The sequence below is a fragment of the Hevea brasiliensis genome, chromosome 4 (assembly GCF_030052815.1).
Source record: "Hevea brasiliensis isolate MT/VB/25A 57/8 chromosome 4, ASM3005281v1, whole genome shotgun sequence".
Classification (NCBI taxonomy): Eukaryota; Viridiplantae; Streptophyta; class Magnoliopsida; order Malpighiales; family Euphorbiaceae; genus Hevea; species Hevea brasiliensis.
In genome coordinates this window covers 105,783,946-105,844,893 of record NC_079496.1, presented here as the reverse complement: position 1 = coordinate 105,844,893, position 60,948 = coordinate 105,783,946, and the positions used below count along the sequence as shown (strand labels likewise).

General features: G+C 32.8%; 2 protein-coding genes across 3 annotated transcripts; one reads left to right on the top strand and one right to left on the bottom strand.

Annotated features, from left to right (window-relative positions):
- The first annotated feature begins 1,696 nt into the window (after positions 1 to 1,696).
- Positions 1,697 to 13,164, top strand: LOC110671099 (protein NONRESPONDING TO OXYLIPINS 2, mitochondrial). 2 transcript variants are annotated; one of them, XM_021833476.2, is made up of 3 exons: positions 1,697 to 1,946; positions 2,144 to 2,324; positions 12,853 to 13,164. In XM_021833476.2, the coding sequence occupies exons 1-2, from the start codon at positions 1,816 to 1,818 to the stop codon at positions 2,292 to 2,294; spliced, it is 282 nt and encodes a 93-aa protein (XP_021689168.2). In that variant the 5' UTR covers positions 1,697 to 1,815; the 3' UTR covers positions 2,295 to 2,324; positions 12,853 to 13,164. The 2 variants fall into 2 exon arrangements, with proteins under 2 accessions (XP_021689168.2, XP_021689170.2); XM_021833478.2 differs by having other exon boundaries at positions 12,814 to 13,164.
- A 6,768-nt stretch (positions 13,165 to 19,932) lies between these two features.
- On the bottom strand, positions 19,933 to 21,668 carry LOC110671083 (GATA transcription factor 12). Its single transcript, XM_021833462.2, has 2 exons — positions 21,110 to 21,668; positions 19,933 to 20,851 (listed from the first exon to the last, which is right to left on the bottom strand). Exons 1-2 carry the CDS (start codon positions 21,461 to 21,463, stop codon positions 20,087 to 20,089), a joined length of 1,119 nt encoding a protein of 372 aa, XP_021689154.2. The 5' UTR covers positions 21,464 to 21,668; the 3' UTR covers positions 19,933 to 20,086.
- Positions 21,669 to 60,948: the final 39,280 nt, after the last annotated feature.

Below are 60,948 nucleotides of genomic sequence, written 5' to 3'. Positions count from 1 at the left end.
GGAGGGGATGGTGGAATTTGGATTCTGGAAGGATTTGCTAAGTCAAGACTCACTTCTTGAGGTGCTCAAGTATGCTACTTTAGAATGAAACTGGGACCAACAAGGGAGGGAGAGAGATAGAGAACTCCTCTCTTCCTCAATTTCAAGATGAAGAAATTAATAGAAGGTTTGCTCAGTTAATCATGGTCTCTCATCACGCGATCACATGATAGTTTTTCTTACTTTTTATTTTTAAATTTTGGGTTTATTTATGCATTTTGTTAAAACTCAAAAGTATAAGTGACACAAAAATTTGGATAATTTTTATAGCCTATTCTTGAATTTTTTTCTCGTGTTTCACTTTCCCTTAACTTCAATTTATTAATAAAAATTCTCTGAACTTTAATTTTATTTTACAAAAATCCTTCTAACCTATTATAGCAAATTTCTAGGTTAAAAAAAAAATTTATCTTTTTACCTTCTTCCTCTCACAATAAAAAAATTAGCCGTTTCAATCATTATCTGGATCTATCATAGTAATGCCATCATGACGATGAAAGAATAAAGATTTACCCTTCACTGGCGAAAAGTATTGAAATTGCTTTTGTATACATCATACTATAACTTAACAATATTTTTTAATATGTTATAACAGGTTAGAGAAATTTTTTGTAAAATAAAATTAAAATTTAGGTAGTTTTAGTAGCAAACTAAAGTTAGTGGACAAAAATGAAATATAAGGCAAAATTTAGGGATGGATTACAAAAATTAGCCAAAAAAAGTTTGATAAGGACTTAAGTAATTTTTGCAATAAAAAAGGGTAAAATGTTATTTAGTTCCTATATTTTAACAAAACTAACTACTTAATCCTGTATTTTGAAAAATGCACTATTTATTCTTGTATTTTATTTTCGTTAAATAATTTAGTCTCTCCATTAATTTTTTTATTAGTTAATACTAAACAAACTACTATTTAGTTCATCTATTTTAATGAAACTAATTAGTTATTCTTTATATTTGGGAAAAATACATTAGTTTATCCTTGTAATTTGACTCTTTAACTATTTAATCTCATAATTATTTTTCATATGTGAGCTATTCTAATCCTCTCCTTCTTATTTTTTTCTTATTTTCCCTTACTTTTCTCTTTTCATATTTTTTTTCCTCTATGTCGACACTGTTCTCTTTCTCTCTTTGTTTTTATTTATTAATAAAAATGGTACAAGTTATCTACATAAAAAAAAGTTAGCCAATTTCCTTAAATTTTTAGGTAATCAAAGAAATTATTTTTCACGAGAAAAAACACAAAAAATAATATCTAAAAATTTGAAAATTAAAAAATATATAAATTCAATTTTAGTCCCCACTTATTAAAATTTGTATTTTTATCTAATAATATATTTTTTAAAATATAAAAATTAACTAATTAATTTTATTAAAATAGATGGATTAAATATTAATATTTTTTAAAATATATGAATTAATTAATTAATTTATTTAAAATAGAGAGATAAATAGTAATTTAAATAATATGAATAATAAAAAAATTTAATGAATAAATTAAATAATTTAATAAAAATAAAATATAAAAATTAAGTAATATATTTTAAAAATGTAAAGTCAGGTAATTAATTTTATTAAAATATAAAAATTAAATAGAATTAAAAAAAAAACTCAAAATGGTACACTGCACAGTTTCGGGCAAGCGAAAATAAAATTAAAACCCCACATGAACCCCAAACCCATTGTTATACAATCGCAAACCCGAAATTCCCAATGATTTTGTCTCTCCGAAAACCGTAAATTTAACATTTGTCTGTTTTGCCATTTTGGAAAATGGCATCTCGCTGCAGATCTCTCTCAAGGTCGAGTCTTTCTCTGCTCAAATCCGCTGTGAACAAGCCCACCCTTAAACCCAACCCCATACCTTCTTCACGGCTTTCGTCTCGCTCTTCTACATTTTCAAGGCAAGCCTTTGCCAGCCCTTTCTAATGCTTGTTTCGGTTTCTTTTTTTCTTTTTCAATTTTTTTTTTAGAATTTATTTTGAATTATTTTTTTTAATCTTTAATGTTGCTTGGTGCAATTAAGGTCGTTTTCTCCAACGGGTTCTCTTCGAATGATTAAAAAAATCAGTTCTTTTGACTGTTGGGTGTCGAGTTTCAGGTCAATTCCTCAGTTGGGTTCTCTCCAATCTCTGCTTCCCCTGATCTCGACGGTCTCTTCAGCTCGATTAACCTCATGCCTCGGCATCGATTCTAGGAGTTCCCGGTCGTTGTCTTCGGGTATGCTCAGCAGTGCAAACCCAGGAGTTTGATAATCTCCAAATCTTTAAGTTTTAATATGTGTAAGCAACTTTTTTCTCTATAATTATTCTATGTTTATTGGTTTTAAATTATGAACGCCATGGTTTAGTTTGATTTATGCTTAGATTCTGACTGCATTGATACTACCTTTGGTATCCCAACTTGTTGCCAAGCTAAGTGGTCATTTGAAGCACATCCATCCTTTGCATTTTTTAGAATGTGTTTTGTCTTCGTTTTTGATGCTTTGCAATTTCTTGAAATAAGGCAAATCCGTAAATTTCCTTAAATGAAAATCATTTACTGTCATATCTCAAAATTTTAGGTTTACTATTGTATAAATTGTTTAGTATTACTTTTTCTTATCTCCTTATTGTTCTTTTCTTCTTTGTAAACAATACATCATATAATTCCTACAAAGGGATATGTTTGCTAGGATGAAATTTCCATTCTTAAACCTGGTATGTGGTAAGGTGTCTCTACAGTGGTGATATAAACAACTTCCGCAGGGTCTAGTCTTTCAGGTGCACTGAGCTGTTTTATATCCAAAACTTATGTCGGATAGAGCCTTTCCATCCTTTTTGTTGGCCAACTGATTACAATCCTGTTCCACATGATAAGCTTTTCCCCAGGATCAAATATTTCCCTCTGCAGTGCAGACTGAATGTGAAACCATAAATAGCCATTCCAGTTGTCTAGGGCAGAAATATATGAAATATTCTTCTTCTGTCAGCTCACTCTTTGTGTAGGCAATCCTATATTGGATTTACAACCGCATCTATAACTCTGTCTTTCATTTTAATGCTTGAAAACATATAATAAATTATATTAAGGTCTATTCTCTTGGCCTGTTGGAACTAACACTACAACACGATTTTGGTTTTATGGGGGGTTTAATTTAAGGGACTTCTTCTCTATATGCATGTAATGGTAGTCTACTAACTGTCATGTGGGGATTTTGAGGGAAATTGTTATGGCTATGACTTTCCTTGATATGTAATTGTTAAAGAAAATGCAGAGAAAGAAGGATGCAGCCTGTTATATACAAGAAGCATACCAGAGAAGCACCAAAAGACAAGAAACGGAAAGAAATGTGAAAGATAGTTTTAAACTTTAAAAGCATTTGAAAAACAGTTAAGATAACAATGAAAAAAGAAAGCTAATCTAAATGACAATGACCTCAAAGTCTTCAACGTCATAGCTTTGAGCTCAGAGTAGTTTTTTCATCGTGAATAAGCTATTATCCGTAGCACAAAGTGAATTGGTGGAGTATTCTAGTCTTGCTATTTTTGTTGACACCAAGACTCCGAAGAACGCTTGAATCTTGGTACATGCCTATTTCATTAAAGAAAAATTTTATGCATAGGGAAATATTTTATGGTTTTTCTTTGGACATGGTATTGAGCATTAGCCTGCCTATGGTTAATATTTTAATTTTGCTCTGCAAATATCAGGTTTTATTCTCTTCATGGTTTTCTATACATTTTAAGATCTTAATATCACATACAAAAGAAAATGGATAGATATTTTTGGATAAGATAATTGGATAAGTTAATGATTGTGAAGTAATCCTTTTTCCATGTAAGCATTAGCATTTAAATAAAGGCATAAGCAGCAGACCTTGACACCTTTGTAGACGTGAATGTCTAGAGGAATACAAACTAGCCTCTTAGTTTGGAGAAACAGTAGGAGTAGACACTTGATTTCTAGCTAAGAAACATCAAAGTAGCAGTTTAGATCTCTTTAAGCAGAAAACCTAACCACCAAAACCAATCAGAGATGGTCAAAAGTTGTGTAAGAACTAGGGAAGGTGTTAAGCACCCTAATTCCCCTTGCCATCATGCATAGTCAACTTTCACTTAGTTAATTTATTTTATTTGAACTTATTTAAATTGGTCCTTTTAATCTTGCCAACAATACACATAGTAGCACAACACCATATTAAACACATTCAAATCACATATTTTATCAATCACAATTTAAGATGATTAAGTAGAAATTGACAATACTTGATCAAAATAAAGAACAACCAAAAACATAGTAATCAAATAACACGACCGCGACTGCGATTTGAAATCATGGTGCAAACAACAAACTAAAATGATATTAAATTTTTTAAACCCCAACCAGCGGACGTCAAACCTTTTAGCGGAAAAAAAAGTCTCTATATTCCATGTGTACCATGTTTGTATGGTTGATTATATCTTCACAAGGTTGTATTATATATCCATATTTACATAATCACATTCTTCATGTTTTAATCGAACCGTGCTTAAATTATGCACTTTTCTTGGATTAGGCCATCTTACAACTTACCTTAGGCTTTCTTTATGATAGAAACAAACAATAATAACAAGAAAAAATACAAAAAAAAAAGGGGGAGAGAGCAAGAGAGAGAGAGAGAGAGAGAGAGAGAGAGAGAGAGATTGAGAGAGATTTGGGGTTCCTCATACTACTTACCTTGAGTTTGTAAGCTATACAACTCAACTCAACTAAACCTTTATCTCAAAAATTTGGGGTTGGTTATATGGATTCTCTTTGTCCACTCTAAACGATTTTGGGTTAAATCCTCGGGAATGTGTAATGCTTCTAGATCATGTTGTACTACTCTCCTCCAAGTCAGTTTAGGTCTACCATTTTTTTTCTTTCTATCATCTAACCTAATGTGCTCTACTTGTCTAACTGGAGCCTCCGTATTTTTACGCTTCATATGTCCAAACCACCTCAATCTCCCTTCTCTCAACTTATCCTTAATTGGCATCACTCCTACCTTTTCTCTAGTACTCTCATTACGGACTTTATCTAGTCTAGTATGGCCACTCATCTATCTTAATATTCTCATCTCCGCAACTCTTATCTTAGACACATACGACTCCTTCAGTGCTCAACACTCACTACCATATAACATGGCCGGTTGTATGGCTGTACGGTAAAATTTGTCTTTCAACTTATTGGGAATTTTGTGATCACATAAAACTCTTATGGCACGTCTCTCCTTTAACCATACGGCTTTAAACCTATCACTAACATCCTTCTCACATCTCTCATCTACTTGAAGGGCTGAGCCGAGATATTTAAAGTGATTACTTTGGGACAGTACCACTCCATCCAAACTAACTCCTTCCCTATCACCAGTTCGGCATTTACTGAACTTGCAATGCATGTATTCTATCTTCGTTCTACTTAACTTAAAGTCCTTTGACTCTAGAGTACTTCTCAAAAGTTTTAGCTTTCTATTGACTCCTTCTCGCGTCTTATCTATCAGAACTATATCATCCGCAAACATTATGTACCAAGGGATACTCTCTTGTATATGTTTCGTCAATTCATCTAAAACTAATGTAAAAAGGTAAGGGCTTACAGCTGAACCTTGGTGTAATCCAACTGAGATAGGAAAATCTCTTGTCCCCTTCCACTGTGCGCACAATAGTAGTTGCTCCTTCATACATATATTTCAACACTTGTATGTATCTAATAGATACCCCCTCTTGTTCTAACACTCTTCATAAGAGATCTCTTGGAACACTATCATAAGCCTTCTCCAAATCGATAAAAATCATGTGTAGATCTTTTTTCACATCTCTATGTTTCTCCATCAAGCTTCTAATGAGAAAGATCGCTTCCATAGTTGAACGATCGGGCATGAAGTCAAATTGATTGAGAGAAATAGAAGTATCATGACGTAGTTGATGTTCCACAACTCTCTCCCACAACTTCATAGTATGGCTCATGAGTTTAATTTCTCTATAGTTTGAGCAACTCTGTATGTCTCCCTTATTTTTAAAAATGGGTACTAAAATACTCCTCCTTCATTCATCCGACATTTTCTTTGAGTTTAGAATTTTATTAAGCAATTTAGTTAACCATGCCACTCCCATATCTCCAAAACACTTTCACACTTCAATTGGTATTTCATCGAGTCAACAGGCTTTACCTACTTTCATTTTTTTAAGTGCTTCCTTTACTTTTAAAGATCTAATTCTTCTAGTATAATTCACATTCTTTTCTATTGCTCTGTAGTCTATATTCACGCTATTACCATTTTGACTATTATTAAAGAGATCATCAAAATAATTTCTACATCTTTCTTTAATGTCCTCATCTTTTACTAACACTTTTCCTTCTTTATTCTTAATACACCTAACTTGATTGAGATCTTGACATTTCTTTTCTCTCATCCTTGCTAATCTATAAATATCTTTCTCCCATTCTTTAGTTCCAAGTTTCTCATATAACTTTTCAACGGCCTGCGCTTTTGCTTGATTAACTGCCTTTTTTGCCTCTTTCTTTGCTATCTTGTACTGTTCATATGCCTCATTATTATCACACTTAGGTAATTTCTTTTACCATTCCGTCTTTCTCTTCACTGCCTTTTGTACTTCCTCATTCCACCACCATCTCTCTTTTGAGGGTGGTCCATGTCCTCTAGACTCTCCAAGTACTTTTCTAGCTACTTCTCTAATCTTTAATGCCATCTGTATTCACATACCATTGGCTTCTATATCTAATTTCCATGCTTCGGACTCAAGAAGCTCATTTTTGAACTTTACTTGCTTTATTCCTTTGAACTCCCACCACTTTGTTCGAGCTACACTATTTCTTCTAACCTTACTTGAATTGTTCATAAACTTGACATCCAAGACTACTAACCGATGTTGATTTGTTAAAGCCTCTCCCGGAATGACCTTGCAATCCTTGCATAGAGCTCTATTTGTCTTCCTAGTTAAGAGGAAGTCAATTTGGCTTCTATGTTATCCACTTTTGAAAGTCACTAAATGTGACTTTCTTTTTATAAAGTAGGTATTTGCTAGTATTAGATCGTATGCCATAGCAAAATTCAGAATGTTTTTTCCCTCCTCATTTCGACTGCCAAAACCAAAATCTCCATGAACATTCTCATAACCTTGTCTATCACTTTCTATATGTCCATTCAAATCTCCACCGATGAAAATATTCTCTTCATTTTGTATGCTTTGCATTAGATCATCTATATTTTTTCAAAACCTTTGTTTACTCTCACTATTTAGTCCTATTTGTGGGGCATAAGCACTAACTATATTTATTGTTTCTCCTTCTAGTACTAGTTTCGATAGTATAATTCTATTTCCTATTCTTTTCACAGCTATTACATCATCTTTCAATGTTCTGTCTATGATTATGCTCACTTTGTTCTTGTTTCTTCCTTTTTTGGTAAACCACAGTTTGTACCCTGAATTATCCACTTCCTTGCTTTTCTCTCCTCCCCACTTAGTCTCCTGAATGAAAGCAGTATTCACCATTTTCCTTTCCAAGGTATCCACAAGCTCCATTAATTTTTCTGTAAGTGATCTAACATTCCAAGTACCAACCTTGATTCTCCTCTTATCCTGTTCCTTCCTAATTGATCTCTTTCTATGATATATTCTATTATTCTCTATACCTATCTTGTACTCTATTTCACTATCTGTTCTACTATCTGTCCTATGGACTAACTTCTTTACCCACACCTGTCTATGATGTAGGAACCCTTGCTCATTTAACACCACACTCGTGCGCCGACATGGCGCGTCTCTTTCGGTGAACGCCCTATATCCTTGCATATTTCTAACTACATCGGGACTCCGATACAACGCGTTGTAAGTAGAGGTCACCCCAACGTTTATATCATTTGAATCTATATCATAAGGTGTGAAGAAAATTTTTACGCTAGTTATCACTTATCGCAACCCTCCTCTTTTATCCGGGCTTGGGATCGGCTAAGCGCAAACTACTTAAGCGGAGTTGAGTTTGTAAGCTATAGATGATTATAATATTGATTTTGATCAGTAGAGATGTTGGAGGAGTTGTAATATAGTGGTGTGCAAAGAGGTCCAAAAGTCTAAGTTTAGGTTTGTGAGGGTTCAAGAGATATTATCTAAATATTGATCACTAAAAATAAAACTCACTTTCCTCTCTTTCTCTTACAACTAGGGTTTTCTTGTGTAGTTTTCAGCATCCTCTTGTTTGAAGAGTTTAATAAGTATTTACAGAGGTGTAGAAATGTCTTGGAATTTAGAAACCTTTCCCCAAGGCTAGGTTCTATTCCCTTTTTTGATTTGGCTTTCCATTCTTGTTGGAAGTATACCTCTGTACGGTGCTATTAGGTTTCCATACTGATGTTCCCTTCTCTTTCGATTTTCTCTCTTCAAAACAGTGCATCTTAGAAATAGGTCCAAATGAACCTATGTTAGGTAGTTTCAATCCTAAGGTTGTTTAAGCTCATTTCCAACTCTTCTAAAGATATATTGAGACCAGAATGAACCCATAATCATCTTAAGGAACTTTCATCAGTAATTATCATTGGACATACACATGCCACACATCAGGGCTCAAAATTAAGCGCATACAAAAAGAGAAACGATTGGGGAGGATCAGCGCCTGTAGTATTAAAGTATCAATCAGGATTTGGATGATTTTATTTTAGAGCTTGCAGGGACGGAGCCAGCGTAGGGCAATTTTAAAAAATTTCGGGTTATATATGTTTTTACAGATCTCTAAAAATCCTTTAGTGCAGCTGTAGTAGACCCAAGTTTCTCTCCACCAAAATTCCAGTTGATAGCCCAAGTTTCTCTCAAGAGATGGATTTAGCATAGGGTTAAGGGGGGCACTGGCCCCCCCTGAAACTTTAAATTTTTTAGTGGGTATAATAGTAATTTCGTTAAAAATTAATATTTTTACTGTTACTATTAAATTTTGATGGGCCACTGCATCCTCGTGTATTGTAAAAGCTTTTAGAGATCTATTAGTAAATTTATTAAAAAATTTCAAATTCTTTGCTATCCTATTAAAAGAATGATACCAACAACGAAATACAAACCCTCTTGCAAAAATTAAAAAATCCAAACCATTATTGCCTTATAGACTTTTACTCTCTATCAATTTTATTTTACCAATTTTCTCTTCTAACAAATCCACAATCACCAACTTCTATTCTTTGAAAAATTTAAATTATTGGACAAGATCATTGAAAAGAAGTTTAGTGCAATTCTCTCATCATTTTTTTTTATTCAATTTAAAGTTTTAGTGGTTTTTTTTTTCTTATAATTTCATTACTATTGTTTGAATCTCTCCTTACTGAAATGTTTGATTTCATATTCAGCTTAGATTTTTTATTTTATAATATTGGAAGTTAGAACCATGTCATTTATTTTATTTAATCTATAATTTTAATTGAATTTTCTGTTTATGATTGTTTTGGAAAAAATATATAAATATTTAAGATAATTTGGTCAAGTTTTTTAATTTTAGGTCATCAATATATTTTAAGTTCAGTAATTCATAATATTAAAAATTTATTATATTTTTAAATTAATATATAGCAATTCCATATAATTTTTATCAAGCTAATTTTATTCAGAAAAATTAAAGTACTTTTTTGTCACTATATTCATTAAATATTTTATTTTTATAGTTATGAAATGATTGCATCAATCAACTATTACAAAATTATCATCATCAATAAATCAAATTATTCAATAACACCTAAGCAAATGATTAACAAATCACATATTTTAATTGGAACCCCCTAAGTGAAATTTTTGCATCTGTCATTGAGAGCTCGTCTGTTTATTGGGAAAGACCTCTAAATATGAAGATGTTTCCAAAGTAGTCAAAACAAGTATTGAGCCTGGATTTAAATCAGTGTTATTAAGGCGAAAGGCGACACTAAGGCGATAGAGTACTCTATGGCCTTAGGCGAGAGGCGAGAGGCGAGGCGAGGGCCCTTTTGAAGTAAGGCGCCATAACCTTAATTGCTTAAATTATTTATATATATATATATATATATATTCATCTTGATAAGTAAAAAAGCATATTAAAAAGAAAAATAATTAACAATAATAAAAAGTAAAAAGTAAACTAATTAACAACAAATTATTAGTGTCCATATAAATTACACAATTACTTGCTAAGAACAAAAAGAAAATAATCAAATTAACAATAAATTAATAATACTCATATAAAATAAACAACTAATATCTAAATAATAAGAAAAAAGTAAAATTATCAAACTAAAACTAATTAATAAGAATAAGAAGTAAAAGGTAAACTAATTAATAACAAATTAACAATACCCATATAAATTAAATAATTAATTAACAATAATAAAAAGTAAAAAAATCAAATTAATAATAAATTAATAATACCTATATAAAATAAATAATTAATTAACAACTAATGTCTAATTAACAAGGCAAAAAGTAAAACTAATCAAATTAACAAGAATAACAAATAAAAATTAAACTAATTACCAATAAATCAACAATACCCATGTTAATTAATCAACCAATTAAACAAGAATACAAAGTAAAATAATTAATTTAGTAATACCCATAAAATTTAAATAACTAATTAGTAAGAATAAAAAATAAAATAAATAAATTAATAATAAATAAATAAATAATAATAACTAATTAATAATAAGGAGGGGAGAGGGAACGAAATAAAATAGAAAGGGACTGTTGAAAGAAGAAGGAGAGGAGAGGGAAAAAAAAACAAAAAACAAAAAAACAGGTGGTCTACGCAGCAGGGAAAGCAGAATAAGTGGAGAGGGAGAAAGCCAAGAAGAAAAAGACGTGCGAGAGAGAGATCGGAGAGAGGAAAGAAGAAGACGACGTGAGAGAGAGAGACTGGAGAGAGGAAAGAAGAAGAAGACGACGTGAGAGAGAGAGATCGGAGAGGAAAGAAGAAGAAGAAGAAGAAGATAAGAGAGAGAGAGAGAGAGAGGGCGTACCTGTTGGTCCTGTTTTGTCTTTGTCACGAGCGTGAGGTCGAGGAAGAGAGCGGGGCTGCTGTCTTCACGGTGCGGCTCTTTTGTGGTAGGTTTATTAGTTTTTTCATCCAAAAAAAAAAAAAAAACTTACCGTTGCTTTGATGAGGCGTCGCCTCTCGCCTCGCCGGCCTGAGGCGTCGCCTCTCCAAAGCCCAGCCAGGCGTTCCAGTCGAGGCGACAGAGGGGCGCCTCGCTCGCCTTTAATAACACTGATTTAAATACGTGAAGATTGATGATTTAGTGAGGTCAGCTTGGAGGATGATATGGAATTTAAAATTGGACCAATACATTGAAGAGTAATGTCTTTGTCAAAAAAAAAAAAAAAAAAAGAAAGTTGCATTCCTTTTTAACTTGTGTGAAAAAGTTAGGTAGCTCTTCATGTTTCAGCATGAGTTATCAACTCTCTATTTTGTGCCAAGGAATGCATTTGACAAGTTTACGACAAACAAGTTTATGTGAAGAGAGTAGGGTTATGCGCTTTCTTTCTGTGTTATTAGTTTCTTTTTTTTTTTTTTTCCCTGCTTAATTTCACTTATGTTTAAATATAAAAGACTCTTGCAACGCACAGCTGGAACTTCAGAAATAATCTAATCTCACATCTTTATGCCTTTGTGAATACACAACAATAGGTTTTATGGGTAGTAGTATCAGTGAACCTACGCAATAAAATTGTGGGATGGCAAGGATAAAATAGCTTATCAGTCAAATTACTAGATCACACGAAGCCTTCTTTAGATATAAGGTAAGATATCTTATGTGATTAGTGGGGAGACCCATGTGATTGCATCCTTTGGGTAGGGTATATTGCTTTGCCATTAGTACAGATAATTATTAATGCTGTTGTGCCCTTCCATGGATTTGACCATTTTTATTTCACATCTTACCAAATATGGGGTTGGTCATGCATGTAATTGTATAGGAGTTTAATTTTCAACATGGAAACTCTGGTATGGTGATCAATCTCTATATTTATTGGTCCAAAGAGCTGAATAATTTTATATTGGGGGCAAAATAGAAATGGGGAAAAAATCATGATTGGGGACTTTAGATGTTGTACCTAAATTATGACCCGTGAGCTTGTTAAAATTTGATCTACTTTGTGGCTCTGCTGCAATAATTCTGAAAACATGAAAAACTTGGCATTTTGTTTATTTTTGAGATTCCTGTATATTGCAATTGTGGCTGCTGTTTGTGTTTCTTCACTCTCTTCCATATGATGTTCATGTATTTAAAAGAAGTTTTCAAATGAAGTCTTGGTTTTCAAAATATCTAGGCTAAGATTGAGTCTTGAGGTGGATTTTGCACCTGCAACTTCAAAGCTTGTCCCCATGTGCAATCTATGGCTGAGGTGGATTAGTTCCATTATTCAATCCTTGCCTCTCTGGCAGTTAATATTAGTTAATCTTTTGGGCAATTGTTTATTATTTCTTTAATATTAAACAATGCTAAAATTTTCTTCTTTAATAATTCTCAAAGTCTCAGCCAATGAGATTTATTGTTATGGTACATGAGTGTCATTTAGAGTTGCTAAGAGTTTAGTCCTAACTGTGAGTAGTGACTGCTTGTCACTCTCATCACCCATGGATTATTATTTTGCTGTGCTGCTTTATTTCTGATCTCTATCAACTTGGACTCGCTGCAGACAATATTGTTTCTTTGTTGATTGTTTAGTGTCAAATAGCTCTCCTGAGGATTCATGTGACCAGTGGACCAATTCTTTAAGTTCAAATTTTTTGCTAGTGCAGGTTAATGCCAATAATGTAAAGTTTTTCCTTTTGATCCAGAACTGTCTGATTGTGCTGAGATAAGGGATCCAAGATGGAAGAAGATGGCTGACAGATCATCGTCCAAGTATTACCCATTCCATCAAGATTTTGAAAATTTTGTCTTCTTTCACATACCTTCTCATGGATTTTAAGCATCAATTTGATACATTGTTCTTATATTAAAATATGAAACTTGTCTCCATTTGGTACCCTCCTGTATTTGCTTTCATTTTTGTTGTTGTTGGGTACTTCTAGCTTTGACAGTTAAAATTGCAGTCAAATGCATGCATGCTTTTGTTTTCTTTCAATAAATTTGCTCTTGTTGTTGAATTCCAAGCAACTTTGGACTTCTTCCTACAATGAAGGAGATAGTAGGAACTCTATAAATCTGAGCAAAGGAAGTTCCAAGAATCTTTCATTTGGTAATAATGAATGTACTAGGCAACGTGAAAAGCACGTGAGAAAGTGGGAAGGTTGATTAGAGATTGTCCAAATGTTCCCCATTCCTCTGAATAGAAGCCATGGCAATCGCAGTTTTGTCTCCCTGTTAACGATACACTTGCATGTGGATCTCAGTCTCTTATGCTCCTCTCTTTCCCTTTCCAAGTCCTTTGTATCTCTATTTCCTTCCTCAGACCCACATGTATGTTTAAGCTTTCGGGTCACTTGTCTGCAAACTTTCATGCTTGCCATAGGTTAGACCTTTTTCTTTTCTTACCGAACCTTCTTTTGTGCTTCTGAAGGTTTACTCCCAAATTCATAGTAATATGGTAATTGGGACACAAATTACTTTTTTTTTTTAAGTTACTTTTTTTAGATTCATAATATAATAAAAAATTAAAACGCATGCAAGTTATATCCACGCGTTTATTATACTTTTATAAAGTTTAAGTGAAATATCAATAACAGGGAGAATATCGAATAACTCTTAAAATGAAGATAAAGAATCACAAAGATGCTAATAGATTTATAATTGATGGAATGGCAAAAGAGAGAGGTTTGACAATATAAGGATTTATGTAAAATCTTTTTATTGATCCCTTGTTAAAATGGGCAGTGAAAGGCAAGCAGGAGGAAGATTATGTTTTGTAGAAATAGTGTGATTGGTTGGCATTTTAGGGAAATGGATAATAGTGTGTTGTAAAATGGGATGCCAATTCATTGTCAGAAGTTGGTATGGCAAGGAGACACAATGCCTTTACATTCAACATGGCAATGTCCTCCCATCCCATCTATTCAAACCCTTATGTTAAGGACTCCCATTGTTCACTTCCATTATTTTATTTCACTCTCTTCTCATTTCCTAATGTAATTAGTTTGACACATCTTTAAGATATTTCACTTACTCTTTTAAACTTAATATCCGTTACTTTACTCTTGATATTAAAATGAAATTTTACTTAAAGCTCAATTTATTTTGTTGAAAATAACTTGTGTATAAAAAATATTTTATAAAAAATATTTTCTATTATTTGATTACAATGTTAATATATATTTTTGTTATATATGTATAAGGCTCACATTTTAATAAAATTATCAAAATCAAGAAAATAATTTCTCCTTCTAGAAAGAAGTCATTTTCCTCATAAATAACTTAATTTTCTCTTTGATAAGAAAAATATTTTTCATTAACATATTTTCTTAAATGTCTCAAATGCTAAAAAATGCAAAAATATTTTTTTAAAAAAAATTTTTCACGAAACAAATAGAGCCTTAAATAAGAGCATTTTTTTTACCCTTAACTTTGATTTTACAGTTGTATCTCATTTGACACCTAAACTTTATAACTTCATAAAATGTAATTATTTAACATCTTTAATTGGTGAATATGTGAATATGTGAATGTGAATTGCATTGCATGCACTTTAACTTTTCATCAAATTTTTATGAAAATCAAAGATTTAATAATTACATTTTTTGAAGTTTGGGGGTTGCATAGTTACATTTTTATAAAGTTGAAGTATCAAATGCAATGCAATTAAAAGCGGGTGTTAAGTGACTTTTTATGTAAAAGTCAAAGGTCAAATTGAGGCATTTGATCAAATTTAATTCATCATGAAGTCAATACATAAACTTGTGATTTTCACTTATTTTATATATGACTACCATACACATTATGTCTTGAATCTATGGTAATTTGAGTCTAAACAAAAATTTTCCTGAAATTAAAGAAATATATATATATATATATATTGGAATCGAACAAAAATGTTATAAATTACTAGAACTAAAATTAAGTACATCAATCAAAAATGAGAAAGGGATATCACCCCACTCATTAAAACCAAACTCAAAAACAGTCACCCTTGCAATAAAATGAGCAGACTGATTCGCTGATTTACAAACAAATTGAAAAAAAATACCCCTTTAAGCACATGAACAAGAGCTTTTATATCATTCACAACACGACTGAAAAAAAATATTGAAAGCGTCATAAGTGATAACCTTGTAGTTAGTTTCAAGAATAATTTTAATATTTTAATTATAATTTTTAATTAAGCACTACTTAAAAAAAAACTATTCTAAGCCCTAATAAGATTGTTAAACACTCTACCCCTTATAAAATAAGAATCCAACCTATTTAATTTTTGTTTATTTGAAGCAACTTATTGAAATAATTATTATATTTAAAATTAAAAAAAAAAGATTAAATAAAATAATCTTGGTTTGTACTTTTAAAATAAAGATTAAAGCCTGAAACCCCTGATAAATAATCATGCATTTGTCACCCATGAATAACTCTCTCACTCCTGCCATGATGCACGTGCTCTGTGCATGTGAACATTTCAAAAGAAACCCATGGAATAAATACCTGCAAATAATTACAAGTTTATAAAGCTGATCACCCTGCACAAATTAACTAATTAAATGTGCTATATTTCAGTAATTTTCGCTGTGAATTGTGGAGTAAATTATTTATATATATATTTCAGTTTTTATGCATGATATAATCTGCTCAAAACTTAGTTAAAGAATCAGCGGTTCAGTCAAAAAGTTAGTATAACGATCAAAGTGTTAAACGCTTGGTTAAGAAGTTAACACAGTAAAAAAGGTCAAAAAACTAGTTTGAGCATCACATGGTTCGAATTAGTCCGAATTGAGCATATCTTCAGATGAAGCAATCTGAGCAATAGTTGGATCGGATATTCGCTCAACAAGCTAGAGGAACCACCAAACGAGTATTGGCATAATGATTCAATAGAAGTGGCTGAGTTATAGGCGAGAATCTCGAGATAACAATTAAGTATTCCAAGATTTTCAGAACTAGCTTCAATGGCTCTCTAGTTTTAGTCTATAAGAATCAAAATAAAGCATAAATCAGATACGCTTATTCTGCTAAAATTACTATTAAACTCTATTTTCATTTTGTCAAATACTCTTTCAGTCAAATACTAATTTGAGTGTCAGAATGGCTGATCAATAAACCACTGACCTCACTTATTTTCATTGTGTTACAAGTCTAACAAAGCAACCAAATTGGTTAAAGGAGACTTACGGGAGCATCAATGCATAAAAATAAAATATAGATTATCACTAATAATAATTAAGTTGTTGTCTCATGTATGAATTAGTGAAGGCATCATAAGCTGCTACTGCATATGAGGGAAGGAAGAGAGGCACGCATCAGCATGTGAACACCACAAACTTTGCTTCAAATGATAAATAATTGAAATAAAATGTTAAAAAAAATTAAATTATTGTATTAAAAAAGTTATGCATGAGCAATAATATTTAATTTATTTTGTTATAATATATTTTTAAAATAAATAGAATAATTATAAAAATGATAAGCATAAAAATACTACACCAACAAATAAAGTAATTAGATATTATAGATCCTATTTAGTTTAACTGGTAGATATAGTTATAATTGATAGTCGATTGCTGTTGTTATTTGGTAATTGATGGTAACTGATATATGTAATGTGTTTAGAAAAATTAAATTTAGTTGTTATTATTTATATATAAAATGATTAATAATGATATGAAAGATATATTTCATGTAATTTATTTTATTATAAAAATAAATATATAGTTATTAGTATATTATATTTTAATAATTATTTTATTATTAAAATAAATATTTAATTATTAATTGATTATTTTATATCATTTTTTATTATTAAATATATAAATAAAAGTTAAATAATTTATGGAAAAAAGGATCAAATAAGTTCTTGTTCTTTCAGTCAAGAGTCAAATGAGTCTAAAATTAAGTTTTAAGCCAAATAAGCATTTGTACTTTCTAATTAAGGACAAATAAATTCATACTTAACAAAAAATTATTTTTTTAATAATTAATTATTTTTTTTCTATTTTTTAAATAAATAACATATCAAAAACTAATAATTTTAATATTAAACAATTTTTGTTTACCATGTTTTTTATTTCTTTTTTAAAAAATTTATTTTAATTAAAACTAATAAATAATTTCTAATATTTAAAATTAGGAAATAACTTACTAATGCATGAATTATAACTTCAAAACATGCCATAAATTCTACTTGCATAATGGATAAATAATGACAGAGTATTTGGCACTTTTTTATGATATTGCTCCTTCAATTAATAGGAATAAGTAACCAAAATAGACTTTTTATTGTCAATATATTCAATCAAATGTGAATCTGATTAGCCAACCACTTTCAAATAATTAGACCTCATATACATGAGCATGTTTATTGTGATAATTTTGCAACAATATTTTCTCCATAAACAATAAATATTCTAAAGGTACCAAACATATAGAATTAAAGTATACTGTCATTAAGGAGGAAGTTCATAAACAAATAGTGTCTGTTCAACATATAAGTACTCACTCATGATAGCAAATCCGATAATTAAATATTCACAACCTAAAACATTTAAAGAACATTTTCTTATAATGGGTCTTGGTTGTATTATCGAATAATGTATTGAATTTGACATTCTGAACTCATTGATTTGTTTATGATATATATTAAAATATTTCTTATTTCCTATGATTGTGTACACATAATATTCTAAATGAATGATAATAGAAAAAGTCTTTTAAGACATTATGGTGGACTATGATATGTTATGCATATATCTATTGTAAACCTACTATACTAAGTTGCTAATATTGCGGTATATAGAAGAAAGTACGTGATTAAATAATGTACAACCTTCATAACCCATACCTAGTCATTTATTATAGAAAGGTAATTATGAAGTACAGTATGGAAATGGTTTGTTTATTTCATGCACATCTAATGTTTATACTATTAAAGTTTATATCACTTGATTATCATGCCAAGTGGGTGAATGTAAGATTTTTAATCGCTAATTAATGTTAATTACTATATGCCAAAATCAATTCCTTTAATGTAGCCCAATATTATTGATGTTTATTTTAATTAAAATAATTCCTAATTGTAGAAGAATTACTTGATCAACGTAACAGATTAAGTCATATATATATATATATATATATGTATGTAGAGAGAGAGAGAGAGAGAGAGAGAGAGAGAGAGGACCAGCTTATATATCTCTATCTATAAAGTTATACATATTTTCTTTCATAAAGTCAAAGATATTAGGGACATCTCAAAAAAGTCTTCCATATCTAAAATTTGTGTGTGAATAAAAAATGGTTAAGAGAAAGAAATCAGTTTATAGAATCAAATGGTCTCTCTCAATTATTAATATGGCTTAATCAAACTCTGTATCAGATATACTTTCTAGATCTGTGAGAATTTATTTGTTCAAAATTTATTATTAGGGTGATAGTTGAATATTATATTTATGATTTATTGTGATCTATTAAGAATTATTTTGTAGATTTTTTTTTCAATTGAGGCCAAATAATTATTTTTACTAAGAAAAGAGAATATGCAAATGAACTTGCTGATTTGTTGCATGGAGCAAGGGCTTTACATGGGGAGATACAACAATATCAATTTGAGGTATTATTTATGTTTGATGTTTTTTAGATATCATTTAGATGAGCGTCCTTGCCAAATATAGCTAATTTTGGAGTATGTATCTTCATCATTTTGGAATGCTTTGAGTACAAAATATTTATTTATTTATTTTTAATATTGGAATGACCTTAAATATAATTTCTAGAAGTGAGTATTTTATACTTCTCTCCCATTCCCCATCGATAATGAATGTGTTAGTTGCCTAGTTGTACCAAGGTAGTATAATAGACTGCTGGTTGGTGATATGATTGAAATTTCAGCTTGAGTATCATTTGTTTCCCAAGTTCAAAGAAGTAAGAAGAGGAAGAAGAATTTGTTGGCCCATAGTTATAATAAAAATAATTTTTAATTAAATATTTAATGCCACATTAACAAATATTAACAAAGAAAAATGAAATGTCATGATTTATTAACGGAGTGAAACCTTAGAATACCAATTTATTACAAAATGAATTACAAATTCTGAAATAAAAAATGAATGAAATCACATGATACTTTTTATAATTTCTCATTATTTATTTATTTATCACATTTAAAAATAAATGAAAAATGTGAAGTTTTTATAGATTTAATAAGCATTTTTAAGTGGTAAAATTTTTTTTCAAGGATATATAGCTAGGTAGGTTGGAGAGCTATCACTTAAGATGTCAACAAATGAAAATGTCAAATTATGACTTAATTAGTTATCACATGCTTAAAACAAAGCTAATTATAAGAGTGGTCACTTATACTACTTAGAGATGTGGTGCCACTTGCTTCTCTATTCCTTCTATTGACACTCAATTTTCTTTAGATTTTCTTTCATTTAGCCTCACTTTGTTTTACGAAAAACCTTTTTTTTATATATATTTTATACATTTTTTATTGTTTATGACACTTTAGAAATAAGTCAATAAAAATATTTTTTAAATTAAAAAAATAAATTATTTTTTAAATAAAATGATTTAATTTTTTTAAAAGAGAAAATTATTTCTTAAATTTTAATAATTTTATTAAAATGTAATATATATATATTAAAAAAAATTCACTTTATCTAAAAAGAAAAAAAAAAAAGAAAAAACCTGAATTACACGAAAGACTCAGTTTCCACTTTCCACGGAGCTTGCCAACTTTGGCAAACCAAAGGAAACTCGAGAGAAAAAGATATAATAAAAACAATAATAATGATAATAATAATGAGAAAGAGTTTAAGAAAATCCACGGAAGTTAGGCAAAATTAGAAGAATTAACGAAATTCACTAACGAATTTCGCTGCTAAATCATCAGTAGATCCCACATGAACCTGAATCGGCCCTTTCTCTACGTTACTAGATCAGCTGCCTGAAATCGGGCCCCATGTGTTGATGAATCAAGTAATCATCCCCACTGGATACATCAAAAACCATGTTCTGATGGTGATGGAGAAATTGCTGCTGTTGTTGCTGCTGGGCCCTTAGCAACTCCTTCTTACGCCGAAGCTCCAGCACCTTCCGGTGTGAGTTTGAGTGTTTAGTCAGCACAAACGTTGGGCTCGCCGCTGGCCGATATTCAGGCACCAACCTGCCCGATTTATACCTCACTCCGCAAGCGTTGCACAGCGTCTTTGGACCCATTGGTCCGGTCCGCCACTGCGGTGTCTTGTCGGTGGCGCAATGCAGGCATTTACGCCCATCGCCATTCCCAGCTCCCCCATCTTCACCTTCTCTTCGCTTTGGTGCCGGAATTTTTACTGTCTTTTTCCCGGAATTAGGATGGTGGGTTGGGGAAACGACGATTTCAGAGTCCGATGATGAGGTGGTAGGAGAGAGGACGAGGAGGCGAGAGGCCCAATTGCATGGGGCAGCTCGAGAGCGCTTGCTACGAGCTTTAGCTGGGACGGACATTTCAGGGCGGAAAATTGGGCTGTTGTTATTTGTGGCTGCAGCGTTGTTGCTCTCGTCACCATTGCAGTTGGGATGGAAATTTCGGGTCTCTGATGATTCTCGGGGTGGAGCTTTCATGCCTGATATCAGCTGGAGCTTTTGCAAGTCCTCGCTGGAGAAGGATTCCTCCACGAAATTGGACAGCCATTCAAGCTCAGCTAAATCATCATACTATTTCAAAAAAAAAAAAAAAAAAAGAAGAAAGAAATCTTTAGTGATTTGATTTCTGCCCTTTGAATTGCTTAAATTAAGCGTCAGTTTTTCTCTCATAAAGGAAAAATTTTTTTACTAATCTGCATAAAACTTTTTCTCTCCAATTCTACGTTTTCTTGGCAACCAACCATAATTCAATATTAAAAAAAAAAAAGATTATATTAATTATAACAGAAATACAAGACTTTCTCTATGGTGCATGGAGAATGGAATTACCGGGACACTAAGGTCGCTGGAGAATTGAACGTCAGCAAAATTGCGGGACCCAATATCTCCATTAAAGCAAGGCTCACATCCCGAGAAAGACGAGGAATTGCAGCTATCAATCGCAGTAACGGTGGAAGAGTCCGCGGAGTTTCCAGCAAGGGTATCGAAAGCGTCACCGTCGGTGATAACGGCATCCTCATTGGAGAAGTCCAAAAGGTCCTCGACGATGAAATGGTCACCACCACCACCACCACCACCACCACCTCCTCCTCCACAACTGGGCTTAGAATCCAAAGAATGATGCTTTTCATTTGCAAATTGCGAGCAAAACCCAGACTGGTTGTAGAATTCTGGTGCTTCCATGGTTTAAAATTTGCCTTCTTATTTATTTATTTTTGTTTTCTGTTAAGGCAAAAATGAGGTGAAGAAATTAAAGTAAGAGAGTATAGTGAGGGAAATGTGTGTGTAAAGAGAGAAGAGTGAGAGAAGAAGTTGTGGTTTTGATATGAGAGAGAGAAAAATAGAGGGGTTTAATTCGCGGTTGAAGGGGACAAGCGAACACCTAAAATGGAGGATTTTGACGAGAAAAAAATTAAGAGTTTTGAAGAGAGCTACTAGAAATGTTTTTCTTTGTTTTTTAATTAAAATAAATGAAAATTAATGGAATAAAAGACAAAAAAATAATAAAAAAATAAAGATGCTTAAATTGGGATAAAGGAAAGTGGTGTGCGAATTTCCTTTGGTGTCCTTTACTGGAATTGTCCTCCGTATATAGGCTTGTGTGAAAATTTGGATGATCTTGGTGGATCAAATAATTTGTGTGCAATAGCAACTGTAAGTTCATGAACCAAAAAGTTATAAGTAAAAAATGTGGTTCACTTCTCATTTGCCGCCCAATCAAAGAATCTATTTGCCACTGAGCGTGATAGTCTAGCAGTTAACCTGATGAGATTATCTTGTCTCACACCGATTCGACTCCATTACTAACTAAATATTATCTCTACTTAGGAGTACAATGAGAAGCGACAATGGATCGTCCAATAGATCACCTCATTGGGTGTCACCTCGAATTTGGTGATAAGTTATTTCTTAAAAGATTGGATTAAATCGAGAACGTTAACTGGTGACTCCGGGTCTCAGGCTTAAGGGAACTATTACCGTCATACCTAGAGAGCTATCATTTTTTATAAAAAAAAAAATTAAAGAATCTATTCAATATAATTGTTATATGTACAATAAATATATTCTGATAGTTAATTATAATTATAATGAAATTTATCATAATTAATAATTAATAATAAAATAACTATTGTATATATAACAATTCGTTGTCTTTAAAATTCAATTCAATCGATTTTACCATTTAAATTAATTTTGATTCAAAATAATATTGATTTATAAATATAACAATTTTTTATTTAAAATGTTTGGATATTATTATAGTTTGATTTCGGTTTGAAAATTTTAAAAACTACAATATTAATATTTCATACATTGTAAATTATAAGTTTTATAAGATATTTATTTAATTTTTAATGTAAAAAAATTAAAGGGAATTAATATGATTAAAAAATTTTGTATAGGGCCAATTTTTGTTTAGGTTTGAGAAGGGAGGCCGGAATCGATCTCACTAACCTCAATTCTGAGCTGGTTCATGAACTAGAATTATTGATTTAATTCGATTTTGAGTTTGATCTAGAATAATCTTAATCTGATTCGCAGTTCAAACCAACTCGTGAGTGGGTCCAACTCATTATGTTATTCCCAATTTCGTCCATGCCAAATTACCAATACCATACACCATGTCCTTGGCCCCTGGACAACTTCCTAAAGTGGGGAAGGTGATTACTGGGTAAAAAAGTAATTAACAAATTAAATAATTTACAATTAATTGTAATTTAGTGTTCAAATTCAACTCCTTTGGAACCGATCTAGCAGGATTGTCGCTTATGCTTGTGCATTAACGTCCAAGTTTACAGCCCGACTCCTCTGCTTTAGCTTTTTTATTTTCCTTTAAAAATATTTTCTTCTGAGATTCAGCTTTTTTTTTTTTAAAATATATATATTATTTGTTTATAATATAATTTGTGCCCTGCTAATTCGTTATTTTATATTCAAACCCACTTGTAAGCACGACAGTTACAGCTCAATGGTGAGAAGTGAGAAGATCGACGACCATGATCCCTCCCAACGTGCATCCCTCGTCAGATAAGCAAATTCGGTTCTTCTCTTTCCACTTTACGTTGCCACGTAAGATGATATGAGCGAGTCTACTGTTGAAGGACTTGGTCCGCGTTTCTCCTTCACTTTTTAACGCATTTTCTTGTCATGTCTAATTCCAAGGAAAATATTTAGTGTATAAATTTATGGAAAATGTAGTATTTAGTGTTTGAATTTTAATGATGTTCTAATTTAATTTTAAATATGTTGAAAATTAAATAATTTAATTTTTTATTTATATTTTTAATTTTTTTTATCAGAAATTTTTTTATCTAATATTATCATTAATTTAAATAAAAAGATAAATACATTATCTATTCAATTAAGAAAATTTTGCTATTTAATTTTTGAGATTTGACTGATATTATGATTTAATTCTTATATTTTAAAAATTAAACGATTTAATTACTCACTTATATTCTCCTTTAATCAAAATTGGTTATCAAATAAATTAATTTGATAAAAATAAAGATAATAAAAAATAAAAAAATTCTAATAATTACAACAATTATCAAATATAAAAATTAAATCATTCAATTTTCAAAATAGAAGAGCCAAGTTGTAATGTCGATTGAAATTTAATGATTAAATAGTAATTTTTTCTTAATTAAATAAATAATTTATTAATATTAGATAGAATGACTTTTAATTTTGATGAAAGCATAATCCAATAAAAATAATAAAATATAAATAAAAATGAAAATAAAGTAATTATGAAAAATAATTGAAAAATAAAAATTTATTAATAATTATTAAAATTATAAAGACGTTTAATTTGATTTATTAGAGTAGCTAATAACTATTCATCCTCTAATGGTTAGATTTCATTTATTTGGATAATAAATAGTTGTTAACCCCAAAATCTATATTATAAAGTTTTTTTTTTCTTGTTAGTTATTTTTTTAAAAAATAATTAGACAATTATTATATATTTTTTTTCATTTATAGTTAGATGTTCTTTGGGCTAACCTTACACGCATCTCGACTAATCTGCATTCTCAAACAAATCTAGTGAAATATTTTCAATATTTGGTTTGTAAATTTAATAATATTAGTTTTTTTATCTAATCGTGCGTTGCATGTTATTTAAACTCATTATATATATATATATATATATATATATATATATATATATATATATATATATATATATATATATATATATATATATATATATATATATAAAATTAACATTATAAAATAATGTAACATCACATTGAATTTTATAGCATTTTTTAGTTTCTTTTATAATATTGTTATTGTAAATCAATTGACTTTAAAATACAAGTTTTCTGTAGTGTTCAAATATTATTTTAATATAAATATTGAATATTTTAAATATATTTGAATATAAATTTTGTTCTTCTATTATCTTGATAAGAGTAAGACCTCTTTATAGATGTCACGATCCAACCTATGGGCCGGATCGGCACTTTAAAACCCTTGATGTTCGTAGTAAGCCTAAATATTTCTCAACCCAATTATAAGGTCCATTTGGACCCAATTTCAAGAATTCAACCGGACAGAGTCCAACTATAAAATAGACCATTCAACGGGAAGTTTTTGACTCGCCCGACTTGTAAACACAATATATAATAAATTAGGGAGTTCAACTCACCCTCCACATAATCAAAATGTCATAACTCAAATAGGAGCTCAGCTCCTTTATTCAATCTCATCATGCATACAGTTAACAATTTTACAGGTCCAACATAACTTTTATAATACAGGCCCAAAATAAAAATAAGTGCTTTTAACACATGCGGAGTCTAAAATTTAACTCAATTGTACAAAATTTATTAAATACTATTAATGGACCTGTGAAGAAGAAAATCAGGTTAGCCATAACAAATAATCCTCCTGTAGCCTGAAAAAATAGATGAATATGAGTGAGCGTTCAACTCAGAGAGTAAAATACCAATTTTAATCATAATCTCTATAACTATCTAAAGCTAATACACCATGTGTAGTGAAATGCAACATCGCCATAATTTTCATATCATAACAGCAAAAAGGCAATTTGGAGCACTTATACACCTAACACTGTCAAGCAATACATATATGGGAGTTGATCCCTATACTCTCTTAATCCAACCTCTGCTAGTGAGTGACTCTCAAGCCAGACTTTCGCTTAATAAACCAAATGCAGGGTCCCAGCGAGTGTCTCTCAAGCTGTGTCTAGCCCAAAGGACTGGGTCCCAGCGAGTGTCTCTCAAGCTGTGTCTACCTGTCCTGTCCATATCCAATACCATACCACACGCGCGCTCCAAATTACCACAAACAACATCCATGACACTTCAACTATTATGAATGCAATATAAAACGTGCATAGTGTTTAACTACATAGATACATATTTATAAGTGATGCATAGGCATGCTTGAACATATAATAATATCGAAATTATAATTAAAATTAATATTTTACTCACAAACTTGAACCGAGGTCACTGCGGCGGCTGGGTGGAGGAGGAAGGTTGTCCCGGTTCACCTGACAATTTCATTGCAATTATTTAATATATTTGACTCAATACAAGTTTAGAAAAGACCAAAGACACCCTAAGTTGTGCTGAAAACCTAGAACCTACCCAACCTGCAAAATAGTTCAAATAATACTTCTAAACTCAACCCATATCTCATCATCATTATATGGTCCCTCCTGGGCCCTCCAAACCAAGCAATAATTACAATATTAGACAACTCAATTATAAAATTTCAAAACTAATATTTTTCAAAAACTATCCAAACTAACTTTAAAAATTTTATAAACCTGCCCTGCGGTCCTTAACAATATTATAAGGCTATTGCAATAGGAATCGTAATTTTCTTATCATTCACGAATATTTTATAAATTTTATTCTAACCCAGTACAAGGTAAAAATTGAGTAATATAGAGTTCGAGTTTACCTATGCCAAATCTGACAACTGGAATGCGTCCAGAACGTCTGAAAATGGTGGAGTAGCCTATAATCTTGACCCGATTCTGAAATGGTTCCAGCAGCTTATTTGCTCGGCTCGAAATTGCAGATCCGGACGACGATCAAATTTCCACGAAATGAAAGTACATACGCGAAGTCCACAATACCAGGGTTAGAATAAAAAATATATATATATTATTTGAAATTAGGGATGTTACAATAGATAATAATCTTTATATATGTTCCTTTCTTTTCTTTTTTCATTTCATTTTGACTTGAATAAGAATGTTCATAGTTAATATCGATACTCCTCTTGATAGTACTACTATTACATACATATTGTCAATGGGAGAAAACATCTTTTGACAAATATATACTAACATTTGATATTGTTTGCCCTTATGTATCATTCATTGTCATTGTAAAGTATAAACGAATTGGAAATTGCTTCCTTTTGAAATGGAATGTATATCATTCATTTTCTATGGGCAATAGCGATATCCTGAATAAAAATACTTTCTTCTTAATATATTGTCTTACCGTTATTTTCGCATATATTACATTCCTCCCAAATTTTCTTTAAATGTTGAGCATTGGACACCTTTATTTTTAGTAGGTCATCAAATGATTTTGAACCTTTTATGTGGCTTAATTGAAATATAAATAGTACTTCTCACCCTCTATTGGATTCACTGCTTTTACACAACGTGTTACTTGCCTTACTTTTTGTTAGGACCATAATCAACTATACTTGTTTAATTCATAATGTTTTATGAATTCACTGTACAATAGTCATCTTGTATCTTTGTAGATCAAGCATGTTCTGAAAAACTTTATTAGTATTATTCTTTATGCATGATCTCATTACACAACATGAAGATCATGATAGGCATATGAATTATTTGACTAATTTTATTTTTATGGATTTCATATTTCAATGTCGAAAGAGCTTATTCTTGACTTTTATGACTTATTATTTCACAACAATAACAAATATTTCTTAAATTAATTTGTTGGAACAACGTATTACTTGATAAAAATTAATGTTAAGAGTTTATATGATATTTTTTTAAGTATAATTGGCTTCGATTAGGACTCAAACTTAAGACTTTATAACTTTAAAAATAACTCTAATATCACTGAAGTAAAACTTACTGATTTTTTTAACATTGTTATTTAAATTTTTATTAAAAAAATTACCTTAAATATATTAACTAAATGTCATTAAATGTACATATATATTTTAATAATAAATTTAATTGGTAATAATAAGTATCTAATATATTTTTTATTGATGTCTTTATTTTTTATTTTTACAAAATTAATGTCTTTACATTAAATTGTTGCACTTAACATTTTAACTCCTATATTGGATATATAAGGTGAGTTTGCTAACCTGGGTGCAGTATGAAGTTTTTTTTTTTTTTTTAAGTTTTTCTAATTATTCAAAACTAATAAAATATATAATTTAGCAAACATTATTCAGGTATTTATCATTATTATCACTATAATTTCACTTTTGCCTTTGTCTCTTGCAATTCAATTTATCTCGAGATTTGATGATTTGGGTTTTGTTTCCGATACCTTGCTAATGTGTTATGATTTCCCTCTACGCTTCATATTAAATACTTGTGTTTGTTGTAATTTGGTTTCATCTTGCTTGATCTGGGTTGCATGTACAATGTTTATGTGTTGCTTGATTCTTTCTGTACAAACATCGCAAGCCACATAATAGCTATTGTGTTTCTTTTAATAAAATGAGTTCAAACAATTATTTATTATGGGAAGGATTTTTCATATACAGGTCTTTCTATTGAGTCATTTACTTAGAATTATTTTCCTTACCATATAATCATTCTACTATAATTATGACCTTATTCAAATTGGATATCGGATTTCTTCTCATTTTCCAACTCTAATGAAGTTAGTCATAAACCTTTGGGGTTCTAACCTGTGATACAAAGGCGGGTAAATGTCATTATACATTTGTTTTTTCATTGATAATAAAAAAATATATAATATGTGTATTTTGTTAGGTATGCATTGAAAAAAAAAAATCAATTAGGATCCAATAACATACACGTCTTTTAATATTTCACATATTCTTAGTCTAATAAAAAAATTACTATTTCTATTCTAATCCTAACAAAGTACTACATTAACGTATATCTTTTTTTTTTTATATATATATATATTTTTATATTTAATTTTATAATTATAAATGAATATTTTGAATTATAAAAAAATTTAATTAAGTAGAATTTAAATACAAATAGAATTAAGAATTTTTAATTTATATAAATTTTAAAATTAATTAAATAATTAAAAATAATATAATGGCAAATAATAAAATTAATGAAGGCTATTTTGAGAAATCTCAATATTTCCCCTCTTCCCACATTTATATAGTAATAGATATTCTCTCTTGAATATTCACGATGAGAATCGAATTCAAAATAATAAAATGAGATCTTTTTTATTATAAATTTATTTTTAATAAAACAAAAATGATTTTCTTAATAATTATTATTCAAAAAATTTTAATTTAATAGTAAAAAGAATAAAATATAAATAAATTAATCAACACATATAAAATTAATATATGTTCTAATTAGAAACAATTTACCAATAAATTTAAAATGGCAAAAATTCTGTAAATTTCGTACCAAAAATTTTTTATTGCAAAATTGTTTGCTAGAAAAAAAAGCATAAACATTTGCAATCGATTAGCTACGAATTTCACAATGAAAATTTGTAATCGCAAAAGCTGTTATTGTTAATTTAACAACGAACTTTTATTTTATTGTTAAAGTCCTAAAAATGATAATTATTTTACATTTTATTTATAGAAACATTAGCAATGGAAAGTCAATCCGTTTGCTCAATAGACATGTATCTGATGCTAAATTTCTCAACATAATAATTATATTTATTTTTATTTATTTTAACTTTAGAAATAAAACTCACATTCTGTAATAACGGGTGCTGTTTGGAATTAAATTTAAAAGATTTAAATTATTTTTCTGAATAAAAGTATCATTTTATATATTATTAAAAAAATAGCTTGAAAAATGTTATTTTATTTTTTTAGTATTCTTATGAATAAAATTTATTAAATTTAATTTTAAATTATTTTTTAATATTCTTTAACTAATATATTTAAAATAATAATTTTCCTAACAGCACACCAATGCCAAATAAGTCCAAAGAAATTATCCTTTGCTAAATTTCTTAACATAATAATTATTATTTTTATTTTATATATTCTAAATTTAGCAAATCGAGCTCAAATCTATGGCTAAGTTAGCGGAAAGCAAACTGCATGTTTCCAAAATCCTCAACATCAAAATCACATTTATTTTTATTTATTTTAAATTTAGCAATAATTTCAAAATCAATTTCTCAAAATAATAATAATAATAATAATAATAATAATAATAATAATTATTATTATTATTATTATTTTAAATTTAGGAACCACGTTCAAATTCGTTACTAATTTAAGTACTCCATATAACAGTCACATTTATTTTTATTTATTCTACATTTAGCGACTGACATCAAAATCCATTGCTAATGTATTGGTTCTTTGCTAAATCAATAATGAATTTAATTTTTTTAATATTTGTTATTAATAATATTTTTGGTTCACATTATTTTGAATATATCTCTGTTGTTAATTTTCTTTTTTATTTTATTGATTAATATTTTTTTGTTGATGTTGTTTATTGATCGTGGTTTATTAATTTTTTTATGCTGTTTATTAATATTTTTTTTATTGTTTTCTACTGATTAAAATATTTTCAATATTGATCGTTTTTTAAATGAAAATAAAAAGACATTGACTCTATTTATTTTGTGAAAAATATTTTTTACAATTTTTAGTGTTTGGGTATTTAAAAAATAGGTCAACAAAAAATATTTTTCTAATTAAAGAAAAAATTAAGTAATTTTTAAGAAAAATAATTTCATCTTTTTAGAAGGTAGAAGTCATTTTCTAAATTTTGATAATTTTAGTAAGATATGAATGTAATACCCCAATTTTTGAAGAAATATTAAATATGGTTATTATTTGAATGGAAATAAAATTTATAAAGTTTTGGGGAGAAAATTTTAATTTGAACTTGGACTTGAAGGAAAAGTTATAGAAGTTTTAGGGTGGAAAATAGGATTTATGGAAAGTTGAAGGACCAAAATGAAATTTGGTTAAAACAAAAAAATTGGGACAACAGGTTGCAACCCAGGTGACTCTCCAGCAAGCTCTATGAAAAAAAAAAAGAAAAAGAAATGGGAAGAATAATCGGGAAAGAGGAAAGGAGGAAAGAGAAAGGAAAAGAAAGAAAGAAAGAAAGGAAGGAAGAAGGAGAAGAAGAGAAGGGAAGAGAGAGTTGGTGCTGGATTTTTTTTTCTGAGTTTCTCTAGCAAGAAAGAACTCTAACAAGGGGTAAAGAAGGATTTTGGTTCGGGGTATAAGGAATTTGAGAGAGAGAAATGGAGAAGAAGGTGAATAGTAGCAAAAACAGGGTTTCAGCAGGGGCAGCATGTTTCTCTTTCGTCTAGGTGAGTTTGACTCATCTTTGACCACTGATTTTGGATATGTTTGAGTTTTGTATGTGTAGAAGTTATAGTTAAATTTTGGTGATTTTTCAACAGTTGGATTTGAAGAAATATATTGTTGAACACAGGCTGTCTGTAAGTTGAATTCTGAATTTTGGCTACTGAAATTTGAGAAAAATAAATGGTTAAGATGCTTAGAAAATTATGAAATTTGGAACAAATGATATTTGGGATGTTGAGGCTATTGTGTTAAAGTTTGGTAAATTTTAGACTTGTGATTTATGAGATATAAATTATTTTATATAAGTTATCTGATTAAGAATTACGTATGAAAAATTCAGAATTTGAAGGGTTGGATAAAAATGTTGATATCTCATGATGTAGTAATAATTTTACGCTAAAAATTTTACTGATGTTGTATAAGGATGTCTTGAATATATGGTTAAAATTTGGGATTTATTTGACTTTTGAATCATTATATATAAATTTGAATGTATAAGCTGCCAGATTGGATATTAATGGTTGGATTAAATTGAATAAGTGATTTTAATAGAACTAATATTATTTTGAGATAGAATATGGTGTTTGTTGAATTTTTGAGTGATTGTGGAATATTTTTGAGAAATATATATGTAGATTTTAGTTGAATTTTGGTGTATGAGTATATTTTAATAATTAAGGAAATTATGGAATGGAGTATTATTTTTGATATTATAATTTTTATGGAGCTATAAGTTGGATAATTGAAAATATTGATATGATTAATGGCTTGTGGATTTAAGAAATTTGGGAAAGTGAAGTTATGATTGATTATGATTATTGTGGTTTTAGGAGGAGCTTTTGATTATGGTTTTAAGTGGATGGAAGGTGATATTTGCTAGTTCGTATCATGAGATCAGGTGAGTGGTATTTACAATATATGGCATAAATTTGCTTTTCAATTGATTCTTGATCCTTTGAAAATTGAAAATGGTGATTTGCTTCTGATATTATTGTTTATTATTTAATTCATTTTTATTGTTTAATCTAATTCCATTCTATTGTTGCTCATTTCCATTCCAATATTTCATGCATACTAGCAAGTCTAGAAAGAGAGTTGGAGGTTATGAAATTGAGATAAACGGTAAATGATGATGAGACTAATAGATTGTATAGAGAGATAGATGATAGTAGCAAAGTTTAGCAGATGTGATTTAATATTTTAGAATTATAAGAAAAATTATGAGATTGTGGGCATTTATGATGGAATTGCTCGGCTACCTTGGTTAGCAATGATTTGTTTAGTAGAAGTTGGTTATTGGAGTTTATAAATTTGATGGTCTATGGTATTAAAAATCATGATATGACCTTGTATCACTATGAGATATAAAATTACATTTAACATATTTGATCCCATTAGAGGGGTGCCAGCAGTTCAGTTTAGTACAGTAAGAAAGGGCTACCTATAGAGAGGGTGGAGCTGCCACTACAAGATTTGATACAGCATTGCAATAATTTTTTTATATCTATTATGATACTGCGTGTGATACCCCTTACCCGTCTACAGTGTAGCCGAGTAAAGTGTGTCACTTTCAGTGCCAGAGCACCTTATCTTATTTTGTCTTGTCCATTGTTAAATTTAAATTTCATAGAAAATATGTGGTAAATTTTTTTTTTATCACAAGTTATTTCTGTGGAAACTCAAGCAGAGCCTCCTCTGTTTTATTAGCATCTGGCAGGTTCCATTACTCACCTATTAAAAACAATTTCATATTTATCTCATATTTACATATACATCATGTCATATCATATCATTTCTAATCATACAATTTCAAGAAAATATATTTTCATTCATTCATTCATATAGAAGTTTATATACAATAATTTACAATTTATTTACAATAGCAAAATTGACTAACATATCTCAAAAAGATTTACATCATTTACTTATAAACAATAAATAAAATGCAAAACTAAATATACATGGGCCCTACCAGAACTACTCTGCTGAGGTGACTAACAAACACTATCAGATCTGATCAAATCTCTGTCAGGGCACTATTGCTGCAGCTGTTGTTGTGGCTGTGCCTGGTCTCCAGTACCTACGCGATGGAAAACCAACGCGCTAAGCGAATTGCTTAGTGGTGTATAACTTTAAAGTAAAGTAATTAAATAAGTAAAATAATAATTCTAGGCAAATTTCATAAATTCTAAGTCTTTACAAATTTATTTGACTTTGAGATCAATTTATTTATCAGGATCTTATCTGTGCACCTATTTCATTTTTAGTCTCTTTAAAATTATATCAGTGCCCAAGTAACCTATAACAGACTATAAAGGTTAGATACACGAGAGTATACTAGTTAGACAATCATATGTCTACCCTGTATACAACTATCATGTCAGGCACAAGGCCAGCGGGTAGGCTTTCAAACCCAGAAATGAAATTAGGCTCAATGGCCAACGGGCAGGCATATAGCCTGTAGAACAATCATATCAGACATATTTTGTCAGTCAATGATTATTCATGTAGGCAGTACTTCTGATCTGTATCTCTTGAGCATCAACACATGGAACATATTGTGAATCTTGTCCAGCTCAGGTGGTAAAGCTAGTCTGCAGGCTACTGGACCCACACGTTCAATGACATAGTATGGACCAATAAACCTAGGACCTAATTTACCCTTCTTGTTGAATCTTAATACTTTCTTCCAAGGTGATATCTTGAGAAACACCTTATCACCAACCTCATACTCTATATTTTTTCTCTTCAGGTCAGCATAAGACTTCTGCCTGTCTGAGAAGACTTTCAAGTTGTCTCTAATTAGCTTCACTTTTTCCTTTGTATGTCTCACCAGGTCTGGGCCTACTACTGTCTCTTCACCCATCTCTGTCCAGCACAAGGGAATCCTGCATCCCCTCCCATACAATGCTTCATATGGAGCCATTTTTATGCTGGCTTGGTAGCTATTGTTGTAAGTAAACTCTACCAAAGGAAGATACTTCTCCCAATTTCCTTCAAAGTTAATAATGTAGCTCCGAAGCATATCTTCCAACACCTATCATGTAATTCATATCATGTCATTATTATCCATCTTTTAACATTTATACAATTTATTAAGTTATAAGGGTTACCTGAATCACCCTTTCAGACTGTCCATCCGTCTAAGGATGATAAGCCATATTGAAGTGTAGTTGAGTGCCTAACGACTCCTGTAACTTCTTCCAAAATCTTGAAGTAAACCTCGGGTCTTAGTTAGATATGATCAATGTTGGCACTCCATGTAACCGTACTATCTCAACTACGTAGATTTCTGCTAATCTCTCCAGTGAGTAGTCGGTTCTGATAGATAGAAAGTGTGCTGCCTTTGTTGATCTGTCTACAATCACCCAGATGGTATCATGCTTCTTCTGTGTTAATGGTAGCCCAATGACAAAATCCATGGTGATGCTGTCCCATTTCCACTCTAGTATAGATATGGGTTGCAACAACCTTGATGGAACCTGATGCTCAGCCTTAACCTGCTGACATATCAGACATCTGATCACAAAATCACCAATCTCCTTCTTCATCCCAAGCCACCAATACTGTGCCTTCAGGTCATGATACATCTTGGTACTTCCAGGGTGCATAGCATGGAAGCTACTATGTGCCTCTTTCAGGATATTCTTTTCAATTCCTCATCTCCTGGTACACAGATTCTGCCTTTATAATACAGGCACCCATCTCCTTTCAGCTCATAATCAGTCTCCTTCCCCTCTTTAACTATACTCATAGTTGTCATCAACTTTTCATCCCTTATCTGTGCTTCCTGTATTTGCTGTAGCAAGCTTGGCTTTACACGCAACTTAGCCAAAATAGTCCCATTTGGAACTAAGGACAAGTGAACATTCAGGGCTCTCAAAGCCATCATGGATTTCCTGCTCAGTGCGTCAGCCACTACATTTGCTTTTCTAGGGTGATAGTCTATCACATAGTCACAATCCTTAAGGAATTCAATTCATCTCCTTTATTTCAGATCAAGTTTCTTCTGGGTTGGCAATTACTTTAGATTGTTGTGATCAGTGTAGATGTAACACTTCTCACCATATAGGTAATGCTCCATATCTTCAATGCAAATATTATTGCCGCTAATTCCAAATCATATATTGGGTAGTTCTTTTCATGTGACCTTAGTTGTCTGAAAGCATAGGCAACTATTTTACCTTCCTGCATCAGAACACACCCAAGTCCATTATGAGAGGCATCACTGTAGATCACATAGTCCTTCCCTGACTCTAGCTGTATCAACACTGGAGCTTCTGTGAGCATAGCCTTTAGGTTTTTAAAGCAAGCTTGGCATTTGTTATTCCAGTTAAACTTAATATTTCTATGTAGCAGTTTAGTCAGTGGGGTTGCTATAAGGGAGAATCCCTTCACAAATCTCCTGTAGTATCTTACTAACCCCAAAAAGCTTCTGACCTCTGTTACATTTCTAGGAGGCTTCCATTCAACTACTGCTTCAATCTTCTTTAGATCTATCCTAATCCCATCTGCTAGTACAATGTGTCCAAGGAAAGATATCTCATCTAACCAGAAGTCACACTTGGATAACTTGGCATACAACTGCTTTTCCCGCAGTGTCTGTAGTACTACTCTCAGGTGTTCATCATGCTCCTCCTAGTTCTTAGAATACACTAGAATATCATCTATAAAGACCACTATAAATTGATCCAAGTAGAGATGGAAGATACGGTTCATGAGGTCCATGAAAGCTGCTGGTGCATTTGTCAGCCCAAATGGCATCACTAGGAACTCATAGTGTCCATACCAGGTCCTGAAAGTAGTTTTTGGAACATCTGTCTCCTTTACCCTTAATTGATGGTAGCTTGATCTGAGATCTATTTTGGAAAATACACCGGCTCCCTTCAGTTGATTAAACAAGTCATCTATCCGTGATAAAGGATATTTGTTTTTTACAGTCACCTTATTTTGTTACCGGTAGTCTATACAAAGCCGTAGTGTACTGTCCCTCTTCTTCATAAATAACATCGGTGCTCCCCAGGTGACACACTTGGGCGTATGAAACCCTTATCTAGTAGCTCCTGTAATTGAACTTTCAAGTCTCTCAGTTCAGTAGGTGCCATCTTATATGGAGCGATAGAAATTGGTGTAGTACCCGGCATAACCTCTATAGCAAACTCCACTTCTCTATCTGGTGGCAAATCTAGCAACTCTTCTGGAAATATATCCGAAAAATCACACACAATGGGAATGTCCTGTAAACTCAGGCTAGTCTTACTAGTGTTAACCATATGTACTAAGAAAGCCTCATAGCCTTTCCTCATCAATCTTCTGGCTGTTGTGGCTGATATAATGGTAGAAAGATAACCCGTTCCTTCACCCACAACTGTAATCTCATCCCCATCTTTTGTCTGTAATGAAATCCTCTTCAACCGACAATCTACCATCACCTGATGACGTGATAACCAATCTATTCCCAGTATCACATCAAACTCATGGAATGATAGTTCAATCAAGTCGGCTGGAAACTCATAACCCTGTATTCTCAGAGGACAACCCTTATAGACCTTCTTCACCATGACATTATAGCCTAAAGGGTTAGTAACTTATATGTCCTCCTCTAACTCCTCTATCTGTACCCCTCTATCAACTAGCGGTGTAATACACACATATGAATGTGTGGAGTCAGGATCAATTAGTGCACATACTAACATATCATAAAGAGAAAATGTACCCCTAATGATATCTGCTGGATCTGGCTCCTCCCGAGCTCTTATAACATAAGCAAAGGTGCTACCCCTGACCTCCTGCCTCTGAACTATCTTTGCAGTAGGCCTCTATGATGGACCAGCTGTATCAGGCCTTGCAGGTCTTCTACCCCTCTATGCTACCAGGGTAGATCTCTCTGTCTGGGGTAGAGTAGTGGGAACACTAGCACTCCTCTATGGACAATCCTTCAAGAAGTGATTCGTAGACCCACATCTGAAACATCCCTTGTCAATAATCTGCACTCTCCTCGGTGGTTCCTCCCACAGCGTGTACAGGCTGGTATTGGGGCTGATCCCTGTGTAGCTATACTTGGAGAACTACCCACTGATATACCAAACTATCCTCCTCTCCTTGGAGCAAACCAAGATCTCTGCCTCTTACCTCGACCCTGAGTCTGACCTTGAGACTCCTTGGGCTTCTTACTACTAGTGGCTGCTGAACTAGACTGAGCAGATCCAGAACCCCTCTTACGTTGCCTGTCCCTCCTAGATTGCTCCTCATTTCTGACTCTTTTCACATCCAGAGTTGATGCTACTAACAGAGAGAAGTCTGTGAAGTGGTGAGATATGACTATCAGTCTGATGTTATCATTTAATCTGTCCTTAAATCTCCTGCATCTATCAACCTCTGTAGGCATTATCTCCAATGAATATCCACTAAGTCTCATGAATTCCCACTTATATTCAGAGACTGTAAGCTGCCTCTGTCTCAGTGCCAGGAATTCTCTCCTTCTGGCCTCTAAATACACATGGCTGACATATTTCTTCTTGAATTCTGCCAAGAAGAAATCCCAGGTGATCTGTGAAGGCTGTACTACCCTCGATACTGTCACCCACCACCGATATGCATCCTCCTGAAGTAATGACAGAGCACACTCCAATTGCTGCTCTGGGGTGCAGTGGAGTTACTGCAAAATGCTTTCTGTCCTCTCCAGCCAATACTGTACTGCAGCTGGATCATCCTCCTTCTTACCCTTGAAGTCAATTGTCCCATATTTTCGTAGTCTTTCCAATGGGGACCTATGTGCAGGTTGGGGCTATAAGGGTGTTGGTGGCTGTACAGGTGGCGGTGGCTGTAGCTAAGGCTGTGGAGGTGGAGGTGGCTGTGGCTGAGGTATGGCTCTGGTGACCTAACGGAGCAGCTGTGTCATCTGTTCCAAGAAGGCCTACTGTGCTCTACTGGCAGCACCCAAAGATGACTCGGCTCTAATACTTAGCTCCCTACTAGGAGCAGGTGTGGGTGCGTGACTCTCTACCTCCTCCTCAATCCGTCTAGGAGACCCGTGTTCTGAAGGATCAGATGCCATCGATCCTATAAAATAAACAAAGAACGGATCTGCATTAGTATCACCTCTACTCTATTTAAAGGCCCATGCATGTGATGCAATCTATTTTTTTTCTTTCTCTCTATCTAGGCCTAGGACTGCCTAAACCTTTGCTCTGACACCACTAAATGTGATACCTCTTACCCGTTTATAGTGTAGCTGAGTAAAGCGTGCCACATTCGGTGCCGGAGCGCCCTATCTTATCTTATCTTGTCCATTATTAAATTTAAATTTCATAGGAAATATGTGGTAATTTTTTTTTTATCACAAGTTATTTCTGTGGAAACCTGGGCAGAGCCTCCCTTGTTTTATTAGCATTTGGCGGATTTTACTATTCACCTATTAAAAATAATTTCATATCTATCTCATATTTACATATACATCATGTCATATCATATCATTTCTACTTATACAATTTCAAAAAAATATATTTTACAATTTATTTACAATAGCAAAATTGAATTACATATCTCAAAGAGATTTACATCATTTACTTATATACGATAAATAAAATGCAAAACTAAATATGCATGGGCCCTACCAGAACTACTCTACTGAGGTGACTAATAGACACTGTCAGATCTGATCAAATCTCTGTCAGGGTACTACTGCTGCGGTTGCTGCTATGGCTGTGCTTAGTCTCCAGTACCTATGCGATGGAAAACCAACATGCTAAGCGAATTGATTAGTGGTGAATAACTTTAAAGTAAAGTAATTAAATAAGTAAAATAATAATTCTAGGCAAATTTCATAAATTTTAAGTCTTTACAAATTTATTTGACTTTGAGATCAATTTATTTATCAGGATCTTATCTGTGCATCTATTTCATTTTCAGTCTCTTTAAAATTATATCAGTGCCCAAGTAACCTATAATAGATTATAAAGGCTAGATACACGGGAGTATACTGGTTAGACAACCATATGTCTACCCTGTACATAACTGTCATGTTAGGCACAAGGCCAGCGGGCAGGCTTTCAAAACCAGAAATGAAATTAGGCTCAATGGCTAACGGGCAGGCATATAGCCTCTAGAACAATTATATTAGAAATATTTTATCAGTCAATGATTATTCGTATAGGTAGTACTGCTATCTGTAGTCCCTAATTGGTATACCAATCGATCCAAACCATATACATAAGCCTAGGTTTACTTTGGGCAATTAAGCATTATCAATTACTTATTAGAAATTTCATATCACTTTGTAGTGGAAAAGTGGGTTCCACATGCCTATTTCATGTAATTTAGTATTTAGTAACATATTAGGGTTAAAACCCTACCATAAAATATTTTATCTTGTGAACCTTTCTTTAGGTTCAGTTTTAATGTTTTAACTTACCTATCAATTTGATCACTTTATGGCCATTGTTTGGCCATACTTCCTTCATGAAAGTTGTTCCTCTATGTCTTGTCTTGTTTTCTCTTTCTGAATCATGTCATTTGGATTTGTGGAACTCAAGTTATGGTTAAATAACTATAACTGGTTCATTTCCTAATTCTGGATCCTTAGATAGGCAGATTTTGGAGTTATACTTTACCAATTTAATTGGACATGTTGTAGTCACTTTGAGGCTTTGTATTCTTCATAGAGTTTGTTGCCCTATGTCTTATGGTCACTAAAAATTTTGGATTGCAATTTTTCAAGTTTTTTAGAATTACTTATAGCCAAAAACTGTGGGGCAAGGGGCGTGAGGCGAAATATCATCCATTAGAATTATATAAAATGCACCAGGTAATGCCCAGGAAAGATGGTGGAGTCACAATGGTCTCACTTAAGTACCACTTCCTTAGACAACATTTCCTAAACATGCACTTCATACAATCCTAATAGAAACAAACCACTGGTAAGTACCGTCTTCCCATAACACTACCACGGTACTAAGGATTTATGCCACGAAGGCATAGATAGACAGGAGTCGCCACCCGGGTAATAACCGGGACATATTCAGTGTTTCTTCCGAGGGTTATGGATGGCAAATTACTCCTTGCAGAGTTTCCACAACCATCATTACCATAGCCCAATGTCTAGGTTCGGGATAGTGGGTACGTAAGGGGAAGGCGTTAGGCACCCCTTACGCCTGGTCTAACCTCGTTAATCCGAGTGCCAGTCCTCTACTAATGTTTCTAGAAGTCTTGTTTATTATTCCTTTATTAAACTTTATCCTAAAAAATGCAATTCTAATCCTACACACGCAAGTAATTCACAAAAGGGTTGTTGTTTACACACAATTTTCATGCACAAGTAATTCCTATCTATGGGGTTGCTAATTATTTAAATGATATTTACCAGATGACTAAAATTAATTTATTATTGGAAATTTAATTTACAAACAAATTCAATTTCAAATAACCCTACGATTCTATTTAACCTAATTAATTAATTTTCACCAAGTTACCCTAAGGATAATTGAACTAAGTTAATTATGTACATGTGTAATTTATTCTAATATCATAAAAGGCCCAAACAATCACAACCTAATAAAGATTTCTAACATGAAAATTTATTTTACAATTACCAAATATTAAATTAAATTTATTTACATGCCAATGTTAGTTTAATTTACAAACAAGATTAATTTTAATTTACAAAGTATTTATTTAAATTACTTACATGCAAAAGTCAGTTAAATTAAAAACAAAGTTAATTTTAACTTACCAAATAAAAGTTCTATTATTACTACAATTTCATGCAAATGGTTATTCGATAAGTTTAGAGTTACTTACCTGTTGGTAAATGCAGTTGTCATTGGGGCAAGCTACCCTTAAAAAAGGGTCTTCTCTTCTAGTATGGCAATGATATCCCTGGCTTACTCCCGTTTAGCTCCATATAAGCTCCGCGCAAATACCCTCTTTGGTACTTACCTTAGGGCTACTTACCAATTTTGTTTGTAATAAAAAATAAAGAAAATAAAGAAAAATAATAAAAGTACGAGAGATAGAAACTAAACATGTGCAGAGTTGTGTATCCCCTCAAATTAAACATGATTACATGATCTATATGAACATATAAAATAAATTGAAGACAAAGAACATAGAATTAAACTATTGTGTAGCATAGATCTTGAAAAGAAAACAATAAAAACTGACCTTCCAGAAATCTTGTATGAAAATCGTCTTGAAGAAAAGAAAAAAATAGGTAAGAACTCAAAGAGTCTTAAATATCTCTAAATTTCTTATAGCTTTGAATTTTCTATTCCTCTTTCCTCCCATCCTCCCTTCTTCCCTTCTCTAGTGGGGTATTTATAGGGTTTTGGGAGAGAGGTGTGATAGGGTTTGGAGTCTTAGGATGATAAAGTTTAGATGATTTAAACAACTACGATTGCAGAATTCGAATAACATTGGGATATGGGTGAGGTGTTTCAACCAATAGGAAGACAGGAAAAAATGGAAGGCACCAATGGTGAGTGAGGAAGAGGTGTGATAGGGTTTGGAGTCCTAGTATGATAAAGTTCAGATAACTTAAATGACTAGGATTGATGAATTTGGATGAGACTTGAATATGGGTGAGGTGTTCCAACCAATAGAAAGAGAGGAAAAGGGGGTGACACCAATAGGGAGTGAGGAAGAGAGTGGGGCCAAGGAGGAGAGAGATATTTTATTATTTTAATTTTCAGAAAATAATTAAATGGGTCCCATTTAAAATTCCTAACTAGGCTTTCTTAGGCCCATGGAGCCCAATTAAACTTAATTAGATCCATTTAAGAACTACCCATATTAAATTTAAATAAAATAAAATTTTATTTAAATTTAATTAAATTAATTTCCCCAAAACTTTATTATTATTATTATTATTATTTCAAGATCATGACACGGAATTAATAATTCAGCTCCATGCCTCAAATTACATCTTACAGTCATATAATTTTTCATCATCGGGTTTCCCACGGCCTCAATGCACATACTTATCACAAAATAAGGGTCTACAGCTTGCCCCCCAGTTCACTAAAAATTTTGGATTGAAATTTTCAAGTTTTTTACAATTACTTATAGCCAAATCATTGGCCTGGACTCAAGTACCCTATGCTAACAGGATTCCAGTTCAGGTCAATGACTTTGACTCAACTTTTAGGATTCTTACATTCATAATTTGAGGAAAGTATTAAAACAAGGTTGGATTCCTATTTCTTAGGTTTCCAGAACAATATGGTTCATCCCAATTAGAGTTTCCTAGTGGGAGATATGACTAAAAGACCATTCTGGGGTCAAGCGATCACTTAGGCAATTTTCAGAATTTGCATACTAACTTGACATAGCCAATTGACCTAGTTCCCTTGCTTTCTGGGTCTTGGTCAAAAAACCAATATTGTAGATTAATGTCTTCTGGACATTTTGCCACTAATTTTATTGCATTTGGATTTTTGTAGGCCAAGTTATGGCCTCTTTGCTAAAACTGGTCAAGTAAGCCTATATCTATCAATTTTCTAGGCAATATGGTTTTGGGGAGTTTTGCGACTTAACTTGGGCCAATAATTTGAATTGGTTTAAGGCATTTCTGGGCTTGTGGTCTTCATGAAAGTTGTAGTCCTATATCTAAGCTTTCCAATGGTATAAAATTCAGGTCATTTGGACCTATCTAGTGGGAGTTATGGCCAAATGAATGTGTACTGTTCATTTGGTCAATTTTCTAGGTTCATCATTTGGTCATCCGGATTGGGACAACAATTTGGTAAAGTTCTGGATAGAATTTGGGCATGGTTTCTTCATGAAAAATGGAGCATTTTAGGTCTAGTTTCATCTCCAATTAGCCTCATACCAATTGGAGTAACACAAATTTAGTTATGGTTAAAAATGTTTGCTAGATTTTTCAAGTCCCAACCTACATGGAAAAGTACACTTCCAAATTTCATTTCCTCTGTTAGTAGTATGCCCTAGAGCATATCATTTAGTATGTATCTTGCATATGTTTTTATTAATAAAAGGCATTTCCACTTTTCCATTTACATAAGATATTTACTTGTAATAGAAAAGGTCCATTGATATTTTGTTAGAAATTCTATTCTTAAGTTGTTAAGAATATAAGTGACAGTATTTCTAGTACAAAGTAACATAAATAAGTTCACAATCGATGATACTTCATAATAAGAACATGACTTATCCAGAAAGATTATATTCATGTTTGTTCCTAAGTTATTTATATGAGATATAAATAAGATGGAATGGTGAGTCTCATGCCATATGACAAATATGATAGGCACTTATAAATGATAAGTAGGCCGAACCAGTGACACTTATGACAAGCTAATGGAGTTTACTCTTGTCAATGCATTGCCATAAATCATATCAGTGCACATAATCTTTAGACCTAAGATAGCACAGTTATCTTGTATATAGGTGGTTTGAGTTTGATACTGCTTTCATACTTACACTGTGTATGGGTATATGGGCATGTGTTGGCTCCTACTAGTTATATATGGAGGTAGGTGTTGATCAAAATGGAATCTGTTCCTCTAAGTAAATAGAGATAAAATCCTATGTTCATTTAATTATTCCTGATGTTTCATGTTCTTGGCCAGGACAGATAGATTTAATCAGAAAAGAGTTTCTGATGAGAAAAATCTTTTTAATCAATAATTGGAATTAAAAGAGAACATAATATTCATAGCAAATGGAGTTTGACATAAACCATGACTCCAGCTTGAGTTGGGATTTTGTAACAGAGAGATTCTAGTGCATGGTAACATATGATTATAGGTTCATTTAAGATAAACCTTATTACTAATTGGGTGGCCATGGCATGCTATGCTAGGTGTTAAGCATGGTCTATGAGGTGCATAAAATAATTTAGAGAAATCATTTATGGTAAGAAAGAGTTCTGATGATATTAAGAGTTGATATCATATCTCATTGCCAATTAGTAATGAGCCTAGTAAGTCACACACATACACAAGTTATCACCTAATTAAATATGATTTAATTAATTAATTAAAGAGTTTAAATGATTAATTAAATAGGTTTGGTTTGCAATTAGATTGCAAAGTCCCTAGCATGACTTGAAACCAAATCTAGATTATTGGATGCATAGTATAAGTTAAATTTATATTTAAAGTGTTTAAATATGCATTTAATTAATAAGAAATTAATTAATAGAGATTAATTAATTAATTTATATTTGATATAAATTGATTAGAAGAAGAGAAATAATTATTTTGGGTTGAGAACTCAAAATTAAGACACAAGGGCATTTTGGTCATTTCTCATGGTAACATGTGGTACCATGAGATGGTGACACATGGCATTACACATAAGCTTGCCAAATGTCTTTTAATCATTTAAGATGATTAAAATTAAGATTAAATATAGGTTTGACACTTGGCACAATGTGATTGGGTCAATTAAACCTAGAACCAATCAGAGGGTGACATGTGGCAAGGGTTTAATGTGTTGACCTAGCTATGTAAGTGTTGTTATGAAGAGAAAAAACACAACCAGCAGCTCCTCATCCTTGGTGCCGACACCCAAGAGTCCCCCTTCTCTTTCTCTTCATCTCTCATCTATTCCAAGAGATTAACAAACAATCTCTTGAATTAAAAATACTAAAAATTATTTCTAGTGTCCTGTTTACATCTTTAATCTCTTAAAAAGCAGAACTTGATTTTCTAAATAATAGAAAAAGCTTTAGAAGCTGTTCAAGGGCTGCCATAGGTGTTCTTGGTGTGGACAAGCTAGAAGGACAACATCTGGTGTCCTAAAGATGTATCTCAAAGGCACAAATACACCGCAGTGCATCAAGAGGTTAGTGTGTTTGTTCTTGATTTAATCTAGGGTTCTAAAATTAATCTAATTAATTTAAAAATCTTAAATGGCAAATACAGATCCAAAAACATATTAAAAGAGTTTTAATATGTTGTTTATCATTGAAATTAAATAGATAAAAATAAATCTTGCATGATGCATGTGACCTTATGTGAAAATTTTTGAATTCAATGGTATAAACTTGTGTTTTTCACGCTTCTGCTCCTTCAATTAGTATCAGAGCCACTATATTTGCCATTTAGATTGTTGATTATATGATTTAATTGTGTATTTTGATCATGAGATGATTTATCCATTGCTGGTTACAATGGATGTGTGGCGGCATGCAAGAGAACACCTTCATGGTGAGCAAAGGTTTGTGGCTTCATGGGTGGCTCAAGGTTTAGCTTTTTAATTTGTAATTGCTGTATGATCTAAAAGCTCATCCTATGTCTAATTAAATTGTTTAATTAGAATTTCAATCACACAATTAAATTTTGATTCAAATCAGAATTTTAAAAATTGTTTGAATGTGATTCAAATCTGAATTTTAAAAGTTATTTGAATGTGATTCAAATCTGAATTTTTAAAGTTGTTTGAATCATGTTTAAATCTAATTTTTTAAAGTTGTTTGAATAATATTCAGATCTGAATTTTTAAAAATTGTTTGAATGTGATTCAAATATGAATTTTTAAGGTTGTTTGAATGTGATTTAAATCTGAATTTTTAAATTTGTTTGAATGATATTCAAATCTGAATTTTTAAATTTATTTAAATCATATTCAAATCTGGATTTTTAAGTTGAATATGAGATATTCAATTTAATTGAAGTATGTATGTTTTATTTAATTGTTAAATAGTGATATGCATGATGGATGATCATGGACTATAAAAGACCAATGTGATTAGATTTATTTCTTTTATGTTTCTTTGGGATTGTAAATTAATTAATTAATTTTAATTTATTTTGGGCATGTATTATTAAGGTTGTAATAATTTTTGGGTTGTAATTTCATTTATTTAGTTCTTGTAAATTCACCTTGTTATGCCAAGGATTACTATGTAATTGAATTGCAAGAAGTTCAAGGAGGTCAAGAGCATTAGTTGGACCAGTGGGAGGAATTCAAGATCAAGTGTTGATTATGTACTCCTTTAGCAACTCTTGTAAAATGAATGAATGAAATGCACCTAGGAACGCCCTGATTCAATTCTTAGTGGCTCAAAATTGAATCCCTTAGAAAGTCCATGATCATACCATATTTACTGCTTATCCATGAATGCATGAGATGTATGGGAATGTATGCAATTATATGATATATGCATGCTAAATAGATAATGTGCAAAGTGAGACCTTAATAGTAATTAGGATGACCATAAAATCTTCCAAACAAATGATTAAGTTGGAAATGCTATAATTAAAGTAATTATAACATGGGCCCTCCATTGGGGCAATTATTTTAAGAAATTTTAAATAGTTGTATAAGATGCAATTAATTTAAGAGATTTTCTTAAGAATAATTGTTAAGCATGAGATGTTGTAAATATGTAAATGGTTTGGTGGCCAATATTGGATGTACCTAAGGACATTAAAATTATTTGCATAATTATTGACTCAATAGGATCAACTTAACTAATGCAAGATAAGTCAATAATGGATATATCTGAGATTTTGAGCATTAAGGGCTAGATAAGGGATTGAACCTCACATGAGATGTGATGGGCAAGGAGTTGCTCACTTATAGTTTATTGTAATTCCAATAATGGATGTACTTAAAGATGATCAATAGAATTATAAGAATTCAATCACCCACTAGAAATCCATCCAACTAGGATTTCCGTTTTCTACTTTGGAAGTGTAGGATTCGCTAAGTTAGTGGGAGGACCAATTTGATTAAAAGACCATAATCATTTTGGTTAATTACTTGATATATTTACTAATTAATCTGGTTATTTTCTATAGTTAATTTTTTGATAATAATGAGCACAGAATAACCACCACCATCCAATATCCTTGCAAGCATACTTGATCGCAATAGGTTGATAGGACCTAATCTCTCTGATTGGCTAAGAAATTTGAAACTTGTCCTGAACCTTGAACATATAGGATATGTTCTCGACTCAAATGTTCCTAGTCCCTTACCTCTAGAGGCCACTCCAGAGGAACATGAAACTTTGGACAAGTGGAAGGAGCATGATGTGAGAGCTAAGTGTTACATGCTTGCTTACATGAGTAATGAGTTACAGAAGCAACATGAGAACATGCAGAGTGCGAGTGAGATCCTCCTTCACCTACAAGAGTTATATGGTGAGCACAGTAGGAATGCTAGGTATGAGATATGTAGGCAGCTGTTTCGCATGAGGATGTCTAAGGGACAGAAAGTTGGGGATCATGTCCACAAAATGATTCGGCTGATTGAGCAGTTGGAACATCTTGATTTCAATATGGATTTCCAACTACAGACGGATTTGATCCTTTAGTCCCTTCCTGAGTCTTTTGGGAATTTTGTGACAAATTTCCATATGACTAAACAGGAATGCACCTAAGCTGGTTTACTCAACATGCTGGTTATTGCCCAAAAGAATATGCCGGGCAATAAAAGAAAAGAGGTAGCTTTGATTGTATCTTCTTCTATTGGAAAGTCCAACAAGAAGAAGGGTAATAAGAAAAAGAAATCTCAGATTCCTGGTCCTTTTAAGAAAATAGCTAAACAGAAAGGGAAGACTAAAGCTGATGGAGGCAAAGGAAAGTGTTTCCACTGCCAGAAGGATGGGCACTGGAAAAGGAACTGCCCAGAGTATCTTGCTTCTTTGAAGGATACACCTTCGGAAGGTATATCCATATCTTGTTATTTAGATTCTGATGATACTCATAGTTCATCTACAACTTGGGTTTTAGATACTGGTGCCAGTTCTCACATTTCTAATGATATGCAGGAACTAGCAAATAGTAGCAGTTTGCATTCTCAAGATGTTAGAGTCTGGATTGGCAATGGCTCAACTGTTGAAGCTTTAGCCATAGGATCTAAATCTTTTTACATGTTTGGACATGTTTTGTGATTGAATAATATTTTATATGTACCTGATGCTTTTAAGAATATCATTTCTATATCTAGTTTGACTAAAAATGGCTATGAATTTCAGTTCACAAATGATGTTTGCAATATTTATTTTGGAAATAAATATGTTGGTTCGGGTTATATGAATGATGGTCTTTATTATTTGGATAATAATGACAAACGCAAAATGAATGCAAGTGATCTAAATGAATGCAATGCCATGGTGAAAACCAGCTCAAGTTCAAAATATATTTGGCACTTAAGGTTATGTCATATTGCAGAAGATAGGATTGCAAAATTGGAGAAAATGGAGATTTTATCCTCATTGGGCTCTGAGCCTACTCCAACTTGTGAATCTTGCCTTCAGGGCAAAATGACTAGATCACCCTTTGTTGGACAAGGACTAAGGGTTGAAAATATTTTGGAGCTAATACATAGTGATGTATGTGGTCCATTTAAGGAAATGCCTAGAGGCGATTTTCATTACTTTATTACCTTTACTGATGATAAATCAAGGTTTGGGTATTTGTATTTGATGAAATACAAACATGAATCCATTGAAAAGTTCAAAGAATTTAAATCTAAAGTAGAAAATCAAACAGGAAAGAGTATTAACGCTCTTCGAGCAAATCGTGGAGGTGAATATTTGAGTACTGAATTTGATGAATACTTAAGAGAGCACGGAATTGTTTCCCAGCTAACTCCTCCAGGAATGCCACAGCTGAATGGTGTATCTGAAAAGAGAAATCGTACCCTATTGGATATGGTACGTAGTATGATGAGCTATACTGATATGCCAATCTCCTTTTGGGGATTTGCATTAGAATCAGCTTTGTATATTCTGAATAGGATTCCATCAAAATCAGTTTCTTCCACTCCTTATAAGATATGGCATGGAAGAAAACCAAGTCTTAAGCATGTTAAGATTTGGGGTTGTCCAGCTTATATCAAAAAGCTGAACACTGATAAATTGGAAACCAAATCAGAAATGGGTCGATTTGTTGGATATCTAAAAGATAGTTTTGGATATTATTTTTATTTGCCTACATCACAAAAAGTTGTGGTGATTAGAGATGCCACATTTCTTGAACAATAGTTTATTCAAGAAGGAGGCAAAGGAAGGCAAATAGAGTTGAAATTGAAAAATTCTAATCAACCAACAAATCAGATGGATATAGATCCATCTAGTCAACCTACACCTGTTGATGAAACATCTACAGCTATTCCTCGTAGAACAACCAGGGTATCTCACCCACCAGTGAGATATGGTTTCCTTTATGAAGAAAAACAAGAGTTGTCTACTCATGAAGAAGTAGATCATGGAGATGATCCACTTACCTATGAAGAAGCTATATCAGATATAGACTTTTCAAAATGGATTGATGCTATGAAATCCGAGATTGATTCCATGTATAAGAATCAAGTTTGGGATCTTGTTGACCCACCTGAAGGTATTGTACTTATAGGGAACAAATGGGTTTTTAAGAAGAAAATTGGTTTTGATGGAAAGGTAGAGACCTATAAGGCAAGGCTAGTAGCGAAAGGGTTTCGCCAAAGGCAAAGAATTAACTATGAGGAGACTTTTTTGCCTGTTGCTATGCTTAAATCAATTAGGATTCTATTAGCAATAGCTGCATACTATGATTATGAGATTTGGCAAATGGATGTCAAAACAGTTTTTCTCAATGGATACATTGAAGAAAACATTTTCACGGAACAACGTAGGGGTTTTGAATCCCAAGATGGTTCCAAGGTATGCAAGCTAAAGCAATCCATTTATGGGTTGAAGCAAGCTTCGAGGAGTTGGAACATCCGTTTTGATGAAGCCATTAAATCCTTTGGTTTTATAAAAAATGAGGATGAACCATGTGTATATAAGAAGGTTAGTGACAGTGCTATCACTTTCCTTGTCTTATATGTGGATGACATACTGTTGATGGATAATGACATAGGTATGTTAACAACTGTAAAGGTATGGTTGTCAAACACATTCTCCATGAAAGACTTAGGGGAGGCAACCTGTATTCTTAGGATTCGCATCTATAGAGATAGAGCGAAAAGAATAATTAGTTTATCCCAAAGTCTATACTTAGAAAAGGTGTTAAAGAGGTTTAACATGCTTGATTCCAAGAGAGGATTGTTACCAGTGAGACATGGTATACATCTTTCTAAAGAGATATCTCCAAAGACACTTGAAGAAAGAGATAAAATAGCCAAGATTCCATATGCTTCGGCTATTGGAAGTTTAATGTATGCAATGTTGTGTACTAGGCCGGATATCGCATATGCTGTTAGTTTGACTAGCAGGTATCAATCCAATCCAGGTTTGGAACATCGATAGTCACAAGAATATCCTTAAGTACATGAGAAGAACTAAGGATTTATTCTTGATCTATGGAGGTGGAGACTTGCAATTGGATGGTTATACTGATTCTGATTTCTAATCAGATATGGATGATAGAAAGTCTACCTCTGGATTTGTGTTCATTTGTAGTGGAGGTGCAGTCAGTTGGAAGAGTTCCAAATAGAGCACGACTGCAGATTCCACTACCGAGGCTGAGTATATTGCTGCATTAGATGCTGCAAAGGAAGCTGTTTGGATAAAGAAGTTCATGACAGAACTTACAGTAGTTCCTTCCATTGAGTCAGCAGTTCCTCTACACTGTGACAACAATGGAGCAGTCATACAGGCTAAGGAACCAAGGTCTCACCAAAAATCTAAACACATAGAAAGGCGTTTCCACATTATCAGAGAAATAGTTGGACGAGGCGATGTAGCCATGCAGAAAATAGCATCAGCTGAAAATCCAGCTGATCCATTCACTAAGCCTATGTCACAGACTCAGCTAGACTGACATCTTAAGAAGATGGGTCTAAGATATTCTAATGAATAGCTCTAGTGCTAGTGGGAGATTGTTAGTAGTATGTCCTAGAGCATATCATTTAGTATGTATCTTGTATATGTTTTTATTAATAAAAGGCATTTCCACTTTTCCATTTACATAAAATATTTATGTGTAATAGAAAAGGTCAATTGATATTTTGTTAGAAATTCTATTCTTAAGTTGTTAAGAATATGAGTGACAGTATTTCTAGTACAAAGTATCATAAATAGGTTCACAATCGAGGATATTTCATAATAAGGACATGACTTATCCAGAAAGATTGTATTCATGTTTGTTCCTAAGTTATTTATATGAGATATAAATAAGATGGAATGGTGAGTCTCATGCCATATGACAAACATGATAGGCACTTATAAATGATAAGTAGGCCGAACCAGTGACACTTATGACAAGCACATGGAGTTTACTCTTGTCAATGCATTGTCATAAATCATATCAGTGCATATAATCTTTAGACCTGAGATAGCACAGTTATCTTGTATATAGGTGGTTTGTGTTTGATACTGCTTTCATACTTGTACTGTGTATGGGTATATGGGCATGTGTTGGCTCCTACTAGTTATATATGGAGGTAGGTGTTGATCAAGATGGAATCTGTTCCTCTAAGTAAATAGAGATAAAAATCTTATGTTCATTTAATTGTTTTTTATGTTTCAAGTTCCTGGCCAGGACAGATAGATTTAATCAGAAAAGAGTTTCTGATGAGAAAAATCTTTTTAATCAAGAACTGGAATTAAAAGAGAACATAATATTCATAGCAAATGGAGTTTGACATAAACCATGACTCCAGCTTGAGTTGGGATTTTGTAACAGAGAGATTCTAGTGCATGGTAACATATGATTATAGGTTCATTTAAGGTAAACCTTATTACTAATTGGGTGATCATGGCATGCTATGCTAGGTATTAACCATGGTATATGAGGTGCATAAAATGATTTAGAGAAATCATTTATGGTAAGAAAGAGTTCTGATGATATTAAGAGTTGATATCATATCTCATTGCCAATTAGTGATGAGCCTAGTAAGTCACACACATACACAAGTTATTATCTAATTAAATATGATTTAATTAATTAATTAAAGAGTTTAATTGATTAGTTAAATAGGTTTGGTTTGCAATTAGATTGCAAAGTCAATAGCATGACTTGAAATCAAATCTATATTATTAGATGTATAGTATAAGTTAAATTTATATTTAAAGTGTTTAAATATGAATTTAATTAATGAGAAATTAATTAATAGAGATTAATTAATTAATTTATATTTGATATAAATTGATTAGAAGAAGAGAAATAATTATTTTGGGTTGAGAACTCAAAATTAAGACACAAGGGCATTTTGGTCATTTCACATGGTGACATGTGGTACCATGAGATGGTGACACATGGCATTACACATAAGCTTGCCAAATGTCTTTTAATCATGTAAGATGATTAAAATTAAGATTAAATATAGGTTTGACACTTGGCACAATGTGATTGGGTCAATTAAACCTAGAACCAATCAGAGGGTGACATGTGGCAAGGGTTTAATGTGTTGACCTAGCTATATAAGTGTTGTTATGAAGAGACAAAACACAACCAGCAGCTCCTCATCCTTGGTGCCGCCACCCAAGAGTCTCCCTTCTCTTTCTCTTCATCTCTCATCTATTCCAAGAGATTAACAAACAATCTCTTGAATTAAAAATACTAAAAATTATTTCTAGTGTCCTATTTACATCTTTAATCTTTTAAAAGGCAGAACTTGATTTTCTAAATAATAGAAAAAGATTTAGAAGCTGTTCAAGGGCTTCCATAGGTGTTCTTGGTATGGACAAGCTAGAGAGACAACATCTGGTGTCCTGAAGACGCACCTCAAAAGCACAAATACACTGCAGTGCATTAAGAGGTTAGTGTGTTTGTTCTTGATTTAATCTAGGGTTCTAAAATTAATCTGATTAATTTAAAAATCTTAAATGAAAAATACAGATCCAAAAACATATTAAAAGAGTTTTAATATGTTGTTTATCATTGAAATCAAATAGATAAAAATAAATCTTGCATGATGCATGTGACCCTAGGTGAAAATTTTTGAATTCAATGGTATAAACTTGTATTTTTCACGCTTCCGCTCCTTCATCCTCCAACTCCCAAACTAAAAATTGACATTCATGGCACTTATAACATCATCAATTCATCTCAACACAATCAAATTCTAGCAAGTACACAAAGTTTCCAATAGTTAGGTCAAAACTCTAACTTCAATTTGTCAATCACAATATACACATGCAATCAATTTCTCAGACATATTACTTCATGTGCACATCCATTAATATCACTAAACACCATTTACATGCATGAAAACAATAAACTCCCATATTTTTAAAGCCACCAAAATCTAGGGTTCTAAATGACTAATCATTTTCTTCCAATTTCATGTCATGCTCACTCATTTCAACCTCAATTTAAGATTTAACAAGGAAATGAGAAGAAAACTTGCACTAATCTTGAATGGATAATTCTTTAAGTTGCTAAAACTTCATCAATATTTTCTTTCTTGGTTGTCTATGGTCTTCCCAAGGTGTGGTGACTAATTTTTGTGAAGAAACTTGTGAGGTTTATGGTGAGAATGGGAGGGATTTAGAGCTTGAAAGAAGATTCATGGAGGAAGAATGGAAGAAGGATTCGGCCATGAGAGAGAGAGCTTAGGAAGAAGATGAAGTTAGTGTATTAGATTTTATCATCTTATGCTATTTATACTCCACTTAAGTTTGTTTATTAATTTCAATCCCTAAAGTTTTAATAATTCTAATAATGCCCCTTATGTTTCCTTTAATTACATTGCATATAATTTCATTATTTCATGGGATTTTCAAAATTTAAATATCACTCATTTTAATGGACATTTAGGTCAAAAGTCAACTCTAGGTGCTAAATGACCAAAATACCCCTCTTCGGGTTACAGTCAAACTTTTTCAGTAATACCGACTAAATTCCTGACTCGACGGTTCCTTTAATTTTATATTGTCTAATTCATTTTTTATTTTTTACCTGTATCAATTAACTAAATTTCTTTGACATTTTCAATATCATTTATATCTCAGTAAACCTTTAATTATGTCCCGAAAATTATTTCCTAGGGTTCCTCGTGGGTCTGGGGTCGTCAACTGTCTATGCAGTGACTTCCCGGTGCGATCACCCATCGCCGTGATTCCGACTCCTTTAACCTAGTGACATTTCATTTTTTTTATTTTCTCTTAATTTTTCTTGGTCTTTATTTCATCAATTTATATCTCCTCACCCTAGTTTAAGTATAGTTCCAAGCATTCTGACTGTCCAAACAGACGTTGGTCATCAGAACAGTAGAACGTACGGACTACCTACGGTGAGGGCGTTACACTCCGGCATATCTTTGGATGTCAAGTATCAATTATCGATAATTTTTATGTAACACCCCCGTTGCATAGCCTGGTAGATTTCACTGTTCCGGTGACCGGTGTCGGTCCGGACAATTATTGAGATTAGAGCCACATTTAAGACAACTTGAGAACCCATAAATACAAATAACTAGTAATGTTTAATTAGTTAACTATAAATAAGAAAAACAGAACATAAGAGGTTAAACGAGCCGAGAGTCACAAATGATGAGTGACTTCTCTGAACGCATCACAAGTCGCTTTAAACTCAAATTTCAACCGTAAAAGTGACGCTGCGGTCCTTAGGACCCTTATGAACACAAGTGGAAAAGAGAAAATCACGAAAAAGAACTGTTAAGCGGGTACAAATAATTAGGTCGGGAGCCGAAGAAATATGGAATTATTTGCAAACCGGATGAACCTGCGAGGGGCAATTTGGTCAATTGACCCGAGTGACTCTGACCTAATCACAAATAAAATCTGAGAAAATAAAATTTCGGAATAAATAATTAAATTAAAGAACTAATAGAAAAATAGAAAAAAAAAAAAAAAGAGAAAAGGAAAGAGTTTGGAAAAGTCAAAAGTTATGACATCATGCATGATGTCATAACTAAATTAATAAATTGAATTAATTAATTGGATTTAGGGGTCTTCCATAAGTAAAAAAACGTGTAAAGTGAAAACAAAGGAAAAAAATTAGAATTTTCTTCTTCTTCACCTCTCCCTTTGCCACCCCATTTTCCCCAAAATCCTCCATGAGTGGTCTTCCATGTAAGCTTACTTTTAAGCTTAGTTTTCTTCACTTAATTCAAATAACTCCATTAAAAACCTCCCTAGAGCTTATTGTTACAACTTGAGAAGAGGATTACAAGAAGAAAGGAGAGTTAAAGATAGGGTTTTGAAGCTTTAACAAAGGTTAGTATGTTAAATTGTTACTTTTCCATTCAAATGCATGTTTAGGTAATTAAGTGAGCTAATAACTTGATTTAAATGAAACAAATATGGGAGAGGGACCAAACTGAAATTTGGGCAGCTTGATAGGAGTATGAATTACATGAAATTGATGCATTAGAAGGAGTTTAAAAGCTTTGATTAGTTGAATGGTTAAGGTTAAGTGCACTAGTTATGGTTAAATGCAAGAGTTAGTAAGATTAGGGTTTGTAGGCTAGGGTTTGTGAACCAAAATTTGGAGAAATATATAAATGGCATGTTGGACCTATTGTGAAGTGAAATAATGGTCAATTATGACCAAATAACTTGTGTGGGAATGATAGGAAACTAAGTTAAATTCGGAGGTCCAATGGTCATGCTGCTGGCAGCATGACCAAACCAACTTTGAAGGACCAAAACTCAAATTTTACAAGCCTAATGGATATGCCACCAATTGGAGATGAAAATAGACATAAAAGAGCACAATTTTCATTAAGGAACCATTGCCAAAAACTGACCAAAACTTGGTGAAACAATTGACCAAAGTGAATTGATTGCAGGCTGCCCTGCACCAAAACTGACCAAATGAACAGTAACTGTTCATTTGGTCATAACTCGAGCTAGGTAGGTCAAATTGACCTGAAATTTTACCAGCAATTAGATATGATATAGACCTAAAACTTTCATGAAGAACACCAACCCAAATTGGGCCATTAACTCATTCAAATCATTGAGCAAAGTTAAAATTTCTGTACTGAAATTCTGCAGATTTTTAGTTGAGCAGCAAAGTTTGGATAGCTATAACTCTCTCTAGAAAACTCGGATTTAGGCGATTCTTGAACCGATGGAAACCTAAGACATAGTACAACATTTCATATGAAGAAAGTGAGACCGAATTATGAACTTAACTTGATCAAACAATTGACCAAAGTTGAACCAAAAATCTGACAGCACCTAAATTGCAGTATGAACAGTGCACGTGAACAGTAAACTTATTTTGGCCATAACTTGAGCTACAAAACTCCGATTGAGGTGATCCAAAAATGAGAATACACTTAAGACAATAAGGAACATTTTCTATGAAGGAAGTTTTGTCAAATTCCAACATTAGATCGACCAATGGAATAGTGCAACTTCGGAAAACCAAAACCGAAAATTGGCAATTTTGCCAAAATGACCTAAGCTTTAAACAAATGACCAAAACCAACAAGTTTGGTGACCAAAATGTGGTATGTGGGTGAAGTTGGAGTTCCCATACCCATTAAGCCTTAGAAAGTCAATAATTTGACTTGAATAGTGCAGTGAATAGTAACCCGAAACACAAAATTTCGAGAACGTCGAATTTAACACGTTAGAGCTAGCTAAATGTGAAGTTAAGTTTATTTTGGATTTATTTTAAGTTCTAGTACTGAAACATTGTAAAATTGTGTGTTTCAGTTGAAAAGAATATCGGGAAGGAACCCGAGGAACCGAGTCGAGGCTAAAGGACGACTCGTTTGAGGTTTGTGCACAACGTATACTTTTATAATCATCTTTTGCATATTGTTTTGAATAATGTGAAATATTGGATGATGGCATTCTTATGATATTTGACTTAAATTGTTGAAAGTTATTATGCATATTGAAATGACAATGTTTAGCAAAATGTCAAAATAAGTTTTGAAACCACGATGTCATGACCATATATTTGAACACCTCACTAGCACGACTAGTGGGGGTTATTAGTTTTGAATTTTGATTCCTTCTCCGAGAAGTGTTGAGGTGTGCCAGTAGAAGAGGATGTGAATGGATATCCATATATTTGAGCTAGCTAGCCTTGTGATGTGATTTCTCTTTAGCCTCCGGCTATTGAGATTCTATTTGTTTGAATGGCATGATTTAAGCGTGGGTTTTATGAAATGTGTTTTGATACTTTGAAATAAACTTGGTTTACATGTAAAATCTTACAATGCATGATTGTATTTAATTTTCATGTTTAATCAAATTTTTGAATGAATGTGCTTTAAGTTTTGCATAAAGATTATTTTAGTATATTGTGCACCATCGAGTCTTAGTACTCGTGATAGCTTTATTCTTTGTCGCAGATCTGATGATTAGAGGAGCAGCAGATGAGTCGAGGTGTGTGAAGTCATCAGTTTGAAGCCTTCGGGTATAATTTATACCCTAACTGTAAATACTTCTTTTGATGTATATATTGCACATAAATGTATGGACATGTAAAAATGGGTCTTGAGCAGCTTGTACACAAATTTGTATGAAGTTTGTAATAAAGTTTAGTTTGTGTTTCTTTTGATATAAATTTGTAAGGTTATGTATAAATTATTTTGTTTTTAATGAAATATGAATGATATTGATTGACAGTATTTTGAGAATTATTGAACTTGTGAATTTTGATAAATTGATTGAGTTTGATTGTGAAACCGAAGCAGTGGTTAGATAATTATTGGAAGTGCTTTTATTTCAGGTATTTGAAGAACGGTTTTCTCAAAATACAGAGGAAACTCTGTCAAAATTTTTATAAGATTTGCGGAAAACTAAAATGGCCAAAAATATTAATTAGTTTTAATTTCAACTAAATGTTTTAAATACTTATTAGAAATGCTCACCACTTGTCAAAGATAAGAAAATTGTTTTAAAATCCCTTGTAGGGTACTTAATGAGTTATCGGTAGGTGAAGTTCGGTAGTTCATTAGGTATTCTACGGGATCATGTTATGCCTTACAGAGGGGTAAGGTGTGACATGTTTTAGTGGTATCAGAGCAAGTTTTTGAATTATGTTTTCAATTGTGAATTTGTGTCTTTTCTTTGTTAAGTACAACTGCTCAATGTCCATAATTGTTACATACAGTGCATTACATCATGAATATGAACTAACGGAGGGAAATCTCCTTGTGTTAATTGTTCAGGAGATACCCTAACTTCAGACTGAAATGGAAGAAGGGGATCGCTCAGTTGAGCAGTCTGTTGAAGCTGAGGCACAAGGGGAAGCCCCAGCTTTACCGAATGTCAGTGGGTCGTGACAGCCCCACAAATGCCGCAAATTCTGCACATTCGCGCAAAGCAGAATGGAAATGTTTCAACAAATTGATTGGGGTATGCCTGCTCAAGCTCCACCCCAACCACCTGTGGCACAACCACTGCCTCCAGCCAGACAATATGATAAATTATTGAAGTATGGGGCTGCAGAATTTAAGGGTACAGTAGACCCACTTGAGGCAGAGCAATGGTTTGAAAGAATGGACAGAGTATTTAAGAAGCTGCACTGCCAAGATGAATTGAAGCTTGAGTACTCTGTGTCGCTACTGCAAGGGGATGCGTATGACTGGTGGAAGACCATCCCCACGCCTTGGTGAACCACGGTGCTAACACAGGATGACTTCATTAGAGAGTTCGACGTAAATACATCCTGCACGCATATGTTGATCAGAAGTTGCAAGAATTTTTGAGTTTGAAACAAGGAAATCGATCAGTGGCAGAGTATGAGAGGGAGTTCTCCCGCCTGAGTCACTATGCGGAGAGTCTCCTTACTACCAGTAAAGCAAGATGCAAGAGATTTAAGACGGGTTTGAAGCCCAGCATAAGGATGCAAGTTGTGGGATTTAGACACAGTAACTTCTCAGAACTTATGTCTCAAGCACTTGAACTGGAGAGAGTTGAAGCAGAAGCAAACCCAGTGAAGGAAAAAGCTGAAAAATCAGAAAAAGACAAGGGGGAAAAATCAGTTGAACAGAGTTCCGGTGCTACCTCTGGAAAGAGAAAGAAGTTTAGTGGACCCAGCAGGGGTCGAGGTGGAAGATTTGGTAGGGGCCGATTCTCTGGACAGAGACCCCCTAGGTCAGTCGGCCGATCAGCGAGGGTTCACATTCTGCCCGCCCCTGTGAGACTTGTGGCAAGATTCATGGGGGGGAATGTTATTGGGCCACTGGAGCCTGTTTTAACTGTGGAGGCAAGGGCCATATAGCTAAAGACTGTACTAGTGCTCCGAGATATGGTCCAGCTCCTACTACTGCTGAAGGATCTATTCAGAGTCCTGCTCCCAGGTTCACGATCATTTGGCGAGGAAGGCGGTAGAGGCACCGCTTGCAGTGAGCACAGTTGGTCAATCAGCACAGGGAAGTGCTTCGGTCAGAGTTTATACAATGAAACAGCGAGAAGAGGCTGAGACTTCTGATGTAGTAGCTGGTATATTTTCTATCTCTGATCAAGATGTATTTGTATTGTTTGATCCGGGTTCAACCCATTCATATGTTAGTGCTAGCATAGTTTGTTCACTTGCTGTTCCATGTGTGCAAATGGGTTTTGAAGTGCTAGTAACTAGTCCGTTAGGACAAGAGGTCCGGGTCAACAGAATCTATAGAGACTGTCCTTTGGTGATCCAAGGACATGTTTTCCTGTCAAACTTGATTGAAATGCCCTTTAGAGAGTATGATATCATCTTGGGCATGGATTGGTTAGCCAGGCATCATGCTATGATTGGATCAGAGATCAAGATCACTTTTGGTCTCCTTGTACGGTGATGTGGTAATACACGGGGAGAGGCATTTCGCCATCAAACATCATTTCGGCTGCACTAGCCAGAAGGATGATTAAAAAGGGGTGTGAAGCATACTTGGCACATGTGATAGACACCCAGGTGGGGAGTCCAGCACTAAGGGACATCCCTACGGTATGTGACTTTCCGGATGTATTTCCTGATGAATTGCCAGGATTACCTCCAGAAAGAGAGGTGCAGTTTGAAATTGATGTTATGCCTGGTGTGGACCCAATCTCCATAACGCCATATAGAATGGCACCTGCAGAATTGAAAGAGTTGAAAGTGCAGTTGCAAGAGTTGCTTGACAAGGGCTTTATCCGCCCTAGTGTGTCACCTTGGGGAGCGCCAGTATTGTTTGTAAAGAAGAAGGATGGCACTCTCAGGTTATGCATTGATTATCGGCAGTTGAATAAGGTGACAATAAAGAATAGATATCCATTACCCCGCATTGATGACTTGTTTGATCAGTTGAGGGGTGCAGCTGTGTTCTCCAAAATTGACCTGAGATCAGGTTATTATCAGCTGAAAGTACAAGAGCAAAGTATTTCTAAAACTGCCTTCAGAACCCGCTATGGCCATTATGAGTTCTTGGTCATGCCATTCGGGTTAACTAATGCTCCGGCTGCTTTTATGGATCTGATGAACACTATTTTCAGACCATACCTCGACCAGTTTGTGGTGGTATTCATAGATGATATATTGGTCTATTCGAGGAATGCAGAAGAGCATGATAGACATCTGCGGATTGTACTGCAGACTTTGAGGGAGAAACAGCTATATGCCAAATTGTCGAAGTGTGAATTTTGGCTGAAAGAAATATCTTTCTTGGGGCATGTAGTATCAGAAGGGCATCAAGGTAGATCCAAGTAAGATTGAAGTCGCTAATTGGAGGCCACCCAGAAATGTCACAGAGATTCGTAGTTTTCTGGGTTTAGCTGGATACTACCGTAGATTTGTGAAGGGATTTTCCATGTTGGCATCTCCATTGACCAAGCTGCTTAGAAAAGATGTAAAATTTCAGTGGACGGATAAATGCCAGCAGAGTTTTGATGAATTGAAGAGATGTTTGACTGAAGCTCCAGTCCTAACTTTACCCACACCGGGTAAAGAATATACAGTTTACAGCGATGCTTCTCACAACGGGTTAGGTTGTGTGTTGATGCAAGATCGAAATGTCATTGCCTATGCATCACGCCAGCTGAAACCGCATGAGAGGAATTATCCAACACATGATTTGGAGCTTGCAGCCATTGTGTTTGCTCTTAAGATCTGGAGACATTATTTGTATGGGGAGAAATGTTATATCTACACAGATCATAAGAGTTTGAAGTATTTGGGCACCCAGAAGGAGTTGAATTTGAGACAGAGGAGATGGTTAGAGTTGATAAAAGACTATGATTGTCTGATAGACTATCAGCCAGGGAAAGCTAATGTGGTGGCTGATGCTTTAAGTCGCAAGACTATGGCAAGTCTACGGGTTACTCCTTTGTCTTTGGTACATGAGTTAAGATCATTGCATGCCAGCTT

Bases quoted from the DNA above. Each gene is read 5' to 3' on its own strand.
- LOC110671099 (XM_021833476.2), top strand. From the start codon at position 1,816: ATGGCATCTCGCTGCAGATCTCTCTCAAGGTCGAGTCTTTCTCTGCTC. The intron at 1,947-2,143 runs GCAAGCCTTTGC...GTCGAGTTTCAG, and splicing joins CGCTCTTCTACATTTTCAAG to GTCAATTCCTCAGTTGGGTT.
- LOC110671083 (XM_021833462.2), bottom strand. From the start codon at position 21,463: ATGGAAGCACCAGAATTCTACAACCAGTCTGGGTTTTGCTCGCAATTT. The intron at 20,852-21,109 runs GTAATTCCATTC...TTTTTGAAATAG, and splicing joins CCAGCGACCTTAGTGTCCCG to TATGATGATTTAGCTGAGCT.